We start from the raw sequence: 72,089 nt of genomic DNA, 5'->3' as shown, positions 1-72,089 counted from the left end.
TATATCCCACTATGACGTGGCGTAGCTGGTGTGCAAATCAGTCCATTCAGTCTGATTGCCAAGCCACCCTTCCTCCTCCTACAGCATGCTGCCATCTGGAGCAGATAAAGCATTCACAGTCCCCAATGCTACCTCCTACTGACCATACTATACAGAAAGACTTTAAGGAACAATTTCATTCAGAAAAAAATAAGTGAAAACTTACATTGATATTAATAAAAATGTTATATTTTTGCCTGTACTGCTTCCCGGGTGATTATTAAAACTCTAGTAAGGTATAAGAAGGATTTTGATTCTCAAATGCAAATTTATTGTACAAATGGCAAAATATCAGTAATGAGGTCGGCCACCTGAACGATAAATTTGAATTTTGCTCTCACAGTATTGACAAGTCCATTGCCTTCATTTTTCCATGTGCTTTCTCATCTTACAGTCATAGCATCTATATTCATATATACGTTCATGTGTCTGTATATGAAAGACAAATGTTCATATTTCTATTTCCCTTATGATTCTGTCTCTAAGGTGATTGTTTGTGATATATCTGTCTTTCCTTCCAAACCATAATTCTTTTGAGGGAAAGTTCCATGATTTTTATTCATCTTTATATCCCATTAGTAAAGAATATAAACAGTGGTACATAAGAACACTTAATATTTATGGATTTATTTACTATCATCTGCCCCTTTTTTAGTATAAATAATTCTAATATTTGAAACAGTAGGTGATAATTCATATTTCACATTGACTCTATACATTCTGCAGGTAGCTATAATTAATAGAGATGTTGCATAGTGGGATCAACTTTAGATTGACTTTCTACTCTATTAGAAGTAGTTTAGTTGCTAAAAATATGATTTCCTTTATTGTAACAATGTAAAAGGTTAGACTAGGTAGATTTTCTAACAGCCCAAACTATTCTAAGTGTGAATTTCATATCCCAAAAATATTTCATGTCTAAAAATTTCCACCATTTTTACAAAGCTATTAATAAGCTAAGAATAAAATTTCAACTTTACACAGACAGACACAATTTTGCTGGAAATGATTTTCAAACCTAATTATAACTAACTAAAGGATAAGCAATATCTAAAAACAAAGAAATACTTGTGAAAGATTTAATCAAAGTATTTCCATCTCAGATTGCCAAAGAGAAATGTAAACTCATGTTATCTAAAATACAGATATTCTAAATATTATACCATTTTATTTTTCAGAAATTAGTGAAAACATAGTATACAATCTGCCAAGTATGTAAAGATTTTTAAAAATTATTCAAACATCCTCATTTTTAAGAAATCAACCAGACATATCTGACATGTGACCAGGTGCTGGGGGGGCTGAGGGAGGTGACAGATGATGGCTAATGTTTCCTAATAGGTATTGCCACATTTACCAAAACTTCAAAACATCGTAAAACAAATTACTCATTTTTAAAAGACAGTTGCCTAACTAAAAACAGCATATCTTTTAGTTTCAATTCAATCTACTCTGGGTTTTTATTACTTAAAACAATTTTCCCATGCAGTGGTTTATTGTTAAAAATAATACTAGGCAACGCTAGCATTTACCTTCTTGCCTTCAGAGTTGCTGCTAACAGCTGGCCAGGTAAGTTTCAATCTGTACCCTGTCAGGAATGGAAATATATGAACTTGGCCCCTCCCACAGTGGCAGCTTCCCAACTGCCATTTTAGAAGTCAGAGTCAAATTATTATTGATTGATTAATGGCCAGGGAGGGTGGGGGTTGGGGAGAAGCAATGTATGGCATATATATTTTAAACAAATACACTCTATGCTTTCAACTAAATTAAATAACTTACTATATTTATATATTCTTTGCTCTTTCTAATTGGGTCTCTTTATGGAGCCCTCATAATAACATTGAGCCATACCCTTCAAACCAATTCCCCATGCTAGATAAATAGAGAAGCATAGGATTATTTGCCCATTGTCTTGGACATTCTCTTATACTTGAATTTCTATATTATTCTAAACTTTTTAAAATTAGCTTTAAGCCCATTTCAATAGCCTCGAATGTGAGTAGAGATTAGTATTTAATTTGTTAACTAGAATAGCTGAATACCAATCACAAAATTAAAATTATTAAGAGAGACAGAGAAGAGAAGGGAGGGAATTTCTGGAAGAAAACTACTTTGCTAGGAGCTAGAAAACTAATCAACTCTGTCCAATACCTCCAGAAAGTTTGCCTAATTTAGCTTTCTTGCTGTGACCTGCTCACCTGTTTATCTCCTAAAAGGATTTTTTAGAGCCCCAGACACCCCCAAGTCTTCATTTTTTGTTCGTTCTTCCTTTCTCCTTCCCTCTCCCTTCCTACCTTCCTTCCTTCCTCTCTTTCTTTCTTATCAGGCTTCTGATAAAAATTTCATGGAACAAATATATTTTACAACTGAAAAAATAAATTTTAAAACTGAGCCAAGTAACTTCTGGTGTTCCTTTTAGCTCTAGTAATCTATGATCCTGATTTGTTTATGACCATAAACACATGGGTGAGTGAATAGGGCACAGAGGTTGTAATCGGAAGAGTAAAAACGTTGGGAATCAACATGACTTAGGGACAAAATGAGGATCCTCTCTGGCCTGCTTCCCTTTTTTACCCCTTTTCCTTTTCTAACTTGTCTGACAACCAGACAATCTCAGCTCCACCCCCACAAATATGATTATGTTAGACATAGGGAAATTCACAAGAGAACTTTGTAAAGTTTTGCCTTTATGGAGCATATAAGTTGCTCATATATAGTCTAGTTGCTCATACATAGACTCTAGTATATGTTTACTTATATGGAGAATATAAGCTATTTATGCAGCTAGTGTAGAAATGAAACAAGTAAAATCATTTTTATAAGGTAAGATATCAACAAGCAGAAATTAGTAGATGGGTATCCAGGGGGGTCTTTCAATTCTCAACAGTAAACATAGAAAATAAATCTGCTGTTAATTTACCTCACTTTTTCATTTGAAAAATGCTTACGGGGTGGTTGTTTGTTTTTTGTTTTCTCTAAACGCCTCCATGAAATTCTAAAAGCCATCATTTTTCGGTTGAGTCTGGTCATTGCTCATGATTTACAAGAGGTTGGGAAAATTTTAACACCTGAGTCGATTAACACTTCATTCCACTTGATCGATAACTACTTCGAGCAGTTACCATGCATCACCACCTTTCAGAAAGGGTACTATGTACATTTAGAACAGGATAAATTTTCCCCTGGCTTCCTGGGTTTCTGTCTGTCATGTTTGTTCATTGTTGGCTGGTGATATTCACACTGCCTTGGGCTTCTGGGTGCCTGAGCAGATCCAAAGCTTGTTTGGATATCTTTAATCTAGGATTGCATCTGTTTAGCCTGTCAAGTAATTCAACAAGGATATGACAAGGCATGGCTGTGCCTTACAAGCCTAAAACTCTCGTGTGGTGTGGTTGTTCAATCAGTAATGATGAAATCCACCACTAAGTGTAGGTAAACATTAAAGGAACTAGATAGACCATAAGAGGGCATGAGAATTCATGGAGCATTGAGTACTATGTGTTGAGCACCATTTGGGACTTTGCGTACATAATTTCATCACCTCATCTGAGGGGCTGAAAAAAGTCAGTCTAATATCAGAGACTTAAAGCATCAGAGAATTACACTAGAGTTGCAAGGAATTCTGGGGGTCACTAACCTGACAGTGCTCTTCAAGGTTTTTCTGTCAACAGGCTGTGAAAATAGGGTTTCATCAAGTGCAGAGTTAGATGACCCCTCCTAGGCATGTTACAACTCACCCTGAGTGAATTATGAGCCAAACATTTAACCTGTTAGCAACTAGTCTTTTTTCTTGCTGGAATGAAAATTCAGGATACTAGAGTGTGATGCAAAGTCTTTGCTAGCTGGTGAAACTAAACACTATGATTAAAATTCTCCTGCATGATAAAGGCAGTATTTTTGAGATACTGTTAAGAGGCTCTTTTTCAGTTAGTTTTAAATCACAATAGTGAGTGAACAAAATGTTTGTGGGGAAAATATCCGCAGGGAGACTTTTGATCTATTGATCTAAAGGAGACAGTTGACCTGATATTTACCATTTTATCCTCCAAATTTAGAAGCCTGGGTAACAATGCATGAAACCCAAGAAAATAAAAAATGCCATTAAAATAACAAAAAACAATAATAAAGACTAAGCACAATAAACTTGTTTTAAAACTTGCAATCACCCTTAAGATAGCAATTACTCTCTCCATAAAAGCCCTCAGTTTTCTCAGATCCAAAACTGAAGCCTTCAGGATTAGAAAGGAAGCCAACTGCCTACCCCAGTGTGACTGAGGCACAGGGACCAAGATGGGCATAGCTAGGAGGTGGCCAAGAACACATTGCAGAAAAAGCAGTATGCTTGCAATCAGAGGACCCAGATCCTGGTATGAATCTTACTAGCCTGAGACCTGGAGCAAATTCCTCTTAAACTTGCTCCTATAAAAAAAAGGAATAGTAACATGTGTTTGCATGCTCTAATGTGTAATACAAATATCAGCATTATTATTGTAATTACATGGAATTAGTAATTCATAAACTTTTTTTCATTTCTTAAACAAATCTATAGACATATACCTATTTATCCCAGTAAGTCTAGTATCAATCTGACACCATGCACAATTATTATAATATATTTACTATATTCCCTATGCTGTACATTACATCTCATGAATGTTTTTATAACTGGCAATTTAGACTTCTTAATCCCTTTCATATTTATTGAAAAGTTTGCTTATTCTTGCTTCAAATGATAAAACATAACAATACTTAAAGCTAACGAAGTTTATACAGCCTTTGACATATAACTTCTCCTTTCATAAAACAAATGTTAAAATACACTTACAAGAAATAGTCTCTTAAATTAAAAATATGCATTTTTTTGTTTGATATTAACCCCAGACAAAACTCTAAGCCTCTTGAGTATTGCAGTAAAATAATAGCCCAGACATTCATTTGATGACTATTGAGCATCTACTGTGTGCCAGGCACTGGTTATACAATGAACAAGAGTGGGATTATCCCTGCATTCATGACACCTAGCATAGTAGGATCTTGCCCAGCATCCAGATATAATAAACATATATGGTGGGCCTAATATATAACAGGCTCTTCCACACCCATTATCTCATCCAGTCCCTCCAACAAGTCAGGGAGGAACACATTAGTATCTCAACATGACAAATGAGAAAACTAGGACTCAGACAGCTCAGTTGCTCAGTCACGATGCTAGAGAGCATCAGGAGGATCACATCACAGCTCCCAAGAAAAAGACCTGCAACACAGAGAGCTTCATGCCAGCACAACTGGCCCCCAAAGGCACCTCGACCAACAGCAGCCGGTCCACCTCCCCACACATACCTGAAAGCCGATGAGGACTGTCTGCAGCTAAGGTCTGTGCTCTGATGAAGTCAATTCAATATCATGCAGAGAAGGGAACAGCTGAGTCTTATATACTAGTATAGCCTGTGGAAACTGGTAAGGATAGATATTGAGCAAGAAATTCTGTGGCTTTTCAAATAATGACCATGAATCAGAAAATTAACCAATAAGATAGGGGGAGAGAGGTATATTTATGATCACTAACTCAAATTTTAAGTTAATTGTCTCTAAGTCTGGGTTGTCTCTTTTAGACTAGATACAGCCTCTCTTTAGAAGCTATTCCACAGCTTGCTTGCAAAGCAGGTCAGAGAGGAGGCCTTTATAAAGGACTGCTAGAAAGGCCAGATTTCCTTTCTCTGTTCCTGATTGCCCCTAAACAACAGCACTGTGAAACCCCATGAGTCATAGTTTGTAAGTGAAATACACAAAACCCAAGAGAAATTCTTTTCAGTGTGTCCCAATCCACTCCCAGCAAATGGATTAAGTGCTCTAGGGTCAGAGCCAAGTGCAAAACACAATGTAGCTGAGAGAGAAGATAGCAGGTATTGCAACCTATTGTCTCTACGCCTCTATTATCTACTGACTCAATCGGAACTACAACTCCAGGGCTACTAGGAGAGTTCACTCAGCGTCCTCACCAGTTACTGCTTTTTCTTCTGGCATCTCATACAAAACCTAACAAATGAACAAATTCTCTCCCCTCTTGCCCTTTCTCCCTGGTTCTTCTCTTTATCTCTGTCTTCTCATCTCCTCATTTCCTATCATGTCATTCCACCCCACTCATTTCCCCCTCTCTTCTCTTTCTCTCTCTCTCTCAAAGCTATTTCAGAGGAATTAATTCACCTGCAAAACTCACAAGATTTGCCTTATCATAGAACAACATTGGCTTCTTTTCAGAACATGCTTCATATTTTGTTAAGGAAAATAACACATCCTTGAGAATTTTTGAGATATATAAAAGTCATTTTGTTCATTTTGCAGCCTTACAACAAAGCTATGCCAGTGAATTGCCACTGGATCCCCAGTAGTGGGGGGAGGGGAATGTATGAGGGGGCAGCCAATCAATGATCCTCACTCATCTTTGATGTTTCTCTCTCTCTCCTCTCCCTCCCTTTCATTTCAGAAAGGGAATATTTATTTCACAATAAAAATATTTTTAAATAAAAATAAATTTTAAAAATCTTTGTATTCAGCCTTTTTATCTGAATCTCAGATGGTCTCCTTAGCACAGATATCTAAGTGCTGAGTTAATGGATAAAATGGATGAACGTTTTCATGCTTGACTACATCATGTCCAATATACTCCAGAGCAATCCTACCCGTAATGCATAGAAGGGCCTGCCTTTCCACTGTTAACTTACTAAGAGTTTTCCTCTCCTAAAACCTGGTAACTAAACCTCTCTCCAAAGAAACAGGAATGAAAAAGAACAGCATTGTTTACAATTCCTCCAACATAAATCACTACTTTGCACAACTTAAACTGTCTATGTTTTTTTCAAGTCAGGTTTTGGACATCCTTCAACTAGTCTCTCACCGCAGGGTGGGGACAGGGTGTGACCCCCTAATTCTATTAGTTTTCTTAAGGGAACACCAAGGACAAGTTGCAGCCTACCTTTCTTGTATTTTTCCCTGTGGCTCTCTCATCCTGATGCAATTCTCTACATCCCAGCATGGAGTTTCTCCAGTGGCACCCAGCAACGACTTATGTAGGATATGCCATTGCAAAACTTAGAAGCCAAGCCTCGGAAAGTTCTTTTATCTGTCATACAAATTAGACTAGAATAAAACAGTGCACATGGAGGTCACCCGTGTGGCAAGTTCCTCTGGCTAATGCCCAGCTGGTTGTCCCTTCTACCATGAGGGTTCCTGGGACAGCAATCACTCCACCATCATCTGTGTACCGGTGTGCTTGGAGTATATAATGAACTTTAGAAAAACTTTACACCAGGCATCAGTGTGAGTACGTAAACAGAATGATAGGCTTTGACTGGTGACTTTTTGGAAAGTGGAGGGAGGAGGACCTTGTGAGGGGAGGGAAAGATGGAGAGGACAGAGAGTAGCTCCTTGACACAGCCAGGCAAGAAAAAAAGAGTCTCTGTGGTCCTTGCACATCTCTTCCTGTAAACCTCTATTCTCCCACAGCCCAGACCACCTCTCTCCCCATTTCTGGGAATGTTAGTGATAAACACACTGTGACGGGTAGCGCTTCCTAGTGCTTACTCAGCTTTGTTGAAGAAGTATGAACATTTTGTGCATCCTTTGTTTTCTTTTTCTTTTTTAATAGATTTTACCTTTTTAGAGCATTTTTAGGTTTATTGGAAAATGGCATTGGAAGTAAGAGAACTTGAGTTCTTGTCTCTACCCTTCTTATCAACTCTGATTGGGCCTTTGAAATGGCTTTGGCAATGGCTGCTGATGACAATGACTGGAGTCCTTGAGAAGGGCCATGCTTTTAAAGAGGAAATAAAGCTATGATTGAGAAAAAATGACTGGTAGGTGTGGAACCTTGGTTCTCTTTTTTCCTACGAAGAGAACTGGTAGTCCCAGTCATCCCAGGTGGGTGCCCATAGTTTAAACACTGGCCAAAAATAAAGGGGAAATTTTCAAGGAGAAGCAATTCTTATGAAATTTAATTCAGCTACCCAGGACTATTGAGGAAAGAATAAAGAACTGTGTGCCAAGCCAGGGGATTTGCCTAATTTTATTTGTCTCCAGTGAATGTCCTTATTTCAGATAATGTGAGAACCACAAGCAATATCCCATTAATTTAAGGGCATATGGTTATGCATAAAACCCCAAGAACAGGAATATATATATATTCAGAATAAGAATTATGCTCAAACATAAGGGAAGATTCAGGATTTTTGCAGAAAATTTTCTGATAGATTTCTTTATTGTATAACATTGACCTAGTCAATAAAACTTATTGAGTCTCAAATTCTTAACCAAAACTTACTGAGCCTTCTGGTTTCTTCAAAACCAGATAATTTTTAAAGGGCACAGTTATATTTCAGCTTCGAATTCTGGCACCATGAAAAGAAGGGGACTAACAGAACTTAGGGTGGCAAAGAAGAAGGCAACAAATCACAGTTGGTGGCAAAGGGGTTGGGAAGGCCATTTCTCTTTGTTTTTCCCATGGTTTCATGAGAGACTTGATCAATTGCCTTTCTGAAATCAAGATACATTCACCTTCTACTCAATAAATCAAAAAATATAGTTATGATAAGAAATCTGATTTTTTTTAACTAACCTGTTCTTTTTGTCACTGTTGTTCTTTGTTTGTTTGTTTTCCAACCACTTTATTGAGGTATGATTTTTTTTTTAGAGAGAGAGAAAATTTATTTAGAAAGTCATAGAAGTAGTGGAAGTGAGCCAGCTGGGTTGCCTGGGCTCAGGAAACAAGCTTTAGAGACAGAATAAGGGCCCTTGGAGCTTAGGAAAGAGAAAGACGAGGGTAACGCACCTGGGGGAAGGAATGGTGGAAGGAAAAGGCATGGGCATGCTCCCAAGAAGGACAGCATGCTGATGTATGATTGACATACAAGCTGTACATGTTTATGTGAACACTTACTGAAATAAGTTGCATGTAAATAAGTACACACTCACCAAACCATCACCACAATCTATTCCACCAATATCTCTATCACTTCCAAAAGTATCCTCCCACCTCTTTATATATTAGGGAGTTGTTAGAAAACTGGTCACTCAGTGGCCCACTGCTTTGTTCTTAGAAAACTGGTGACTCAATGACCCACTGCTTTCTTTCCTAAAGGCAAACAAACTACCTTATAATTTTTCTGTACTTTTTGTGGGAATGTACCTCAGCTTCATTCTTGTCTCATGTCTTCAAGCTCTACTTCATTCTAACATTAGACTTCTTGGAATTTTTCTTATAAGCTGCCTTCTGTCTGCTGCATGTGATGTTTTAAAATCTGAGCTGATGAGCAAGCCCTTTTGTAGCTGTTCATATTCCTTTAAATATTGTGTTCTTTTTCCTCTCATCTAGATCCCTTGGTTATTATGAAGTCCAAACTTTATTTTTAGTCCTCTTGAGCATAATCCATCTTAATGTGTCAGATCAAAGGATAATAATCTAAGGTATATACTTCAATAGTCCTTGCAATCCTCACCTTTGAACTCTAACTTTTGTCCTCAAATTTCTATGGCTTCCATCATACCAATTAGATCATCATTATTAGTTAAATTACACCCAGAGTATTGATTCTCCTTCTTTACCCATTTATTTATTACATTAACATTAACTCATTTCTATATCCCAAGCAATGATAACATTAAGATTTGTCCCTTACAGAGTTTATCTACCTAAAATGTTAATGTATCCTCAAGGACAATAAAAAATATATCAGTTGTCCCAGCACGCTTTGTTAATAAACTATTTTTTTCCCATTGAATTTTCTTGATACCTCATCAGAAATCAATTGACCATAAATATGAGTTTATTCTGGGTCTTAATTCTATTTCATTGATCTATCTACCTATTGTGATGTCAGTACCTCACTGTCTTGATTACACAAACAAAAGAATAAAGTTGGACATGCCTATCACCATACATGAAAATAAACTCAAAATTGGTCAATGACCTAAATGTAAGAGCTAAAAATATATATTCTTATAAGAAAACATAGAAATAAATATTTGTGATCTTGAGTTAGGCAATGGTTTCATAGATATGACACTAAAATACAGCACCAAAAGAAAAAATAGCTAATTTGGAATTCATCAAAATTGAAAACTTTTGTGCAGCAAAGGACACCATCAAGAAATTGAAGACAACCCACAAAGTGGGAGAAGATACTTCCAAATCATTTATCTAAAAGGTGTTTGTATTCAGAATACATATTACTACTCAACCATAAAAAGAAAAATAACCCAATTTTAAAGAGGGAAAATGATTTCAATAGAAAGTTCTCTAAAAGAGATACAGTTGGCCAGTGATCACATTAAAATATATTCAACATAGCTAGTCATTAGGGAAATGCAAATCAAAATCACAATGACTACATAATTACCAACACCACTTCACACCCACTAGGATGGCTATAATCAAAATCAGAGACAATAACAAGTGTTGGAAAAATTGAACCCTCATACATAGTAGGTGGAAATATAAATTGATGCAGCTTCTTTGGAAGTAGTCTGGCAGTTCCCCAAAATGCTAAGCACAGAGTTACCATATGACCAGCAATTTCACTCCTAGGAATATACTCAAGGAAAATGAAAACATGCCCACACAAAACTTGTATAAGAATGTCCATAGAGGTATTATTCCTAATAGCCAAAAAGTATAAGCAATCCAGATGCCTATTAGCCAATAATTAGATAGCAAAATATAGTTTATTCATATAATGAAGTTCCTTTAGGTCTCCACAGATAGTTCTTGATGAAATATCTATCCTATTACAGCATGTATGAACCTTGAAAACATTATGCTAAGTGAAAGAAGCAAGTCACGAAAGGCTACATATTGTATCAGTCCACTTACATGAAATTCTGGAATAGGTAAATTCATAGAGACAGAGGGTAGATTAGTGGATGCCAGGATAAGGGGGCGGGGAGAATGGGATTGATTGCTAATGTGTACAGTTTCTTTCAAGGGTGATAAAAAAATGTTCTAAATTAATCTTGATGATGGTTGCACAACTCTGTGAATAGACTAAAAAAAAACACTAAATCATAAACTTTAAAAGGGTGAATTTTATCTCATGTGATTTTTATCCCAATAAAGCTGGGTTGTTGTTTTTTTTTTAAGAATTAGAGACATTGCTTTCAAGCCAAACTCAAGTACAGAGGTTGCTGAACTGACATCCGACTTAACTCATTGCTAATGCCTGGTGCTGTTTTTTCACCACTAACAGTTGGGTGGTGTCCTCCAGGCTTATCCATTGTAAAGATATTTTGAGACTGTAAATATTCTTGCCTTTATCAAGCATTTTCAAATTTTGCACCCAACTTGGATTCTTGCTTGGATCATTATTTCAATGACTGTTTCAAAACAATGATTTTCTAATCAGTATCCCATTTATATTTATTAGTTGATATTCTCGAAAGCCATTCTTAAAACTGGTAAACCATGAGGAAAAAAACATGATTGAGCATAGATTATCTCTATTTTTCTTTCAACCTCTTATCTGAATTTTTTTAAGAGAAAGATGCTCATTTTCTGAGACATTGGCTCTGTTCAAATCTAAGAGTGTCCCACGTACCAGGAGAAGCCATTAAGAACAAAGTGCTGTTGCAAACTCTTACCACCACTGGAAAAGCGATTCAAAAGCAGGTACTGAAGACTAATGTACAGAGACATTATATTAAAATACAAATGAGTACAAATTAACTGGGGATTATTCTTGGCTGAATTTCTTATAAACTTCTATTTTATTCCACAGGGAAAAAGAGACCAATTTTTTTTTTAAACTTGTGTGAATTCTAAGATCTGTCCATGCTCCATTAGATTTAACCTGCAGAACACAAGTGTGGAATCAAAATCATCCAAGTCTAGCTTTTATGTGCTAGCTAACTCAATGCTTGCTCATGAAGGCTCACAGAACAAAGAATGTTGTGAGTAGTAAGTAATTTGGAAAATCCGATCCTTTATGTAATTGATACTACTACATACAGGAAGGACATAGTATACAAAAGCAAGGCCCTCTCCCTTCAATAAGTCCCTACAGGTCTCCACAGATAGTTCTGGATTTTGTTCATTTTTTTTTTAGTGAGTTGTCTCTTTCAAAAGTAGAGTATCAATTACTATTACTTTTAAGTTGCTTTTATTGACACCAAAAATCATAAACTCCTACAAATCAGTTCATCTTCCCACCAAAATTATGTTCTATCAAATGGGTCTTTAGTTTAATATCTCTTCCTTCTACAGTGAGTTTCTCAAATATAGCAAAACATTTTTTAAAAACATAATTTTTGCAACTTTAACATCATTTTTCAAATAGATTTTGGAAACAAAATGCTTTGGTATTTAAAATTTTGAATCAGAATTTAGATAAATGGTTAAAACACGGAAGTTTAAAGCAAAAGCTTAACTAACTTAAAACAGAAGCTCTGAATGTGTGAAAATACAACTCAAAGAATGTAAAAATTATGGGCAGTTATGGTTGATAGGTTGATAGGTTGCAGTCTCTGGTGTTCTCTACAGCAAACTTGACAACAAGCAGAAGAGAGGAAAGCAGAGTGGTAAATCTGAAGCTGTACTTAGAAGCTTATCTTTAAAAATAAGTTTTCATTATATAAATGCAAATAATCTTGAAACTTGATGTTCCTTTTGTGAAAAAACAAACACATATGTCAGAAGATGCATAAATGTACTTTAAATGCTTAAAACCATCAGTCTACAAAGACATTTAAAATTTAGTCATCTCATTTCAAAGGAAAGTCTTTAGAATTTTTCTAATTAACCTGAGTCTTAACTTTAATTTTTAATTTTTAATATAAATACTATCAAATAAGTAATAAAAGACTGCTTAGAGATTCCATAGAGGTCAGTTTTAAAATCAATTGTTAGGTGAAACTCATATAATAGAAAAAACTGTGGTAAACCATGAGCTGAAGATATGGCCAAATCCATTTGAGGATCAAAAAGGGGCTGGAAAAGTATCTCCATCAAAAAACACATTTTAACATGTTCAGTATATAAACAACTGATGTAGTGACTAAGGTAAGCTCATTTTTAAGCTAACAGCTGGATAAAGCATAATTGGGCCATTTTATTGGATATTGTTCACCACTTAGATATTGAGAATGTGGATGAAGACACATTAATTTTAAGATACTGGTGAAGACTTTTTCAAGAAGACATGTGAGTTTAGTGAGCAGGAATGGACTTAAAATATGCAGTAAAGTGAAAATGGAATCCAGTCCATGACAAGCAAGACTAGAAGCCATAACCTGTGTCAATGTGATTCCAAACTCTGAACACAACATTCTCCCTATGCATCCCACCACTACCTCAGCCCACAGACTTTTTCTCTGGAGGTGATATACAGGGGAGAAATTGTTGAGGACTTCAATCCATTCTCATTCAGGCTGTAGTACTCTCTTTATGTAAGCCTAATGCATAGCCCCAAAATTTCAAAAGGCCATAAAAGTTTAGACCTAGAAATATATCAGAAACCCCTCTTCCTCATTTCCCACAGACCTGGACAGATTTCTATAATTCTATCCTTGTAGATATATTTGTTTGGCCATGGAAATTCAAAAGTTGGGGTGGGGGGGTTTCACCAAAAGGGGCAGTGGGAGGCTACCAAAGTTACAAATACACCATTATAGATGGAGTTGTGCAAACTAATCCCTAAAACCCCAGCTCTGGGTCAGCAGTGAAGATCAGCACCTATTCATTAAAGTCACGAGGGAATCTGGATTAACATGTTTTCCAAAGGATTAAAACTATACCTCTGTTTCATTACCTGTGAGAATTAAGGGCTGGACAAAAGGAACTCTCAGTTCTGACATTCTGTAATGGCGGGCTTGGTGTGAGGCATAATGGGGTGCCATATTTGTTCACATGATAATTGAATGGGAGGACAATTGAATTGACTGGTGACTTAACCAAGATGTCAAGGTTGAAAGACCTCATTAAATGCCATATTCATGATGCAACCTTACACACCCCCCAACCATGAGGATTTAGATTTTAATTCATTCAGTTAATAAGCATGCACTGAGTGCTTACTATATATATTCCAAGGGTTTATGTTATAAGGAGGTTCTATTACTCCCAAGGTCGGCTCAAGAAGGTTTATGGAAACACTACAAATATAACCTGGTCCCTAACAAGCAAGAAGGGTGATGGGTTTACTGTTGCTGCTGTTGTTGCCATTGTGATTTTCCTGCTTTTTACAATCATCCTCATTTTCAAACATCACCTAGAAGCCAGCACTTATACCACCTGATTTGCAGACACGCCCTTAGAGGTACACAGTGTTATTCATAATAGCAACACTTTAGCAAATTCTTTCATACTGGGCTTAAGATCATTTCCATTTACTGTGGAGACAATCTTTTTAATCTCAAACAACCCTAATCTCCAGGATGAGTACAGGGAGGGGTGAAAGAAAAAACTGTAGAATAGGCAAACTTCATCCAAGACTTTTCCTTTCCACTGCTCCTGGGATACACAGCCTGGTAATACCACTTTTCTTAATCAGCATTCTCTTACTGATGAACGCCCAACATTCAGGTCCCAAAGAGAAATGAACCTTTTTATCATTTTTTTTTCTTTTCATCATTCCTTTTGAAGTGAAAGGTACCTCAGCTGGTACGAATGATAAAGTTGTGCCAATTGGAATCTTTCCTACAGTATATGTGGCCTTCTCTAGATACCCCCACTTCCTTTTCCTCACACCCCAACACTGCCAAGCCCAGTTTGATGAGCGCATTAACATATCAATGGGGAGTATTTTCAAATCTGTGGAAGAGGCAGTCAGGGCTTTGGCACACTTGTAAGTAAAGCCTGAAATATGCAGCCCCTGAGTCTCTAACTAAAAGACATGATTTTTTTAAAAACCTGCTTGTCAATTTCTGCAAAAATCTTGCTGGGGTTTTTATCAGATTTACATTGAATAGTACTGTGTTTTATAGTATTTCTATTTTTTGTTGGTTGTTGCTAGTATATAGGCATACAATTGATCTTTGTATATTGACCTTCAATCCTGTGACCTTTCTACAGACCTTCTAAGTTCTAGTAGCTTTTTAAATAAAGATTCCCTTGGATTTTCTACATGGACAATGATGTCACCTGTATTTGTAAATAAAGATAATTTTACTTAAAAAAATAAAAGGTATGGTGGAGTCCTGTTTAGGATATTTTCTGTCTTACCCAGAGAAATATAAGGAATAAAAGGGCAAAGGTATGTGCTAAAGTCCCATTGGCCTTGAGACTATATGATGGACTTGTACTAATTACAATGATACTATTCCCAAGATCTCAAAAATAACCTATTACATCAATGGGAGTTAAGAGATTACATGGCAACCATGTCATCTGGAACAGCATCATTCCTAAATCACACCAACTGCAGGTTCTCAATGTCCTGGGTGCCGCATTTGGATCAAAATGTGCAACTACAATTAAATAACATTTCTCTGGGCCACAGAAATGAAATAGTCACAGATAGGGCTGTTTCAACTTAAATAATTTCTTAAACCATTCACATTTGTTCCAAGTTATTTATATTAGAAAAATAGGTACAAGATGTAGGAAAATGAAAAAAGCATAAGTAATAAATACTAATGTTAAATTAGGCATTAAACTGGGTATTTTATTAGTTTATTTCACCTGATGCTCGATTGGAGATAAGGAACATTATACCTATACTACAGGTTAGTGACTTGCCCAAAGTCACTGAACTCTAAATGTGATCAAACCCATATCTTTCTAACTCTGAAATCTGGGTTGCCTCCAAAATTATATGCCTGTGTTTTGTGTCCAAAAACAAACAAAATTATTTTATTTTATTTTTAAAATATATTTTATTGATTTTTACAGAGAGGAAGGTAGAGGGTTAGAGAGTTAGGAACATCGATGAGAAAGAAACATTAATCAGCTGCCTCCTGCACACCATCTACTGGGGATGTGCTCACAACCAAGGTACATGCCCTTGACCAGGATCAAACAGGGACCCTTCAGTCTGCAGGCCAACGCTCTATCCACTGAGCCAAACCAGTTAGGCAAAATTATTTTATTTTAATTGTGAAAACTGTATGGTGGTCCATTCCTGAACAAGTTGGAAAACCACAATCTTGGCCTGTATCTCTGGCAGGTTTGTCCTTCCTCCTGTGAAGTTGGCCCAAATTATTAACCCATGTGTTGACTAGAATTTAAGAAAGTCTTCAGGAATTTGAGCTTAAAGATCCCAGGATTTTAGAGGAGGCCAGGAGAAAATTAAAGGCCTCAAGGAAATACTCATAAACTCTTCGTGTGCATGGATTTATTATCAACAATCACTGATAGAACTCTCCCAAAAATTGGGGTTTGGCAAACCCCAGCTGCCACCCTGGCAGACCTTCCCACATTGGGGCAAGCCTGTATGCTCTTTAGGCTACAATTTTGTAGTGGAAAACTTAGGTTTATAGTACCTTGGGGAACCCTATTGATTTTAAAGAATTATTGTTTCTCCCTGCCATGCAGCATGTACCGAAGTATGAATTCTATTTCTTACAACAAAAATAATGTATGGGGAAGTGACAGGCTCTTAGCAGTACATGTTTATTAAATACTAGAGGCTCGGTGCACGAATCTGTACACGGGTGGGGTCCCTCTGGGTGGCCTGCAGGGATCAGGCCAAAACCTGCAGTCCAAATGCCACCTGTAGCTCCTACCTGCTGCTCCCGCTCATCCCGGCCCCAATGTGCCTGCCGTGAGCTCGCGCCCAATCAGCCTCAATCGGGAGAGGCCTGTGCTGCAGCAGCAGCAGCACTTGCCAGCCATGAGCCCTGCGTCTGGCGCCCTCCCAAGGGGAGTGGCCTGCGGGATTGGGCTGAAACCAGCTCTCCGACATCCCCTGAGGAGTCCCGGATTGCGAGAGGGTGCAGGACAGGCTGAAGGACCCTACTGGTGCAAAATTGGGCCGGGGAGGGACTGCAGGAGGGCTCCAGGGGGTGTCTTGCCCATCTCACTCAGTCCCGATGGGCCGGACCTCAGCAGCAAGCTAACATACCAGGAATCATTGCTGATTACTGTACTATTGAGGGGAAATAGTACCTGCCCTCTGGTGGTCAGTGCATATTATAGCGAGCATTTGAGCATCCTTAGCATATCATTAGCATACTACACTTTGATTGATTGTTCGGTTGTTCTGCTGTTTGGTCTATTTGCATGTTACCCTTTTATTATATAGGATGATCTGAATTTCTGAGTTGTTCAGAAACTACCTCCTCATTAAGGCTTTACCAACTCATTCACCTTCTCTCTAACCCACTCCTCCCGTTTAAAAATATCATTCTAATTATTGCCCTTCTGAGAACATTCTTCACTTAATTACACACCTGTCACCTGTGAAGCCTTGCGGGTGGGTGGGCCTGAGTCCCTGAGCACCAGGGGTTACATAATCTGTAGCCAGAGAAGTACTTGCTGACTGGTTATGTCAACTGATAGAACTCAGCACCAAGCACTGAGGGCAACTCTTTGAAGGGAAGACATACTTTAAGGGCGTATGTATGCCAGCAATTTCTGATTTTCACCAACATTGTTTGGATTGATGTCTGACAACTTGAGTGGAGACATGAAACAAAACAAAGCCCTAAATCCAATGGAAAAATGGTCATCCTCTGCTTCAAAGGCTGAGACGTGGAAGCTTGGGAGAAAGGGCAGGTCCAGACATGACTATCCTGTGGCATCTCTTAGAAAAATGGCTGTGAGTGTATGTACCGTATTTTCCGGCATATAAGACAACTGGGCATATAGAAGATTTTCCTGGGTTAAAAAGTCGTCTTATACACCAGAAAATATGGTAAATTGACAAACACCAACAATAGCCACAGAATGGCAGTGTAACTGAAGAGAGTCAAGACCTGTGCTGGTGTGGTCAACACAACTGAGAAGAATAATGAGGCAAAGACATCTGCCACCCAACCCCCAAAACCCTGTCACACACAGTGATAGCTGCAGGCGTAGGTCACCAAAGATCTTTGCTTCAGTGGACAGGCATAACCTATCCTGCAGGGTAACCTGGCTGGTGTTTTCCCTGCCCAGGTCACCTACAGCGTTAGGCACCCAAGACATCTGTATTTCCAAAGGGCCAATGGTCATAGTGATGGTATGGGGCTCCTCTACAGGCTTAGCTGCCTTTTTCATTTTTCCCCTCAATAGTACAGTAATCAGCAATGATTCCTAAACATCCTGCAGGTTTTTTAAATGATCATGGGAGGGAGTGCTTGAAGAAGGGAAGAAAGGCATTCAACTAATAAGTAAGCTGACTAACAACAAAGTCCTTTAATTTATATAGAGAAAGAAAAAAGTATCCTAATTGTGTGCCCCACATTGATGAAAAAGACACAAGTTTCAGAATGATAAATTACTTTACATTTTAATTATCTATGCCTTCACTGATTTGGACTTCACCTTCCAGCCCAAGCCTCCTCCACACGCACAGCATTTGCTTGTTTATGCCGTTGTATTTACCGGTTGTTTACTCTTATGAAAAAACTAGAGGCCCGGTGCACAAAATTCGTGCACGGGGGGGGGGGAGGGGTGTCTCTCAGCCCAACCTGCACCCTCTCCAATCTGGGACCCCTTGGGGGATGTCTGACTGCCTGTTTAGGCCCGATCCCACGGATCGGGCCTAAACAGGCAGTCAGACATCCCTTTCACAATCTAGGACTGCTGGTTCACAACTACTCGCCTGCCTGCCTTCCTGATTGCTCCTAGCCGCCCTGCCTGCCAGCCTGATCACCCCCTAACCACTCCCCTGCCAGCCCGATCAATGCCTAACTGCCCTCCCCTGACACCCCGGTCACCCCCAAATGCCCTCCCTTGCATATTCCCTCTTTATTAGATAGGGTTTTTTTCTTTAGCATATTGGACAGTCCTAGCTGGTTTGGCTCAGTGGATGGAGCACTGGCCTGCAGATTCAAGGGTCCTAGGTTCGATTCTGGTCAAGGGCATGTACCTTGGTTGGGGACACATACCCAGTTGGGAGTTTGCAGGAGGCAGTTGATCGATGTTTCTTTCTCATAGATGTTTCTAGCTCTCTATCCCTTTCCCTTCCTCTCTGTAAAAAATCAATAAAATATATATTATAAAAAAAGAAACATTTAAGATTCCTCCATATCTGCCTGGCTGGTGTGACTCAATGGTTGAGACCCCAGGCTGCCACCGCTGGAGGGGTTCGGGCCCTGGCCAGGCTGAGACCCCAGCCCAAGGCTGCTGCCTCAGCCCACCCAGATGACACCCCATCTCAGCCTGGCTGCGGATAGCCTGGTGGGTGCCTTCCCTGGCCTGAAGATCATGCATTGGGGGTGCATTGCGCTGCCGGCCTGACACCCCAGCCCCAAAGCCCGTGGCCCGCTTTGCCCCAGATCGTGTGCGGCTCGGGGGCGGGTCGCTGCCAGCCTGACACCCCAGCCAAAAGCCCCGCGGCCCCCTTCACCCCGAATGCACGTGGCTCGGAGGCAACCAGCCGGACACCCCAGACTGCCACCACTGGGCAGGAATTGCTGTGTGTGGGGCGGGCGCCTCCCAGCTAGACACCCTGGACTGCCACTGCTGGGCAGACTTAGGGACTCCGCTGGGGCTCAGGGCTAAGAGGACTGGGCGCCGCCATCTTGTGGCCATGGGCGCCGCCATTTTGTTGTGGAGTGATGGTTAATTTGCATATTACCCTTTTATTAGATAGGATGTTTCCCTATATAATTGCATGTTACAGAGCTGACATCTGGCCGGAAGACAACTGTCTACATCCAAAACTTAATTCAAGGATTTCCTCCACTCTGGTTTTCCTTCCACACTGCCCTGGTCTAAGCCTTAGCATCTTCCTTCTGTACTATTGCAACAGCGCTTCTGTGTCTTACTGGGTCCCCCCCCCCCTATGTCAGTCTGTCTCCCCCTTTTTCTCAGCATGCTAATCTGCACAAACACCTCCCTCGCCAGCCAGTGGCTGTCCAGGACCACCCCTGGTCTGTGGTCTCATTCCACACCCTTCCACACACAAGTGAATCCCTGTGTCCCAGACACACCTGGCCCTTTCACTAGTCTTGCTTTCCTGAGCCAGAAATACCTTCCACCCCACCATGATGCTGCCTGAGAAACCCCAGTCATCCTCAGGGGCTAGAAGGGAGTGTCCTTCTGTCCCTATTGTCCCATCCTGGTGACTCTGGTGTGATTGCTCCACGATGAAGGCTTCTGCCACTCCAGAGCCTGCACTGCAGGTGAGGCTGAGCCCTCCCCCACATGCAGGGATGGGTCTCACCTGAGAGGTGAGGGTATCATAGCATTGCTCTCTGAGGAGGAGCTAGAGCCTGGAGCTTGAAAGCAGAGCTGAAGTGGAAAGACGTTGGTCTGGATGACAGAAGGTCTGCAGGGGCTAAGAGACAGCCTCCTGGTGGTGGGCTTGGTGTAGAGTACCTCTCTTAGAGATGGACAGGGAGCAGGGAAGCTGGGGGCCTACACAAGAGGTCTGTGAAGATGCACTGCCCTGTGGGGCTAACACAGCTTCTCAATGTGGGAGCCTAGAAAACTGCTTTTTCACCTGAGGTGCTTGTTTCAAAATGCTTATTCTTGAGCCTCACCTTAGATAATAAATCAGAACCTAGAGAGATGGGGCCTCAGAATCTGATTTTAATAAGGCTCTCGGGAGATTCTCATGCATAAGAGGCATCTAGAATTCTTAGAATGAGTGATAAGGCATCTCGTAATAGCAAATTAAGACAAGACAACCCTCATCCAGCTTTTCTCGGGATTCTGCCCAGACCATGCAGTTCACTGACAATAAAAGACTTACGATTTTTATCAGTGAGTTGTGATGATGTGGCAAATGGTGCTGAAACCTGGGGCACAAAGCTAGGAAGGCAGTCATTTGGTATCACAAGCGGAAAGGGATGTCAGGGATGGGGTTGAGGAGGAAGCAAAGAGCAATTAAATTAGCAAAAGTCCAAGAAGCAAGGTGAGGATCAAGGTACCAGTCCCTACCTGATAGTCCCTATCTGTGCTGCAGATAAACACAGAAGGAGGCACCTGACACGCACCTGGTAAACAGGATAAACAGTAGATTCTCAACAGATGTCAACTGTCTTGGGATTGTGTCCACTGAGTTTTCCTTTCATGTGCATTTTGCTGAACCTGGAGAAGGTTCTAAGGAAGCTCCATCAAGATGGGCACCATCCCAACCCACACATCTGGTACTGAAAGAGCTATGTCAGGTAAGTGGGTGGAGCTCACTGGTCTCAACTGTAGAAGATGCTCATGCAGATGGGGGTGCTCTTGGGCAGAGCATTGCTCCTACTTGCTAAAACCCATTGCCCTGACCATTGCAAGCCACTCTACCAAATATTCTTGTGTCCACACCCCGAACTATGGGGGTAAATCAGAGTAACAGAATGCAACATGAGGTCTAGAAATACTAAAAAAGATGAACCTGTGAAATCCAAGATGAATATACTTAGAAGCAAGAGATGATGGTGTTCATCACAGGATGGGTCCTGGAGCTGTCTCCCACTTTCCTCAGTGACAAGGGGCTTAAATATCACAGGATGGGGGGAAGAGTCAGAGTAGGTTTTTACTCCCCTCTTCATCTGCACTCCTTGGTGGCTGGGGATCCCTTTGGCTCAGCACAGGCTGACCTGTAGGTCTTTCTAGGTGGTCCAAGAGTACCTCAACCACCACTGTGCGAGGCTGAGCACCTTGAACACAAAATGTCACAAACTGAGCTCATCTTCTCCCCTAAATTTGTTCCTTCTCCAAAGGTGCCTTCTCTGATTAATGGCATCACCATCTGGCTACTGACTCAACCAGAAACTTGACTCATCTTCCACTCTCCTCTTCCTCTTTCTCTTCTATCCCAAATATCCTCACAATGGGAACCCTAATTAAATATTTTGGTTCTTTTCTGATCCCCATCTCCATTCTCACTGACTGAGTTCAAGTCTTCAGCATTTCTCACCAAGAACACTGCAATACCCTCCTGGCTGTATTTCCCGCTTCTAATCTTCCTCCTCTCTGATATATTTGCCCCAATGCTGTCTTAGTAATTCTCCTTAATAAGCAGGATGATCATACCCCATCTCCTATTAAAAAGCCCTACTGTGTTCTCCATTATTTATAGCATTGGTGTCAGAGGAAGATGCGTGAGATCTTTGTATTACACCTCTGGCAGGAAGGTCTTTTCTTCTATGAAACAGCTCAGTTCTATAAAGCATGCTTTTGAATGTATTGTTGGACTCCCATGATAAAAAGGTGATGTTCAAGCCCTAGCTGGTTTGGCTCAGTGGATAGAGCGTCGGCCTGTGGACTGAAGGGTCCCGGTTTTGATTCCGGTCAAGGGCACATGCCCGGGTTGCTGGCTCAATCCCCAGTGGGGGACGTGCAAGAGGCAGCCAATCAATGATTCCCTGTCATCATTAATGTTTCTATCTCTCTCTCCCTCTCCCTTCCTTTCTGAAATCAATAAAAATATATTTTAAAAAAATTTTAAAAAATAGTGTTCAAGAGTAGCATTGTTCAACAGAAATGTCTGCAGTGATGATAACATTCTACATCTCCGCTGCTCAATGCAGTTGCCACTAGCTACAAGCTGGGCCCTGAAAATGCTTAATTTCACTAAGCGCATATGGCTGGTGGCTATCATACTGGACAACACAGCTTCAGAATCTATTTTTAAAAATAACTTGTGAGCTGAAATATGAGCTTTAAAGGCTAATCAAACTCAAAATGTGGAAAATCTCATTTCTAGGTGTTCACCTAAAGCTCTGGGCTCTGAAAGGATTATGGACCAATTACAGATCAGTAGCACCCCCTGGCTCTCAGCAAAGGAAAATGCAAATCATTTGAGAATAAATGCCTCCAGTATTCTCCCAGATTATTATCAACCAACTAAAAATTATCACTAGACATACAAGGAAATGAGCTATCATGCAAAAAGGCCTGCAGAAACCAAAACAACAGATTTAAAACCCAAGATTTTCAGCTATTGGAATCATGATATACAGCATATAAAATAATCATGTGTGAAATGGTTTTTTTTTAAGTTTGATTCCCAAAAATGAACAAGTAGTAAGACCATCATATATGACCAGGCATTCTTGAAAAGGAACCAAACAGAAATTTTAGAGATTAAATATATAAGTATTGAAATTAAAAATTGAATAGAAGGTTAAGCAAATTAGACACCGTGAAAGAAAGAATTAGTTAGATAAAATATAGATACAAAAAAGTAGCTGAGAATGAGGTGTAGAGATATAAGGAAATATAAAGATTAATAGATATGAAAGATAGAATAAGAAGCTATATGTCTATTTTAAGTCTCAAAAGCAGTAAATGAATGAGAGAAAAGAAACAGTAGCTGAGAAATTCCTAGAACTGATAAAATACATAAATCCACAGATACTGAAAGCATTATTTTATGAACAGAACCAACCCAATCAAAATATAAGGTTTTCTTCTCTGCCCCATCTATTCTTAGAAATGACTTGCTTATTTTCAAGGATCCTGACAAATTTCCAAATACCAGCTTTCCCACACTGTCCTCAGCCTATTCAAGTTCATTATACACACACCCTCATTCAAACCAGCATCTTCAAGACATCGTAGAATGATAATGAAATGATCAGATAAACTAGCTAATGGGTTGTGTATCTTCTAGCTAATGGGTTGCCTCTCTCATTAGATAAAGCTTTAAAATAACTTGACAGCAGTGCCATGAGGAGTGGTACAATTATTGGAATGCAAGGCACAGTGCCAGAAAAAAGATTTGGAAGATAAAAAGACTCTGAGTCCTCAGTTCACCTGTTGGATCACTCCTGGATGAATGCCCAACTCACCCACATAGAACATTAGCCCAGAAAACAGATCTCACGTTTGTTATCAAAGTGAGGAGGGTGCTAAGTAACATTTGATGATGTCTCTCAGAGCACCCCCAAACCTCCTCTAAGTAGCATAAACAACCAATATCTAGGATAACCACTATACAGTATTCCTCCAGCCACGATTATTAGTTCAACAGTGAATTCAAATTCACCCCTTCCACAAATACTTACTGAGCACTATGCTTCAGGTGCTGTTGAGGGCACTGGAGATTCCTCACACAACAGAAGGGACAGGACCTCTGCCCTCATGGACCTTACAATGGGGTGAGGAGCAGACAGTATATAAACAAGTATATATACACTGAGTGGCCAGATTATTATGACCACCCCATCAGTACTTCATTGGGCCACCTTTTGCCTTCAATACTGCGGCGATTCTTCTTGGCATTGATGCGAGGAATCTGACACCATGCCTGATGAATAGCACTGTCCAGTTCTGTGAGATTTGATGGTTGTGGAACCAGCTGCCTGATGGCTTTTAACTTCTTCTCACAAATGCTCAATTGGATTGAGATCTGGTGATTCTGGGGGCCACCTAAGCAAGGTAAAGTCTCCCTCATGTTCTTAAAACTACTCCTGCACAATATGAGCACCGTGGCATGGCTCATTGTCTTGTTGGAAGAAGCCATCTCCGTTGGGATACGCCAGCAACATGATAGGATGAGCTTGATCAGCAACGATACTTAGGTATGTTGTGCTATTCAGACATTGTTCCACACGAATTAAAGGGCCCAAATCATGCCAGGAACACATGCCCCAAACCATAACATTGTCCCCACCATCTTGAAGGGTTGTACTCATGCATGTGGGGGTGCATGCTTTCATGCTGTTTCTGTGAAATTCTCACTCTGCCATCTGCATGATGCAACTGGAAACATGATTCATCGGACCACATGACTTTTTTTCCAATGCTCGACTGTCCAATCCTTGTGTTCCTTTGCGAATTGGAGACGTTGTATATCAGTAACTGCAGACAGCAAAGGCCTTCGGCTTCCATATCCCATATGATGCAGTGTATGGCTAATTTGCCTACAAATGTCAGGTGGTCATAAAAATCTGACCACTCAGTGTATATATATATAGATATAGATATAGATATAGATATAGATATAGATATAGATATAGATATAGATATAGATATAGATATAGATATAGATATAGATATGTTAGAGGCCCAGTGCATGAATTCGTGCATGGGTGGGGTCCGGCCAGCCTGGCCAGGGGGAGGAGATATGGGCGGTTGGCCGGCCTGCCTGCTGGTCGAACTCCTGGTCGAGAGGACAACTTGCATATTAGCCTTTTATTATATAGGATATGCACTAAGTGGCCAGATTATTATGCGTTCAGAGATCATAATAATCTGGCCACTCAGTGTATATATACTTTCCTTATAAATATCTCTTCATATAAGAATAGATATGTATACATATACGCACATGTGTATGCATATCATGCACATGTGTGTCTACAATGTGAGAATGGTTGGAAGAAAACTCAGGAGGCAATTTGGGAGTCTGTTTTTATTGTCCAGAAAAGAGACCATGGAGTTTGGATCAGGATAGTAGAACAGAGAAGTGGGTGACTTTGCGGGATATCAGTATATTGTGTGGAGTGAAGAAGGGAAACTATTGTGGGAAATTATGTGAGTCTAGTTTGGACCTCTGGGCGGATGGTGTGGCCATATACAACGAACGAGAACAGGAAAAGAGGAGCAGGTGAGTTCAGCTTAAGGTGTCTGTGTCATACATAGGTGTCCAATGGGCAGTTGGCTATGTGGCTGGAACACAGAAGGGAGACTTGGGATATAAAAATTTGAGAAAGGTCAACACTGAGCTAGCAGTCACTGAAACCAGGGAATTGTATCAATCACAAAAGGGGCCCCAGAATAGAACTTTAAGGAATGTTAATATTTAAAGGGCAGGCAGAGGGAGAGTTGCAGAATGTTGTGTCTTGGCAGCAGGGGACAAAAGCACTTTAACAACATCTTCAGAAAAAGCAGGGTCAAGAGGTCTAAGACACTGCTGAATTTTGTGTCTTAAAAGTTGGGGACCTGGAGCCCCACTGTTGTAGTGTGATGAACAGCGCCATCTAGTGGACAGTAGATGGATAGACAAGAGAAAACATATTCTTGATTGGTAATCACTTGAGTTGGATGGAGGTGAGGTGAACCTCAGAGATAATATTTTACGGAAGAAGCATAGGCCACTAAGACTAAGTCTGATTTCCCCACTATGTCTAAGTCATGTCAGTTCTCTACTGAGAGAGCTAGACTAGTACCTGGCTAGTAGGCTCCCAAGCCTCATTACGCTGTACTGCCCGCCCAGAGGACTGTAGGTCATAGAAAGCACTCAGACCCTAAGCAACTTGTAACCGAGGTGTCCCTGGGGTCTCCCTGCTCCTTAGGGCTTGCACAGGGTTTGGGTGAAATCCCTGTTCCCTGTCCTGAGGGTGTCCAACACCTTCCCGAGGCCTCTGTGAATTCCCAGACACCTCTGGTTCCCGAATCTTCCTCCAGTGAATCCCCATCCACAATTCTATTTTTTAATGCAGGTTTTTATCTCAGCCTTGGCGTCAACCCAAACATGGGACAAACCTCTGTAGTTCCAGGGTTGAGATTACCAAGAACATTTCACCTGAGGCCGATGTGGGGGTGAAGGAGAACTGGACATTACCAAGTTCTTTTCCCAACAGTGTTTTAACTATTCCACCATATCACATGGGTTTCTCTTCTCTTCCCCTTCTTCTCTAACAATTTCAGGGAGAAAACCATTTTTTCACATTGTCTTTTATAAAGAATGTGACCATATAATTAATCTTCCAAACCAGGACACTTTTGAAAATGAAAAGGGCACCAAAAATAGTTAAATGTTGTAGATATAGATTATATAAATGGGTATAGATATAGATATGGATGATACAGTTATATGAAATCTTTACTTGACTAATAAATTGGTTTTATTTTATTGAAAGACCTTTAAAATAGTCCTATACAAAAACTGTTTTCAAAAATAAAATTCTCTTTAAAATAGCATGTATCTGTGCACACTAAGTAAAATGTGAGAAAGGAAAAATCTTCCTTGAATTGATTAAACATTAAAAATATAATAGACATGAGCAGAATAATTATAGTTGGGTAATTTAAACAGTTTTAGTACTGGTCTTTAAATCTGTGTCACTAGCATTTTTCTGAAGAATGTAGTTTTGCAATATGATGTATTATTATTTTTTATTTCTTTAAATATGTTTTTACTTATTTTAGAGAAGAAGGAAGAGGAAGAGAGAGATAGAAATATCCATGAGAGAAAAAATCAGCTGCCTCCTATATACCCCCTACTGGGGATCAAGCCAGCAACCCTGGTATGTGCCCTGGCCAGGAATTGAACCTGTGACCTTTTGGTGCATGGAACAAAGCTCAGTCCTTTGAGGCACACCAGCCATGTATTGATTTTAATTCTTTCATAAAACTGCCAGAAATTGTCTTCAAAGTTGCATTTTATGATTAATGAAGTTTAAATTATTAAGAAAATAGTCTCTCTAGAGGTGCTGAAATACCAGGTGAAGCTCAGGGTAAATTCTGATACATGAGGGTTACTCTTGATTCAAAATTCCTGTATTTCAATACTTAAAGAATCCAGTTTCAACAGTGTCATGGGTACAGTCTCTACCTCTATTTAGAGACCATTTCTTCCAGCCATATCTTGTTAAATAGTTCTCTCTATTCATGAAACTTTGGAACATTTCACCATATTTAGATTATGCAAAAAGGAAGGCCTCAGATTTGTTCTATTCTGGGCAAAAAATATAAATTCATTCAATTTAAAAAAGCAATTTCTATCAGAAGATTCTTTCCACAAGTTGAGATATTCTAAAGTGCAGTTATAGAATTTCAAGTTTAAATCTTGTGCACATTTAAGCAACTCTCATTCTTAAATTTGTTCTGTTTTCCCCTTTCTTTTTCAGTAATCAATTTAAAATGTCTTCCTGTCTCTGAGTTTTGTTTTCAATAGTTGTAAATAGCTAAAAACAGCAAAAGTTAAGGTTTTATGGTGCTCTGTTCATTAAATGCTTTGATTGGGGACTTTCAATTGATAGTGAACAAAATGTAACCGGAAGGTAAAGGATTCGTTTACCCAAAACAAGAACAGAACCTTTTTTTTCTTTTAATTAAATTGATTGGGGTGACATTGTTCAACATGAACATATAGGTTTCAGGTGTGGGTTTCTATGTTACAAGATCTGTATATTGCACTGTGTCCATCACCCAAAGTCAAATCTTCTCCTATCACCTTAAAACAGAACCTTAAGACTATTGTAGGATATGAGTTGGTTTACAACATAATTCTTTGAAGATTCAAGCATTTCTAAAATCCAACGTATGATGGCCTCACAAATACTCTGTGGTTACTCTGTATGTACATTTAAAAATGTATAAATTTTGCAACTGCAACTTTGATTTTGGTAGAATAACGCAATATATTTGGACACAATTATGAGTTTTATGAATACCACCATCTTTTCCAAGTCTATTGTTTTTTCATAAGTTTTTATTTAGCAAAGAAAATTATTTTCATTATAACACTGAAGTCACTAAAGTTTCTATTTATGTTATCACTATAAAAATTAATAATTTTATCTTTAATGTTGAACCTTTTAACTAAATTTGCTATTGAATTCATAATAATGCCAGATGTTTTTCATTTGATAGACTAAAATTCCAAAAGCTTTATGAACCAAACAAAAAAAAAGGGAACCATTATTAAAATTAACATAAACTATTTTCCATTTGAAACAGTTTATGACAGTGATATATAGCTGACATTCTCAACTGTTCTGGGCATTCTTCTTCTATTGAAACAACACATCTATAGCTATTGCTTCGCTTGACCTCTGTGCATGAAAAAATTTAGAGTTGAAAACAAGTTAATTAATTTAGAAAAACAGTCACATGATATCTGAATGAAAAATGACACTTTCCAGAGTGATGCATAACAGTCCCTTCTCAATGTGGTATATATATATAGATCAGCCATGGATACAGTGGAATATTATTCAGCCATAAAAAAGGAAATCCTGCCTTTTGCGACATGATGGACTTGGAGGGCATTGCACTAAGTGAAATAAGCAGCTTCCATTCTCACAAATCCCTCATACATATTCCATCTAGCAACGAGGCCTAACATAAGCTTCTCTGCTTTGCCTATACTGTGCTCTCCTTATTTCTTCATTAATTAGTGTCTGCCCTCCTTTAAGATTTAGTCCAAATCCTGGAGTATCCCTCCGAGTGAGCTAAGGACCCTCCCTCCGTGCACTCTAATTACCTCCTCATACCTCATTTCTGCTCATTTGCTGAGTGACTATGACCTCTGTGTCTAATTCATGTTTTCATTCCCCACATTTTGGCCAGTGTCTAACACAATTAATGTTTATCCAATGAATTAATGAATAAATGAAAGATTAAGTTAATGAAAATTGTCTTGACAACTTTTTGGACAAGATGGAGATAGGAAATAATAGTCTAGTTGGCTGTTTCATAGTTAGGTAAGCAAACAGCTTTGCTTATTGGGTGTCCTAAATAATTTTAATTAATGAAGAAATAATCCTTTATTGAACCTGAAGTGCTTAAGATGATTGAAAACTCCATTGTTGGTGCTTGTGTTCCCACTTGGAGGAATGTTAGGGCAAAGAGAATCATGCTTGGAATGGGCTCACATTTGCCAGCTCAGAAAGGCTGACTCTAGCCAGCAAGTTGGAAACGGCGCCTCCCTAAGGATGGGGAAACCTGTTCTCCACCTGGAAAGCCATTGACCTAATTACCCTGCCCATTTAGTTCCTGCTTTCCCCTCAGTCAGCAGAGAAGAAGAATTAAGGGCAGAGGAAAACAGGTCATCCCAGTGCCCCACAACCTGCCTTCGTGTTTGATCAAACTTTGCAATCAACACCAGCCTCTTGAAAAAGGAAAGAATGCCTGTTTATTCAGGTGCAGGGTGCAAAGTGTCCAGCTGCCATCATGTCCAAGCTTTGGTCCTTAGGCATAAAACTCCCTTCATCCATGTGTCCTCCTTAAGAAGTGATAGAGTCCTAACCAGTTTGGCTCAATGGAAAGAGCGTCAGCCTGTGGACTGAAGGGTCCCGGGTTCGATTCTGGTCAAGGGCACATGCCCAGGTTGCAGGCTTGATCCCCAGTAAGGGGTATGCAGGAGGCAGTTAATCAATGATTTCCTCTCGTCATTGATGTTTCTATCTCCCTCCCTCTTTGAACTCAATAAAAATATATTTTAAAAAATAATAAGTGATAGAACTAGAGATGGTGTGGGATTGACCCCTTTTGGACTGTGAGTTGACTGAGGAGGAGGCAAGGGTAAAACCAAAGAATCAAGTTAGGTCTCAACTTGTCATCACAGCAAGCATGATGCTCACTGCAACAGTCCCAGCTGTTACAGGTGCTCAGCATACTTACAGAGATTTCCCTGCACACTAGCCCACTCCCTAGGTAGTTATGTCTTCATAAGCGTGACTATTTCTCATTTGCTCATTTGCCCCCGCCCCATATACACACACACACCAGGGCCAAGGATCAAACCTGCAAGCCAAGTACATGCCCTTGAGAGTGGAAGGGAGGGAGGAAAAGAGAGACTGAGAAACATTGACATGAGAGAGACACATCAGTTGGTTGGTTGCCTTCTGCATGAGCCCTGACTGGGAAGGGGGATTGAACCTGAAACCTAGGTACATGCCCTTGACCGGTGCAGTTGTTCTAACCACTGAGCAACCAACCAGGACTATCTACAATATATATAATTGATTTCAGAAAGGAAAGAAGAGGAAAAGAGAGATGGAAACATCAATGTTGAGAGTAAATCATTGATCAGCTGTCTCCTGCACGCCCCCTACTGGGAATCAAGTCCACAACCTAGGCATGTGCCTGGATCAGGAATTGAACCGTGACCTCCTGGGTCATACATAGGTCAATGCTCAACCACTGAGCCACACCAGCCAAGCTGTATTTCTTTTTTAACTGTGGTAAGAAATCTTAATGTAAGATCTACCCTCTTAACAAATTTTTCAGTGCACAATACCATCTTATTAAGAAGAGGCACAATGTTGTATGGCAGATTTTGACACCGTACTCATCTTGTATAACTGAAACTTTATATCCATTGAAAAGGATATAAAATATTTTCTTCCACCTCCCTGCCCCTGGCAACTGCCATTTATGGGACAAATGAGGAGGCTCCGTCCAGGCTACACAGGTACGGCAAGGGACATGCCTACAAGTATCTTATCCCTAGCGGAGAATGAGGCCATCTAATTTTTCTGTTCTAGGACTTGGGTCAAGAACAGTGGTTTACTGTCAGTAGGACACTTTGATCTTCTCACTTGAAAGCCCTCACAAATTGGGGCAGCTGCTATTGTCCGGGTGGAGGACAGAGACAGGGAGGAAGCCATTGAACAGGGAAATGCCCATCTATTCAATCTTTCACATCAGTGGGGTGGGTGGAAGGCAAGAATGTTGTAGAAACCAGTTCAAAAACCTAAAACTAAAAAAAGGAAGCCTTTCAAATCTGGTGGGAATAGCAAATGCCATACAGCTGACTGAATATGACCCCTGAGGGAAAAGCTCAGAATTGCAGAAAACGGATTAGACTGAACCAGAAATGTTTGAAAAGTAAACACTCCTCGAAAGTTTGCTTATTCTATAAATATTTAGCTGAGATTTATCTTTATCTACATTCATTGTCTTGTATTTAACCTAATATTTCATTTTTAACATAAACAGAAGTAAATCTGCCCTTGTAGGTAAATGGTTTGATTCACCAAGTAAAAAGTTTTAACGTAATCAAATACATAGAGATTAAACGTGTGGGCTCTGGAATCAGAGTCGGAGGTTAAATCCTAACCACACAACTCAGCCATGTGTGCTTAGCAAGTTTCTTCATGTCTCTCCTCTCAGTACCCTCCACCTCAAACAGGTCCTCATGGGCCTGTTGTGGAAGCTGAATTTGTAACATGTCATGCTGGCAGTAGGGTTGAGAAGATTCCTAGTTGGAAAAGCAATCATTAATAATAATTATTTTAAGATAATATTATTTTTTAAATCAATAATTATTATCTATATATATAAATGCCCAGCAACCAGAACAGTGGAATGACTGATGGCTATGATGCACACTGAGGCAGCCAACTGGCCTAATCCGGGCCCCGATTGCAACCACCACCACTCCACCCCCCCCCTGCAGCCGGCCTGGCCCCCAATCAGCCCCCAACACCGCAATCCGGGGTAGGGCCAGCCGGCCAACTGCCTGTGGCCCCTCCTCCTGGCAGGTCCTGCCCCTGACCAGCCCCTACCCCCCCCACCGGCCTGGTTCAATGGGCCCCCATCAGGGCTGGCTGGCCAGACCCCACCCATGCACTAATTCGTGCACCAGGCTTCTAGTTTAATAATAATAAAGATAAAACAATAAATAACAATCCATGAGAAATAGAAATAATAGTAACCATTAATAATAATAATCAAGGAAAACCACTTTGGAAAACTCTTTGGCAGTTTCTACCAAAACTGAATATGTGTACCATGTATGACTCAGTAATCCCATTCTGAAGTAGGGGTGTGTGTGTGTGTGTGTGTGTGTGTGTGTGTGTGTGTGTGTGTACGCGCGCGTGCGTGCGCGCAGATAGATAGATAGAGGTAATATTTTTATAGCTCCAGTTTTGTTAGGACCATTGCAAGGCAGCTCTGATGTTGACACCTCAGCCTTGGCCACTGCCATCATCAGACCACCTGGACACCAGTGCCCATCACACAGCCACAATTTCAATCTGAACTCCTGCTTTCTCCTTCAGATTCCACAACCACTCTGAGTCTCATGTGCATCATTTTGTTTTCCTTCCATAACCAATGAGCACACGTCTCTCCCTTGTGGGCTCCCTTCACCCTCTCTGTCCGTCCACATGGGACTGAGGCTCCAGGCCCTTCCAAAATCCCACTTCCTCCTCAGTGCTTTCTGGGCCCAGTCATCTGAGGCAGAAGTCCGCTACCTGCCAGTGGCCGCCAGGTAGCCTGGGCTCTCAGGGAAGGAAAGAGGAACTACTGCTCCTGATGTCCTGCTTGGGGGGGGGGGGGGGGGAGCACAGGGCCAAGATGTTAGTCTTCTATTTTTTTTTTCCCTGAAGGACAGAGACAGACTGATTATTTTGGCAACAATGGGTAACCAGGGGGCCCATGTGATACAAGACTTTAAGCAAAGCCATCCAGAGGAGCCTGCCCCAATGTGTGATCCAAAGGCCTCATAGTTCAAGGAGTGTAGACTTTGGGGTCAGACAGAGCTGCAGCCGAATCCTGCTGCTTACCAAGTTGGTTCTTTATCAACTCCTTTGAGCCCATATTTCCTCATGAAATAGATGAATAGATGAACTAGCCCCTAACAGCTTATTGTGAAAATGAGCAAACGGAGTAACGTCCATAAAGCACCTTCACGTACAACATCTGACCCTCAAAAGAGGCTCTACAAATGCACCTAATCAGGCAGTTACATCTGTAGATGTTTTGATTGACAGAAAAGGACTACCAGAATGAGATGGATCTTTGAGAATTCCAAACTAGAGAAGGCATAGAGGAGAGAGGAATTCTTCCAGGTACATTCAGTGGCCATCTGTCAAGGGTGAGTGCCAGTTGGAAAATGGGGGCATCAAATACAGAGGTCAGAGCTACAGCTCTGGGCTCAGTTGGCTAGACATCAAACCTAGCCATCAGCTTCCATTGGCTCTATGACCTTGAGCTGATTTTACAGCTATTCTGTGTCTTAGTATCCTCACTTATAAGGGTCAGGGTTTCCTCCTCATATATGTGTTGTGGTGAGTAAATGAGATGATGTACTTGCAGCCAGTTTGTTGGTAGACTGGACTGGCAGAGTGCTAGGGAAATGCAGCTAAAGTCTTTGTTTCCAGGGCCTTCCAGACCCATTCTGCTGCATTGCCTCCCCATCTCCTGGACCAAATCCCCTTAACTAAATGCCCTCCAGTCACTTTCGTATATCAACAAAGACATTTTCAGAAGTGAAAAAGCCCAGAATTCTTTTAAATCAGAACGTCATTCTTTTTTTTTCTTTCTTTTTTTTTATTTTTTTTTTTCAGAAAGGGAGGGAGGGGGAGAGAGAGATAGAAACATCAATGATGAGGGAGAATTGTTGATTGGCTGCCTCCTGCATGCCTCCTATTAGGGATAGAGCCCACAACCTGGGCATTTGCCCTGACCTGGAACTGAACCGTGACCTCCTGGTTCATAGGTCGACACTCAACCACTCAGCCACTCGGTCGGGAAGAACGTTCTTTTGATTGAGAGCATCTCCATCCACCACAGATGGTTCGGGCTCACTACCCCACAGGGGAACAGAAGCAGAAGTGGCTTCCTCACCATTTATGCACCTTGCTCTTACTCTCCTCCTTCCACAGGGCCTGACTTGTGGAGCCAGGGAAGGAAGGAGAGGTGAGGGGTAAGGACCTTCCTTAACTGTTGGAATCCAGTATCCTGTGTCAGAGGCACCAAACATTAACTTCTTCATGGGGTGTCCTTGTGGGGGTCTTGGAGACCCCACACCCTTCCGGGGCAGAGTTTCAGAATCACCAAGCCTGGCTGCCTCTACATCTCAGTGTAGTGAAGCAAGCAAGGACCTGCTTCCACTCCCTCTCCAGGCTGTTCTCCTAGCTCTGCTTTAGGGTCTCCTCCAGCCAGCATCTGTCCTTCAGGTCAGTAGAGTCCTAGGTCTCTCAGCTGCCCACTATTGGTGTTGTGTGGTTATTCCTGTTCCAGGTATTGTAGGATGTTTAGCAAAATTCTTGGCTTCTACCCACTAGATGCCTGTAGCACCCTCCCCCTAGTTGTTACAAAAATGTCCCTGGACATTGCCAAATGTCCCCTAGGGAGCAGAATTGGCCTTGGTTGAAAATCACTGGATTAGACTATCCCAAGCAAGAGTTAATTAAAAAAATTTCATGCGTTTAAGTTCTAAGAGAGACTTTATGCTCCATGAACACTTGGCTTAAAGAAACACTAATCTCCCCTCTAAATACTCACTAAGCTTTTCAGTCCCCACTACTTCCTGTTTCATAGCCTAGGGAAGTGGGGAAAGGAGCTAAGAGTGGTTTGGGCCACTCCCAGCCATCATGCACAAATGGTCTTTTCTTGTCAGAATGTGGGGCATTTGTCACTTTTGGTACTCAACATTTATTGCATGAGAGGACACATTCTCTTTGGGCACACTTTGGGGACAACAAAATAACTATGTTGAATATTAGATTCAGGGAAACTGTAAGTAATTTAAAACAAATATACATGGTATTGAGGAAAATGTACTTAATAAGAAAACATTTTAAGCATATACAGCTTACTTGATAAAGTTATATTTTGAGGCTGGGCCCAAAGGCCTCCATTTCATGATATACTTGTATGTAGCTGAAAGTCCTTCTAGACTCCCCTGGGTCTTGACCCCAGGATGAAAGAGGATGGGAGGAGGAAGCTAGTGGGCAGAAAGAAAGGAAGATAGGGACACAGAGGCAGTAATTATTTTTATTCTACATCAATCCCTCAAAAAATTATTTATGTAAAGGAATGCTTTTATAAATAGATGGCTTGGTTCTATTTCAAAATAGTAAATCTAACTTTATGGAGAGAAAAAAACAAGACATGTAGTTTAATAATATTTTATTGTCGATAGCATAAAAGAAATTTTATATGGATCCTTTGGAGCAAGAATGAAGTGGAACCTATTTACAAGGAAGAGATGAGAATGTATTGTCACAAAATCTTCAGTAAATGTGCTCTTTTTATAGTAAATTAATATGTGAACTTGTAATATAGATAACTTATCAGATCAACTTTTAAAATTACTATTAATGCAAGTGTCTGACCAGTAATCTATAGTAACTAAACCCATAGTCTTAGAAAAAGTATGTCAAAGCAGTGTGAGCACTTCAATATTATACATTTTATGGCAGGAATATCAAGGTAATGACTTCTATGTAGGGTGTTGTTTCAGACTCTTTCAATAGACTTCCATAACATACAGTTTGTGCAACATATTATCTTTCTAAATGCCCCCAAAATCAGAACCTGAAAAATACCTTTGCCCCTCAGCATTTAGCATAAGGAGCTGTGGACCTACGTTAGCCTAACAATGTGCTCACATTTCACTGGAACCAGGAGAGTTTGTCAGATCCCATAAACCACAGTTTCTTTAGCCTTTCAGGGAAGTGAGAACGTCTGGAACATTCTGTATCCCAATGAAGGAAGGCAAAGCTCCTTATAGGACTTTTCTTTGTGAATGACTGTACTTCTGCCCATAACCCTAGATAGTGTGACAAATAATGAATACATATTTTCTTTTCATTCAAAGTATTGTCTTTGATGGGTAGAAAAGGGGCATAAAAGAAAAGATTGGGAGAAAAAGGCCTATTAGTGTGAGGGCTACATAGGACAAGGAGGCATTCCTCCTCCAGCAATATTAACAAGTTATCATATTTAGAAAGGGATCCTCTGGATGTAGAGTTTACAGAAAAGTCAGGTGGGACTTAACCTGGGCTCTGCCACTTAAGGAGAACAGAACTTGCCAAAGAAAACGATGTTTCGAGTTTTGTTGTGCCTGACAATGTAAATAAATGGGTGGTCGGCCCTGAATTCATCTTTGTGTTGCAGGATTCTTGATCCCGGCACCTCTATGGAATCCCCACCGTCTTCGCTTATCTCTAAGCACACTCTGTGAATAACATTGGAGAGCGCCACTCCCTTGGTCTCTGACATTCCAGAGAAATCAGATGTACTCTCATCAAAGGTACTTTTCAGCCCTAGGTTTTCCAGACTAGCCTTGGGATCAATCATCTTTTCCACCTTAAATTTTGGAATGGATAGTTTGACTTTGGTATTGGCCATGGTGCTGGGATTGGTCCACTGCAAGAGCGTCTCTGAGTTGAGTTGTTTTTCAACCTGAAGGACAAAAAGGAGAGGAAATTATTGTTTTTACTTCCTATGGTAAAAGACCCTGCTTGATGAAAAACATGAGCCCAGTTTCGAAGTAACACAGAGGGACAATCAAAAACGGACTCAGCCCTGCAGTTTGGGTGTGTGACTAGCTTCTCTTTTAAAAGATCCTCCGCCTAGCATTGGTCTCCACCCCACCCTACAACTGTGGTCTCTTTAAACTGCAATTTATGAGGGCAGTTCTTTTAAGCTGTAGAGTAGCTTTATAGAAACAAATGCATGGATTATGGTGTTGCATAAGTAATAGTGAAACAAATACAAAATCAGAAGTGTTTTCATATATAATACTAGAGGCCTAGTGCACCAATTCGTGCATGGGTGGGGTCCAGCCGGGCCGTCCCAATCGGCCTGATTGGGCCTGGTAGGGGGGAGGGAACCTCGAAGTTGGCTGGCTGGCCCCACCCCCTGGTCAAACTCCCTGGCTGAACTCCCTGTGGAGGGGACAATTTGCATAGTAGCCTTTTATTATATAGGATTTCTCAAATGCTTATTTTTATTTCACTACTAGGAAATCCAGAACAATCATGTACTCTGCTTGACATCAAATTTAATAACTCAAATTAAAGCTAAGGTAAATTCTTTCTAGAATAAAAATTTGAACTGTCTATGATCATTCTTTAAGAGAGTAGGCAATGAATGCATCCATTTCAGTTGGTTATTTTTTTAAGATATAAAAAGATATATATATATGAAGTGATGGGTGTGTTAATAAACTTTTACAATTTATACATTTATCAAATCATCCTGCTATACACTAAACTGGGCTCACAGGTTTTTAAGTATCTTACAATTTTGTTTCATTATACGTCAATAAATCTGAAAAAATGACAGGTTATGTTCTTAATCTGCATAAAAGCTAAATATTCATCTGTCCTAACAGGAAACCTCCATATTTATACTGTCCAATACAGTGGCCAATACGTGGTTATGAAAAGCACTTAAAATGTGATCAGTAAGAATTGAGAAATGCTCTATGTGTAAAATACACTGCAGATTTCCAAGACTTAATACAGACAAAGTGTGTAAAATACCTCGTTAATAATTTTATAGCAATTGCATGTTGAAATGATAGTATTTTGGAAATATTGGATTCGACAAAATATTTTATTACAATATTTTGTAATGAGAGATATGAAATAAAGCATAAAATGGTTTCATCTTAAAATTGTTCATTGAGCCCAGTCAGTGTGACTCAGGGGTTGAGCTACGACCCAGGAGCCAAGAGGTAACGGATCAGTTCCTGGTCAGGGCACATGCCCAGGTTGTGGGCTCCAACACCAGTAGGGGGCGGGGCGTGCAGGGGGCGGCCAATCAACAATTCTCTCTCATCATTGATGTTTCTATTTCTCTCTCCCCCTCCCTTTCTCTCTGTAAAAATCAATAAAAACAAATTTTTGAAGTTCATTGAGCACATCTTAACTTGCTCCTTTCATTCTATTATATGAAGAAAAAAAAAAACCTATGTGGATATTTTAAGTAAGTAAAGTGGGAGACAGTTGAATAATAGCTGATGGAGAAAATGAGAGGAAGACATGAAGTGGAGTGAAACAGAGAGACAAGTGAGTAAAAGAAGAATGGAGATGGACTTAGAATTCAATGAACAAATGGTAGAGCAAGCATAATGATAGCTGAAGTAACAGATAAGATGTGACTAAGTTAGATCAACCTTAAAAAGTGAAGGAGTCACTGAGGCATGACTGAAAATACAGCAGGTGCCTCCTGGGTTTCTCCAAGATTCCCTCCTTCTCCCTGGCTGGGGCAGGCCCAGGTGGAGTGAAGCTAGGAAGCCGGCAGGGAGTGAGGGAGAGCAGTGGGCCACAGGACCAGCTGACAAGCAGAGGGGAAACTATGTCCTTCACAAGCAGGTAAAACTTCTACCATGTTTCAATATCGTGCCTCTGATAACCTGTATGAAATATGAAGCATGATGAACAACATAGACTGATGAACAAGAACAGACCCAGAAACAAGGAGGCATCGATCGGACTGTCGGGCCTCAGAGGGAGGGTAGGGGAGGGTGGGGGTAGGGGGAAGAGATCAACCAAAGGACTTGTGTGCATGCATACGAGCCTAACCAATGGTTAAGGACAACAGGGGGGGTGGGGGCATCCGTGGGGAGGGGTGTGGGATGGGAATGGGGGGATGAGGACAAATATGTGACACCTTAATCAATAAAGAAATTTAAATAAATAAATAAATAGAAATATGAAGCATAATAAAATCTCATATATGTGCGTATAAGTGAAAAGAACTTTTCAAAACTCATAGAATGTGCCTTAGACAGTTTGGCTCAGAGGATAGAGTGTTGGCCTGAGGATTGAAGGATCCCGTGATAGACTCCAGTCAAGGGCACATTCCATTTCAAGGTTGCAAGCTCAATCCCCACCCAGGTCCGGGCATATACGGGAGGCAACCAATCATGTGTCTCTCCCACATTGATGTTTCTCTCTCTGAGTCTCTCCCCCTCCCTTGCACTCTCTCTAAAAATCAATGGAAAAATATCCTCAGGTGAGGATTAACAAAAACAAAAACAAAAAAATCTCATAGACTGCACATCACAGAGTGAACCCTAATATAAACTGTGGACTTTAGTAAATAATCCTGTATTAATATTAGCTCATCAATTGTTTAACAAATGCACTGTGTTGATGCAAGATGCTAATGATAAGAAACTCTAGTCTAGAGTTAAGAACAAGGATTTTAACTTCTTGGGCTCAAATCTGATTCAACAAACCACTGATGACCATGTCATGTTACCTACCATGAACCAGTTACCTACCCTTCTGTGCCTCAAGTCCCTCACTGGGAACGGCTGTAGTGATAGTTTCTAATTCCTAGGCCTGTAGTGAGAGTTAAATGAGGTAGTGCTCACAGGGAATTTATAGTTCTGGACACACTGTAAGTGCCAAATAAATGCTGGCTGTTTGAACATTAAAGAGAAAGGCCCAGAAAGGACCACAAACCCTTGGAAATGACAGAGCAGGTGAGGCATAAGGCAGACAGCCCCGCACAGGGCTGGCCATGCAGCTCTGTCAAGGCAGAGGGCACCTTGGTGCTGCCCACCCACCTCCTTCCTCACCTTCTCCAGGCCCGTAGACTCATCCTCCACGTCCTTGGGCAGCAGGATGAGCATGCTGAGGTGCTTATTTTGAAAGGGGATCTCTATGACCTTACAGTTGATACTGTCAATGTTGCCCATGCAGAACATGGCTTCCAGACTCATCATTTGCACTGGCTTGGTGTCCGTCTGGAAGAGGAGAAGAAACCTGAGCTGCTTGCTTTTTCATTCACACATGTATATATAGATATATTTTTTTATTTTCCTCCATAAAAGACAATGACTTATGCTTTTATATGTACAGGTACATATAAACACATCACACACATATGCACACATATATAGACACATATCTATACACACACACACTAGTATATATGCATTAATTTGTTCTTGTTATAATTCCATAAAACACATCAAATATTTGTTCTCTCTTTTTGTTAGAGGGGGAAATTAAACTAATTAGGCCTTTTTATTCTTAGGTTAGTAATACAAAAATGTGTGTGTGTGTATCCACCTTTGTTAGAATAAACACTACCCTAAACTTTTAATACTATGACATCATCGATTTAGTCTAGTCCTTAAAGGAGACACCACAAGACATGAGGAGAAGCTCAGTAAAGTCACTCAGAAAGTTCAGGGACAGACAAAAACAAGTCAAAGCAAACAAAGGAAAAGTAATGACCTCTGCACTATAAAGGAGGGAGTGTCCCCACGCAGCTTTGAGTCCTGTTTTATTGTTTTATTAGGTGAAACACTGAGAGTTCAATGGCATTTCAAAGCCATGTTTAAGACCCAAGAACCTGTATGTGGAAAATACAGTCTAAAGGGTCAAATGTCTTGTGCCTGGCATCTATGTGCAAGGTCAATCCTGCCCTGCAGGCAGCTTTGAGAAGGCCACTGTACAGGTGAGTTAGGAAGAGGAAATGGAGGGAAGGCCAGGCTCCCTCCCTAGGATGTCTGGGTTTTTTGAGGAGTTAGGTAGCCCTCTTAGCTGTGATTGTCCCCTCCCAATGGAAATGCCGAATAGATTTTGTATAGGGACCCATGGTGGTCCCAAAGGCCAATCAGGTTTGGTCTGCTATTGACTATTTATTCAAACTGACCCTTAGAGATTGGTCATTCATTTGACATTTGCTGAGCACCTGCTAATGTAGCAGGGCCTGGGCCAGGAGTTAGAAATAGAGATGAATAAGGCATTATCTCTGCCTTTACAAAGCCCATGCACTCAAGAGGGATGTAGATAAGTAAGTATATAATTCTATTTCACTCTGGAAAGCCCACCTGAGGTGGGAATGAAAATAAAATTTTGTGAGTACAAAGAAAAATTACCAAATGCCAGTTCAGCTAACTCAGGTGTAAATTGTATCTTGGAGGTCTTTTCTTCCTGGGTTCTAGTGTTAAAAAGGTGCTGTTATAATATTTGGCAAAAACAAAAGTGATTAACGCTAGGTACTCAAGGTGCTGGGAGAAACTTGCAAACTAGAATGAATCCATGGGAGCTACCAGGTAAACACACTCCCTTCAGGTATTGTGCTACCTGGGATTCAGTCTGCGTTCTTAACACAGTCATATCTCATTAAATGAGACCAAATCACATTATCATCATGTAGACTCCTGGGTTGGCCTAGGTCCTTGAATGAAATAGGTCAATTTTCCAGTCTGAGTTCTCTGAATTCCTTTCTAGAGAGACACTTTACCTATTCACATTAATTCTTTTTCACATGGGATATGGCCTCATTATTCACCCAGGAGTATTAATGAGACTTTCCTGCAAAACAGGTTTCTCACAGCCAACACTGCCTCAAAGCACCTCATACATTAAAATATCATAACCATTGACTTCACTAGAACAGATGAGAAACAGAGCAGAGGAATGTATTGACCTGGACCAAGATCCTCAAATGACCCAGGTTTCAGGATGATTCAAAGGCCTTTGAGGTTAGGATTTAGTTTGTTTCTTTGCCTTTCTTGCTAATCATCCCAAATATTTGTAGGCATTTTCCAGTGGGTGATTTAGCTTTATCCACTGGGCTGTGAGCTTTATAAGCCCTCACTCAGCTCAGACTCTTAGAACATTCTGGAGAAAAGAGAGAGTCTCTGGGCTATGGTTCTTTTTCTAGCAGGGAAGGCACGCCACCCCTGTGCCTTCATTTCCCTCACGGGGGTGAACTCCTACAGTCCCTCTGTGACTGTAATTTTCAAATCTATAGTTGGGACCCGTTGACACGCTGCCCACATACCTTATTGACTCGGAAAGGACATTCTTTGGTTTCCGATTCAGGAAATTTCTTCATCCACTTTCCAATGAAGTAGGCGGCATTAACCACAAGGATTTTAGTCTGGTCATTTACATTGTTGTTGGATAAAATGTTCTCAAAGTGGCCTGCAAACAATTGTAGAAACCACAAATTGCACAGGGTTATTCTTCCCAACTACACCTACTATGCACATGCCTGTCCACTCACTGGGTATTTAACACCTGCCAGAGCCACACCAGGGAGGGTGTGAGAGCCAGACCACCTCATTTCAGAAGGACTCCTTTCTCTCCTTGCATTTCCCCACACCTGGACTTACCAAAGACACCTAAAGAGGAGAATGAAGGGGGAAGGGAGGAAAAAGAACCAAAGAGGAGGAAGAAGAAAGACACAAGCTACCAAACTCTCATCCTGAGCCAGGCCACATGCTAGACATGCGTATACACGCGATTGTGTATTCCTCCCCTTTTTACAGACGAGGAAGCAGTGACTTGGTGAAAAGTCATGCCCAAGATAACACATGTATCAGCTCATGTCTCTCACAGTGATCCCACAAGGCAAGGATCATTATCCCCATCTTATAGTTGAGGAAACTGAGGCTCAGAGAGGCCAAGTAGCTTTCTAGTTTGCTCAGCTGGAAAGCAGGTCAGAACCAGGACAGCACTCTGCTCTGCACCCACAGTTCCCCACCTCTCCCCACGTGGCAGCCAGTTGGCACCAAGGTCAGCAGGCTCCATCACAACAGTGGTCACCACAGTCACAATAGCAGAACAGTTCAGTGGTGATAACCCCCTAATGAAATTAAGTCCTCCTATTTGAATGGGACTGGTGTTTTGTGCAAGTGATTTCCATTTACCTAATCTCTGGGCCCACGGCACAGGCCTGTGACCTGTATGTGAAGGTCCCTTCACTGGTTAATGCTCTGCTGTTGCCATATTAAAATTACATTTTTAAATAAAGGACCCTGCAGTTTCACGTTGCTCTGGGACCTGCACATTATGTCACCACTGCTGCCAATGCTATGAGACTTGTCAAATATGTAATAGTGTCATTGAGGAAACTCGAAGGCCAGAGAAGTGGGAGAGCTGGGAATTGGCTTCAACTGAAACCTTGAACTTCAGATTCCAAATGCAGAGGCCTTTTCATTGAACTACCTTCCCCAGTAAAAACCTTAAATTTATGAAGATTTTAAGCCAAGACCCCAAGAGGGAAAATACTATTATTTAAAAATTCTAAAAGCAAAACTGTTACACAACAATTTAAATAGGAGCTGCTTTTTACTTATAACTGTGTTTAACCTGATGTTATACCAGTTTTCTCTCTACAAATAAAGGTATAGGGACTTCATTTCAATAACAAATATATATGCATGCATACATTTGTGTGTGTGCATCCAAATCTATGGCTACCATCTTGGCTACCACACATTATTGATTAGCACATATTATCTAAGTTCATCCTCACAAAACAAAAAACATGTAAAAATTCAATTATATAACATATAACCCATTTTACAGTTCAGTAAACTGAGGCTCTGTATCCAAACACTTCAGTTAGTAAGTGGCAATGTCTAGATTTGAATCTGAGGACTTGAAGATTACAAGGCCAATGTTTTTCCATGTCCTCACTCTGAAGCTATGGCATGGATTCTATCACTCCTGAGCCCTCATAGCCACAGGGTGGCTCTAGCCATTCATACAGGAAGCGTGTGTCCCTGCCCCAGAAGCCTATAGCTCACCAGACTGCAGTGGTGCCTGAAAAACCCATCACTACTGTTCACACCCTCACAATGAGGTGCTGTGTCCCAACAGGTCCCTCCCTGTGTGAATATAAATATGTGCCTAGAACGGAGATGTGGACACTGACCTGCACTCAAAATCATCTTACTTATAACTCTTTTTCAACAAGGAAGATTCACGGAATTTTAATGGAGGGGGGATTCAGGAAAAGGAAAGACTGATGAAAATGCTGAGCCAGAGGCAGGACCAGGTAGATGCTGCAGGTAAGAGCCAGTGGCTATCAGAGGGCCAACTAGGTCAGGAAGTTATGGACTGAGGACACATTTCCATCCACTATGGTTAGTTTTGTTTTACTTTTGCTATATGTATATTTGATTGCTTAAGACTCTCTATCCCTTTTTCCTTAAAAAATCTGTAGAAAGTTTGAGCTAAAAGTGTCCTCAGGGATCATCAAGTTATAGTCCAAGCCCTTCAGGTCCACAATGAAAAACTGGACTCATGACTTGCCCAAAGCCAGACTTGTTAGAGGCACAGCTGAGGCTCCCGGAGGGTGTGGGGTCTACTTGCCTAAATAAAACCAAAGCACCAGGAATTCCTACCAAGTGACAAGGTGTTGGAGGAAAGGTCCAGAAATCTATGTTATTGAAATGGCTCGATGGGCAAGAATTTAGCTTCTGTACTAAAAACACCTCAGGAGTCCCTCAGGTGTTCAGTTTTTTTGCTTAGCAGAAAGATTCATGAGAATAAGTACATAAGCACAGTAGATAAAAATACTTGCCATCTGTGAGATCCTTAATTGAGTTGTTGATCTGACCTTTCGTTTCTTCCAATTTATCTTTGAAGTCAACAGTTTCCATCTCCTTTGCATACGGTCTCTTAGTAGAGCTGATGAACTCCTGAAAAGCATCCAGTTCATAAAATCACAAAGTACTTGCAGTCTGTGGTCAAACCATCACATTTTTACATGGCTCTAACAAAAGGACTTTTATGTGTCTATTACTATGAATATACTTTCAAAATCTACACTATTCAGTAAATTGAAACCTCATGGAAGAATCAATGACTTTTCTTTTTATTGAATGCTTCATTCCTTCAATTCTAAGACAATATTAATTATTAAATGCATTCATCAATGTAGTATCAGCTTTGGTTGGAAAAGAAACACCATGCTGAATGTATGTAACAGTTATAATATGACTTCAGAAACATTAAAATGTACATACATTTATGTGTCTTAGAATAGAAGAAATGTACAGAAAAGAGAACTTTATGAGCAGAAAACTCTTACTCTCACTGAAATAAATATTCTATAGGTTCTTGCTACTCAAAGTGTGGTCCAAGTACCAAAGCTTCAACATCACTTGGAACGTTGTTGGCAGTGCAGAAATCTCAGCCCTACAGAATCAGAGCATGCATTTTATCAAGATGCACATTAAGTCTGAAACAGTGCAATAGAGAACATAGCAGTGATTCTGATTCCAATGCTTGTTGAAATGCAAAACCCTAAATCCCATCCCTATTGAGTTTGATTCAAGTGCTCTGAGACTAGGAGCTTGCACTTTTAACACCCAGGTAGTTCTGCAGCAGGTGGCCCTCCTGACACCACACCTGTTTGTACTATTATGAGTGAATTTTCAGGTGCTATACAACCAACAGGAGCCGTGGAAAGCAGTCTTAAAATCAAATTCCTTGCAATTCCTGGTTTGGTTGAAATAATTCAAAATGTTGAATAGAAGTTCAACCAAACTGAACATAGCTGATTAAATGTCCTAACACGGGCTCCTTCAATTTCTTCAGAGCAGTTATAGCCTTAGCCACATTGATTCTGTTCATTGCAACCCAACCTTGGGATTGTGTTGCCCTTGACTGAGAGAACAGGGACCACACAAGAACATCGGAGCCTCAGCAAGATTGATGACCTCCACGGTCCTCGCTGCCAGCCACAACATGTATTAAACATCTCCTTAAGGACTCTCTAGGGAGCTTTTAAATTATTTATCTACTTAGGTCCCAACTCACATCTCAATATTTTATTTCAGTTCTCTGGATGATTGTTGAAAGAAAAATGGCTGTGTATGTGTGATTTAAAACAACAAGAATAAATGTCTAGTGACCAATGTCCTCAAACAGCTACTGCAGAAAGTAAATGGTAAAATATTTAACTGGTAGTCTACCTTTCAGATTTTTGAAGGCTTAAAATTCTGTCCAACCAAGCACAAATTAAATCAACTCTATATTACTAACATAGAGAATGAACTTCTTTGTAGTCTAGGATGTTGGCTATATGTTTCAAGTACAGATTTTTAAAATATTATGTTATACTCTGGGATCAAAGTTAAGGGTACCACAGTACCCTTCAAGAAATGGCTGGAATTAAATACCCAGAACTACCTGTTTAGACCCTCTCATGACCAGCCTAGGAAAACAAACAAAAACAATGTGTGACTGATGAAAACTGTTGACTCATAGTTATTATTTTTCGTATTGATTTTGAGAAAATCAGAAGAACGTTGTGTGCATAAACAATGAGGCCTTGTGCCCTGCTGTTTAAGAAAGGTGTGAACCCTGAGCTGTCTTGCATCCATGGAGATACATTATTAGCAACTCCATTCTCCATTTCTCCAAATGAGGAAGCTAAGAGGAAGGGGAGGATATATGAGTGTTTGAGAAGGACCAGAGAAGCCCGTGAGCTTCTCTGTATTTTGAGCTAGAAGATGTGACTACAATTGAGTCCCGCTATATTCAACCTCTCCACTAGGACTGAGTTATTTCAATTAGCCTCTAATCATAAATAAGCATCCTAGCGGTGAGTTTTGCTGGAGGAAAAAAAAACAAAAACCTGTGAGTCTGACCTTATGACAATGCCAATCCTGGGAAAAAGTTAAATCTTGTTAATAGCATTGAACCACTTACTGTAGATGGATTCAGAGATTTGTCTACATAGAGCCGTTTGATTAGTTTCAGCGAATAGAAGGAACTAAGTTTGTTTACATCTGACGTTACTGTTTGAAATCCAAAGGGCACATCTTTGACATTTTCAAAATGAAGGACCTGTGAAGAGAAAAAAAGTCCACGACCCATGAAACATGTGTCTTGCTGCTGCAGGGGACATGGTAACTGCCCTTCTCCGTGGGGGTGCCGTGTCTTCCTGCTCCATTGTCCCATGAAGCAAGGCTTCTCAACCTTGGCCCTGCTGACATTCCGGGCAGGATATTCTCTGTTGCCAGGTGAGGGGATTCGGGGACTGTCCTGAGTATCTGGGTATTGTATCTCTGTCCTACTAGGTACTATTTGTGACAACCAAAAATGTTTCTAGACACTGCCAAATATCCCTGGAGGTGGGGGAGGGCCAAATTGTCCCCATTAAGAAACTCTGCCATGAAGATATTCTTCTCCGGATTTAACTATTGGGAAATTTCACCCTTTCTTCAAAACGATGCCTCTAATGCTCACACAGAGGCTCCCCAAACTTGGAAAAGAGTGAAACTGGGTTACAATTTCCATGTAATTCAGACAAGAAGAGAAAGATTATAGCAAAAGAGACTATCATTAGGCGGGTATCAGATTCCAGGGTAGAGGAGTCTCTAGCCAGGATCTATCTAGTCCCTTTAGTTCCTCTGACAAGTGCCAAATGGGCTGATGTGTCATTTACCATCAATGGTGGGCTGCCCTGGGTGGGCAAAAGTGAGAAAACCTGGCCTTTGAGTCCCAGCCTATATGTACTTGAAATATAATCTAGCCCAGCTCTGCTCAGCTTCATTCACTCTTCCCTCTGTAAACTGGACTAGGAATGCCTACTTTTCTGAGTTGTTATGAGGATTACAGATATTATACGTAAAACACCTAAAGTATATCAATTCAAAATGTTCTTTCTAAGCCATTTACAACTAGGATGTCATCTTCTGGAGGGCTTAAATTTTTTTCATTTGTTCCTAACTTTTCTTTTGCCCCAATCAATAGCCCAGTATCTCCTTTGCCTCAAGGTGCCTCAAAACTCGATGTCAGCACAAGGCAATTCTCTCCTCACTCTTAACTCATAACTGTGCCTGGAGGCCACACCTCAGGTAAGGTCACTAAATGGGCACATGGCACCAATGAGTAACACAGCCCCACTATTACAAGGTCACATTGGCTAGTCCAAGGCCGTGCATAACTCTCATGCCTGCTGACAGGTAAAAGGACCAGAAAATTTTTAAATCAGGTAACTACTGCTGGAGGAACGACTGCATGTACATCACCCTTATCATTATTACTGAGGAACAGACCTTCTCCCAGGAAGTTGTCTCTTCTGTTCCCCCTCTATTGGGAGATGGAAAATGAGGAATTGGAGATAGGTTAGAGATTTTGGAGGGGGTGGAGGGAGGTGAGAGAGCAGGACAGGTAAAAGACAGCTCCTCTTCCCACAGTTGAGGGTTCTTTTTCAAGTGCACACAATTTCAAGTGTAAATTCTTCAATTATCAGGACCCAAAGAAGACTTCATGGGTCATACTCTGGGCATTTGTAGATTCAAGATGTTCCCTTTTTAAATGCTATGAGTTCATGGAAAGAATGAGTCTGTTGAACCTAGGATAATCAACATAAGAATAATTATGGAATGGAATTAGAGGGGTGTTCGCCTACTACCTAAAAGTAAATGGGGGTGGGGGTGAGAGGAATGGGTGAAGGGGGTAAAAAGATCCAAGCTTCCAGTTATAAAATAGGGCTTGGAGATGTAATATACAGCATGGTGTCAACAGTTAATAATACTGTGTTGCATATTTGAAAGTTAAGAGAGTAGATTTTGAAATTTCTCATCACAAAAAAAAGAAATTCTATAACTATGTATGATGTTAACTAGACTTACTGTGATTATCATTTTGCAATATATACAAATATCAATCATCATTGATATCTGAAACTAACATAATGTTGAATGTCCATTATACCTCAGTAAAAAATAATAAAGATTATGCTGTAAATAAATGTTGTGCATAACACAGGGATATAGATTTCTACTATTTCTGGTTGGGGTTTTTGCAGTGGAACATTTTATAAACACCACCTTGATTGATTCTTACAGTATAACACATAGAAAGATGTTGGGTGACTTGCCAAAGGCCACTCATTAGTGGAAAACTTGTGATTACCTAGAACATCCCCAGGTTCTCCATCACACATGGTGCCAGGGTTGCAGGACAAATAAGTAAGCTTTCTTTCACATTTGAGAATAGATTGAGAGAGTATTAGTAGTGGCACAACTCTCAATCCTGAGCATCTCTGACCACAGAGCCCCATTCATCCTTCCTTGGGCACCGCCCATGAGTTCTAATAATTCTAGTCTTGCTCTAAGCAGAAACAAGGTATGGGACTTACCTGTCCAATTTCATTGGCTGTGTCACCTTTGGCTCCTACTTGAACAAGTGACAGGGAGGTGGAGAGACAGATTGGAGAGAAGAGGACATTGCCTGCTGGCTCCTTTTCACAGAGTTTTTTGAACAGGTCAACTGCAAAAGCAGAGTTTGCCAGTTGCAGGGCATCCATCGTGGGTCTGAAATAAAGGATAAAGGTCTTTAAAGCCTTCTAACCTGAATTCTGCCAATCCATAAGTATTCCATCTAAACAACCCTGCTGGTGTGGCTCAGTTGGTTGGGCATTGTCCCATCGACCAAATGGTTGCTGGTTCAACTCCAGGTCAGAGCACATGCCTGGGCTACAGGCTCAATCCCTGGTGGGGGAAGAAGGGTATACAGGAGTGAAGCCAATCAATGTTTAATTGTCACATCTATGTTTTTTTCTCTCTCTCCCTCTTCCTTTCTCTCTCTCTAAAATCAATAAAAAATCATTTAAAAAATCATCTAAACACAGTAATGGTCTTGGATAGAAGAGAGGAAGGAACTTTGCACTAAATGCAATTTTAAAAGCCAGTGAGGAAGAAACTTCTGGGCAAATGCCCTAAGGTCTGAATGGCCCAGCATTCAAGGTCCTCGGTGTGAGCAGCTCTGTCCAAAATCTTCAAATTCAAGCATACTCAGCCACAATGGCCACTGTCAGGAGCCTGGTGATCACACCTCTTCCTCAGCAAGTGGTCAGAGCAGTTGACGGCACTGAACAGAATCAGTTGGTTTTATTTATCCATATTGTTTCAATTAGGATTGAGGTTAAAGCATACAAAACTGGCATTTCTGTACATCAAAAACAGTCAAATCATAGCAATTTTGTGTGATTCAGTTTAATAGTTAGTATGTGTTATGGGTTGAATTTGTGTTCCCCCAAAAGATATGTTGGAGTCCCACCCCTGGGTACCAGTGAATGTGAACTTATTTGAAAATAGGGTCTTTGTAGATTTAATCAAGTTGAGGTCCTAATCCAATATGACTGGTGTCCTTATCAGAAAGAACAGGAGGAAAGACAGAGACAGGCACAGAGAGAAGATGATGTGAAGACACCAATGTGACAACAGGCAGAGATTGGAGTGATACTTCTACAAGCCAGGGAACACCAAGGATGGCTGGCAACCCAGAAGCCAAGAGAGAGGTGAGGAATAGTCTCCTCTAGGGCTTGCAGAGGGAACGTGACCCTGCTGAGACCTTTATTTCAGACTTCTGGCCTCCAGGACTGTGGGAGAACACATTTCCGTGTTAAGTCACCCAGGTTGTGACCCTGTTCATGCTCACTGGTCACTTCCAAAGACTTCTTCCTCCTTTACTTTATGTCCCTGGCAAGCACAGCTAAGTAAACTCAGATCCGTATTCTCATTGCAAACCTATCTCAAGGTCATCTAAAGTCAGGGTGGATAGCTCACACTTTTTTAAGGTCCACAGCCTTATTCTTTCTTCTGGGGTGGGGTCAGGGGCCGAATACTCTGTACACCCCCAGTCACAGGGGCCAGCATGAGGTGTACAGAGGGCAATGAGACAGAAATGGGAGTGTGCAGAGTATTTGGACCAGTGTTCCATCATGGGGAAATAAAAAGAAAATTCACAAAAGATTCGAGGGAGTCCTTTCTCCAGGAGCAAATTTAACATTGATAATGCTGAGTTTGTCAACATGAGCTATTTCTCAACCAAATTGAGAAGCTTGAATGAGCTGTTTTTTTTACCAAATATAGAAGTCTCTGCCCAGATCCCTGTAAACTTCTCAAAGCCTCAACAACTGAGTCCTAATCACATTAATAATAATCTGAAACATACCAATTGTGCTTTAACAAACACAAGTAGTTCTTCCCAGAATGCATTCACTACCCTGAAGGAGAGCAATTCCAATAATTTTGCATAATCAATAACAAACTTTACTTTTAACGTTTGACTTCCTTTGCGTAGAAAACCTGTGTTTAAGACCTGGGAGTACTCTGCTGAGGGAGTTTGACTACAAACACCTCAAAGTGTACCAAAAAGTAAGGAAATGTTCGTGTTACCATTTTGCCCCACCGAAGCTTATTCTATTATTCATTATAACGTTTTGAGATACACTTAGTCTCAGTAGTTCTGTCTGAGTACAAGCTTTTGGTGGCTTTTAGTACAGTTAATTACACAACATAGTTAACACTGTGTTGCAATTCAAGATATAGATTCAAGTGGCTGTTGGAGAATGTTAATCAGAGCACGCCTGACATCTGAGGCTTTCTCATGGGTGCAGACCCTCCTTCCAGAGTCCCTTCCTTTGCATGAGAATCATCAGTGCATGAGTCCAACAGGCCTGCCTCCCATCCATGTGCTATCTTCTTTCTCAGAAAATTCTCTTTCAGGTTGAAGAAGTTTATGCAGCCCTTAACAGCTGAGGTCCCAGCGACAACAATGTTGTTTGATGCTTGACAAAGGTATCAGAAAAGGTCTGGACAAATACTTTCAACAATAAAGGTTTAAAGCACTGAAGGAAAGAAAGAAAGAAAGAAAGAAAGAAAGAAAGAAAGAAAGAAAGAAAGAAAGAAAGAAAGAAGGAAGGAAGGAAGGAAGGAAGGAAGGAAGGAAGGAAGGAAGGAAGGAAGGAAGGAAAGAAGGAAGGAAGGAAGGAAGGAAGGAAGGAAGGAAGGAAGGAAGGAAGGAAGGAAGGAAGGAAAGAAGGAAGGAAGGAAGGAAGGAAGGAAGGAAGGAAGGAAGGAAGGAAGGAAGGAAAGAAAGAAAGAAGGAAGGAAGGAAGGAAGGAAGGAAGGAAGGAAGGAAGGAAGGAAGGAAAGAAGGAAGGAAGGAAGGAAGGAAGGAAGGAAGGAAGGAAGGAAGGAAGGAAGGAAAGGAAGGAAGGAAGAAAGAAAAAGAAAGAAAGAAAGAAAGAAGAAAGAAGAAGGAAGGAAGGAAGGAAGGAAGGAAGGAAGGAAGGAAGGAAGGAAGGAAGGAAGGAAGGAAGGAAGGAAGGAAGGAAAGAGAAAGGGAAGGAAAGGAAAGGAAAGGGAAGGGAAGGAAAGGAAAGGGAAGGGAAGGAAAGGAAAGGAAAGGAAAGCAGAGGAAAGGAAAGGAAAGGTGTGGACATGGGCATTGCTATAGAAGCAAACAATCACCAGCTAAGTCCTCAATCAGATATTGTTGGATAAATATGATCAGTTGTTCAGTGATTGGTCCCAAGTGACCCAAAATCACTGCAGAGCTGATCTAGGCTAAGGTAGTTCAAGGGATGATTGGGCCACAGTGAGTGTCCACCTCCCCATGCTGCAAGGCAGTAAAAGCATTTAAGCAGATCTTAGCAATGTGAGCTACACACACAGGAAAAAGCATCAGGTTCAACGTGGACCATTTTAGTAGCAAATACTATAAAAATTATGGGTATAAGAGTAGAGATGAGCAAGACCTGCAGAATAAATTTACATTTCTAATGACTTCTGCTCAGAGTGCTAAAATCGCCACAGGCTTTCTTTGTTTTATTATCACTTTGTTACAGAGATAACTTCTTTGGTCTTCATGAAAAACCTTCGAATGAGTATAACAAAGATAATTTTAGTTACAGTTCCCATGTAGAAAATACTGCATGTTTTTGTCACTTAGAAGTTTAAAAGAGTGAAATGGAAATTTAAGTAATAATTCAAATGCAACAAATGAACAACAAGAGCTGTAAGAATTTATCACTAAGTTAACTGGTTTTTGCAATATGTCCTAAAATCATAAACCTTTAGAGTGGGACAAGATTTTGGCATGGATCTAGTCTGGCTCCATTTCTTCCTTTTACAGATGAGAAAAGTGAGGCAGACAAAGATGAAGGGATTCTCCAGGCCACCCACGAAGGGAGTGAGAGTGGTAAAACCAGCCCCAGCATTCACTTCTCCCAGCACCCAGCCTGGTGCATCCAACCACACCACACCCCACCCTCGGTAACTGTGTCTTGGCTGATGTTTTTTCTCTCACAAGTCTTTAGAGTTCCAAAACTCCTACATGTCCTGAATTACCCTTTAGAGATACCAAGACACTTTGCTTCTTTTTTTTTTAATCTACACAAACTTTTTTTCTCTCATTTCCTCCCTGGAGATTCTCTTGTTCTCTTCCCGCCATTTATGTTGCCAATGATTAATGTTATATTGCTTTCATTTAAAAAGTATTAACTGAGTACCAAATGCATGTCAGGCACTAAGCTAAGTGTTAAGAAATCAAAGGTGAGCCCAGCACGGGTCCTGCCTTCAAGCAGCTGTCAGCCTAATGCCATGATGTGTGTAATGAGTCCTGGGCATTTTCTTGGGGAGCACATGTTGTCATGGGAACCCTTAGGGGAGAGAGAGAGAGAGAGAGAGAGAGAGAGAGAGAGAGAGAGAGATCTCACTTATCATAGAAATCTCAGTGAGGTTTCCTGAGAGATAGTGCCATTAAGTAAGTCACACTAAAGGTGAGTCCTAAAGACAAGTGGGAGTTAGCTATGAAAAAAATGTGGGCCAAAAAGACTGCAAGCAATCCCAAATGAATGGAGGGGCGTGCACTAGAACATGAGCAGGATCAGGCATGCTCACTTCCTAGACTTGCAGCCCCTGCACAAAGATTCCCAAAGTCTTTAGTGCATCTAAGCCAATGGTCCTCAAACTTGTCGGTAGACCATTTGCATGAGATAAATGCTCTATGGACAGGTTGACTATATATCCCACTGCCTGGGACAGTCCTGGCTAATGTTTGCTGTTCTGACATGCCCCTTTCATTCTCCATCATGTTGTGTACTGAACAATATATGTTCAGCCTCCCTACAGACCACCCACCACAATCTTCTCTATATACGTGTGCATGCATGCATACACATAGCCAGGTGCACAGCTTTCTCATTTTTAAAATTCTTTTCACTGTGTCAGGTTATTGTGGTTGTCATTCATGCTAACCTGCCTCATATGACAAATGAAGAAAAATGCAGAGAAAAAATAATTTTAAGTATTTGGTATAGCCAGTCCTTAAGTAATGGCCTGAGGAATCTTGCCTATTAGAGTAACGATCACCAGACACCTAAAAACACAGCTCTGCTGTCCGTATTCCAATTTCAAGAGGGGAAAAAAACAGAGCCAGGTTAAGAAAATAGGAGACCTTGGAGCTTCTGCAGTGTGAGAGACTGTCAGGATTAAAGGAAGTGACGAAAGGAGTAAACATATATAGGAAGACCGATGTTAGCAGGAAAGGACAAAGCTGCTATTAGTAATAAGGTCAGGGCCTAATTTCCTATGGCAAGAGCGCCTCTGCTTTGCTCTGATATTATGAGACATCCTATCTCCTCCTATTGGTTCAGAAGCCTGATCTTGACCACTGAGCAATCCCACTGCTGCCTAACAGCAAACTAGAGCCAGACTGGCCACGCCAGCGTGACCAAGATTGCTGAGGTTGCAACCCTCAAAGTCAACCCACAACCCAGAGGGATTGAAGAGGCAGAATTCAAGGTGTTAAGAAGCAAAGATGTAGACCTGAGTCATTTTCTGGGACTTTCTTCAGGCTGGCTTCCTTCTCTCTCTCCCCCAATCAAGAAACTCAGCCAATTCTTTCACCTACTGATGGGGACTGAGTTTTGAGACCCACCTAATTCTATCAAACCTTTTGAGTGATGTAGGGGATGACAGGCTGTTAAGAATACCCATGGTGTCATGGAAACGTCCACAAGCTGTGAGTTTGAAGGCGTGAATTCCGCTGATCATGCCACTTATAAGCTGTGTGACTTAGAACACCACGTCGTCACTCCTGTGAGCCACGCTCCTCATCTACAGAATGAAGGACTGAGATGAAATACGTCTAAGACCCCTCGGCTCTGAATCTGAGTCTACAGAACAGCCTGGCACGTTAAGTTGATCTTCAGTATGATACTCTTAAACGAAGCCATAAAAACAGCAGCCACTATAAAAAAGAAACGATGAGCCAACCTGTTTGAAAAGTTGCCCAAGAATACATATTTGAAATCTATAACTTTGTTTCAAGTATCCTAGAACCCAGAAACAGGGAGGGGGAGTACTTTCTGCTTAGAAGAAGGCAGTTTCAAGTAAGTGAACACTGACTAGACGCTTAAAAATGCCAAGAAGAAGAGCAGTTTTGAAGTCTGAATCTTAAAGCACACAAAACCAACCAGGAAGGTGAGTCAGACATTCAAACGTGTTGCCACTTTCTCCAGGTTTTGAGTATCAGGCCCTTTCTGAAATAAGCATTTCAAAATTCATTCTTAATTCCAAGGTAGGTCTAAAAGTGTGCTCAGAAATACTTTCTTCTCCATCATCACTGCTGTGCCCATGCCACCACCACCACCACCACCCCCGCCACCACCACCACCAAATCCTCCCAGCCATGTTATTTCTTCAGATTCTTACCTTGTATGGCTAAGTGATTTCTCTCCCTATGTGGCTTCCTGGTTCCCAAAGGACTGAGAGCTGGAGATGCTGCCTGTGTGGAGTGTGATGGGCAACAGTCCCCAAGCCCACAGGCTAGCCTTGAAAAGAACCCATTATGTCGACTTAGTTCACTATCTTGAATCAGCTCCAACACCTCTTTTGTTTTAAGAATTGCCCTGAAAAGGGAACTCACCAGCCCTGCTACCCTACTTTGCTTACCTGGAGTTGCAGTTATCCTGGAAAACACACCACGGCAAGGGGAAAGGAAAGCGAGGCTCAGAAGGACCTCGCTGTGGAAGCAATTCTGTGGTCAGAGCAGCCGGCTCGCTCACCTGAACCCCGGCCACTCCCGCCGAGGCCACGCCCCACCTGTACTTTCGTCCCTCCCACTTCTGCATGCTCAGCTCTTACTCATGTCTCCTGGCAGCTTCTCCAAGATTGAAGAAATTATTCAGGCTGAAGCTGCTGTTGCCTGCACAGCTTCCAAAGGCTCCTAACATGCTCAGGCAGGAAGGGGCTGCAATAAATCCTGCCTTGGCCTAATACATACATAAGAGCAACCCTAGTAACCCATAAGGAATCGGAAGGTGAGCTATTATATGAAAGAGAAGGCACACGTGATGGTTGTAAATAATTCATACTTCTCAAATATGGCTGTGCTACAAAAAGCACCCTAACCTCCATCCTTTCCATGTAAATTACAGTAGCTCATTCTGTTAGATGCCAAAGAGCTAGCGCCCTATTAAACAAAAAGGTGGTCACAAAAGAAAGAAGAGGATATAGCAAATAAATTATAGTTAGCAAAATAAATAGTACCAAATTGATAAGGGAACCCCAATAAAATATGGTGATTTGGTTTACAGAGCTCTGCCCTGCAATCTCTCTGTGGAGCCCACCCTTTGTGTATATGCCAGTTGTCCTGACTTGAAGATCCATCATGCAGTGGGACCTCCTCTCTTCCTATCGAATCTACTCAGGAAAGGACCTCGAAATGAGCCAATTCCTTCTCTGCTGTGCTCACCTAATTCCCTACTATTCACTTACCACATTGTTTTAAAATAATCTATGTCTTTTATGTCCTCCTCTATCTGAATACAAGCACCTTAAAGGTAAATACCAAGCCTCATTTCTTTTTGTAACACCAGCACTTCGTATCGACTTGGTAGACAGTATGGAGTCAATAAATGCTTGTTGACTAAAGGAATAACAGCAACTCATTTTGTTAAACTAAGATTGACTAATAGATTTCCTTCCCCCAAGGCCCTAAGTATTTTATTATTAACCAGCATCAAAGTCATAAACACAATGAGTTAAACTCTAACAGTAGAATTTGGGGTATCAATGGAGCAAGTGGAGGAAAGAAGGTCAGTGATGTGGACAGGATTCCTCTCAAAAATCTCACTATCCAGCTATAATGGGGAAAGTGGGTGTGAGGGCCAAGTCATAAACTTGGACACTGATTCTACCACTCACCACTTGATAAATCTTAGACAAAGTAGTGATCCTATCAAGGCTCAACTTGCTCATCTGTAAAATGAAACACATGAAGAGACAATCCATGTGAGTGCCCGGCACATAGCATGTGTTCCCTAATAATGGTGGTGATTATCACCACTTCCACTATTCCTCAGACAGGCACAGCCGCAGGGAATGGCAAAATGGCCAAAAGGCCAGTGCAGGGTATTCTCACATCGAAGTCACTAGAATCATTTGTTGAACACCTGCTGCATGCTTGCTACTGTGACCCAAGATTTTAAGAGACTTGCACTTAAATCAGAGAGCTTTGTCCATTCTCCTTTTTGATGGCTAGATTCCCTCTGTCACACTCCTGTTCAGTGCTTGTCTAACCCGGACAGAAACACTTCCAGCGACAGGAATTCAGCAATACCCAAGGAAGCACAAGCATAATTCTGACTGTTGGAAATAAATGTTTCTTTTAAAATATCCAGTTGGAAATGATATGCCTGTTTGTAAAGAGAAGCATTTGCTCTATAATTCCAAAAATAATACATAAGTTTCTTCTTTTTTATTTGCCACAAAAACTAAGTTATTACTGTGTATTAAAAAGAGTAGTTGCTTTCTTTTGAAGGGAAAACATATAGCTTAAAGAATGAATTATTCACTCATCCATCATACAAATTTACCAAACAATAATTTCCTGTAGTTCAACGAAAGTAATCATCAGCCCAAATATTTAATAACCTAGGAGACTCTTCTGTCGGGGCCTTTTCTTACTTATAGGTTGAAACACTACAAACATGATAACTTGATTATTCAGCATTCGGGCTGAGGAATGGCTTGACACACCCAGCCACTCCCAGGAACAACTCAAAGGAGCTTTGTTATAGCATGCTTAGAATCATTCATATTCTCCCTCTCCTCCCCTCTCCCCTCTCCTCTTCTCTCTCTCTCTCTCTCTCTCTCTCTCTCTCTCTCTCTCTCTCTCTCTCTTTCTCTATCTCAGAAGATAAATTTCAGTCACAAATTGTTGAGCACCCTCCCCAGATACCTACAAATAGTAAAGTGTTTTTCACCCCATTAATAAGTATGAGTGCCTCCAATGTATATGGCATCTCCCCATACAGCAGAGGAATGACAAGAACCTTGCACATGTCTAGCAATTCACAGAACTGATACAATAAAGGCTTCCATCCAGCCACTGAGAGCTATTATCTCTTCTTCACATGTGGAGAAACTGAGTCAGGAAAGATACGACAAGGTATGCCTTAGTGTTTCTGAGACAGAACAAAAAGTTTCAAAACCTCAGATTTATAATCCTTTACCCTAATTACATCCATTTCAAGAACCCAGCAGCCTAACATGCTGTCATGCTCTTGGTCTCATCAGCTTCTAGTGTTTAAAAAGCCGTCTGTCTGGAAGAAATTTTATAGTAAATGTTCACCTGTTATGAAAAATAATTTACATGTAATTTTCTGCTAAGAAACAAACTTAAGGGGAAAATAAAACACCAAGACAACTAAACAAACAATAAGGAAAGAGTCATGCTCACAAGATCAGTTGTGTCCCAGTAGGTTAAAAAATATATAAATGTATATGTATATTTAGGGACTTCCGCTTCTTACAGTAATGCACTTAAGGGTTCCTTGATTTTTGGCATTAAAAATTACATATGTGTGTGTATACTTAGAAGACGTAAAGAAAATGCATAAAATAATTTTAACAATAGTTATTTCTGGCTGGTGAAATTGAAGATGATTTTATTTTTTTTCTGTAGTGCCCTGTGTCTTCTAAATTTTCTATAGTCATCATATATTATTTCTTATTATTAGGAAGCTCTGTTTCTTGACAAGTTACTTTCAAAAAGCTGTCTGCCACAACTGAGCCTTTGCATAATAAGTCTCCAGCTGTAGTCAATTATAGCTGTGGTGTACCGCAGATACCTGCTAGTTTAGTTGCTAATAAAGGGCAACGTAACTTTTTTTTTAAGTTATGTCTCTTAAGAAGTAGAAATTCTAAAGTGTCCCTCGGTGAGGTCTAGGAGCTCAAAGTGGCCCAGCAGAAGCTGGGGTCATACCCGAGACAGCAACCAGCCCAGGCCCCCCCGCCCCCCTGAGATGAACCAGGCCAAGGAGGACAGGAGCCCTTCCAGAAGGATCCCCGCCCCAGGAGGAGGTACAGGCGGGAACAGGCCTGACCCTTCCTCCCTCCTCCTCCGCAGGACCAGTCCCCTGCTGACTCGGTGGTGGCCTGGATCTCTGCCTGACTGCATGATGCAACTACAGCGCACAGAGTCCAGGAGAAGCCTAAGCTCAGCTCTAAAGGAAGCTTGGCCAAGTCCAAACCCCTTGTTTCCAAACAGTGAAACTTGAGCCCCCAGCGCCTTGTGTGCACATTTTTAAAAGTGATGTAAGACCTTTAACCACATGACTTGTAATAACCATTTTACAGAAGTTCTAGATTTATTCCATTTTATAAATGAAAAGGAAATAACTACAGAGGCACCAGGCTAGTGCGTGGCTTCCCCCAGGTTAGGTTGATAAAGGGGAAAGCAAATTCTATATTTAAATCTAGGTAGTGCTTGTAATAAATCCTCTTTACTCCTGTATCAAACACCATACTGTGTGGTTAATCTGAGATTAAACTTATCTGTTTGATGTGGGTGATGGAATATATTGAGTGGAATATGAGAAGGACTCCTTCCCCTAATAAGCATCAGTTCTACGTGTTGACAGGACGTATGAGAGAGAGAGTGTAAGAATGTAAACATCTCAGATATGAAGTCAACTGGCTTCACTTGGGAAGGGAGGAAATTTTCAAGAAGCTTCCAAGATACCAAATTAAGAGTAAAAACACTTTCAGAGTGCTTGACTAATTTCCCTTGTGATAAAGTATTTACAACTTTAATGTCACACACTCTTCAAACTCGAGAGAAAGTAACGTATAACTGACCATGTCGGAAAACGGGTTCCGGTAGGACGATTCTTACTCTGTCTAGAGTTTGTCCTTGTGATTTGTTAATAATCATCACAAATGCTGGCATCACAGGAAACCGTCTTCGAATTAATTTAAATGGGAGGCCTGTGTCAGATGGGACAAATCAATTCTTGGAATCAGAACAACCTCTCCTTTCCACAGTTCCTGTTAATATTTCAGCTTTGATTATGTCAGGTTGCAATCTTTTGACAATAAATCTAGTACCATTACAAAGACCCCATTTACTATTAAGATTTCTGAATAGCATGATGATTGCACCTACATATTCTGCCGCTTTCTTTCAGCTTCAGAATGCAACAAAAACAACCAAATTCACGATTGACAATGACAGATCGAAACACACGAGTGCAATTGGCACCAGCGAGAGCTTTATATGTATTGCGCATGCGCAACTCAACGTTTACAGGTGAGTTGGACAGTCTGACGACATACAGTCAGTCACTTAGCCTTTTATATATATAGATTATCTCAAGTCAGTTATGTATTGTGATTCTAATTTCACAAATGAGGAAAGTGACATTAGAAATATAAGGAATTGCTAAGAAGAGATGGAGTCAAGCTCACACCCAGAACTCAGACTCCAAACTCTGAGCCTGTACAAATAGCATCCCACTTTCCACTGCTTAACAAATAAATGAAATTTTAAAGTTAACAAATAAATATGGAGTCCTATATATAGTTCAAGAATGGAGGAAAACAAATGAATCAAACATAATTTCCTTGACATTAATGATCAGTTTTTTGTTCAAGGGAGATTTTGAGGGGAAAGCCCCAAGACCTTCCTCCCCGCCCCCCCCCCCCCCCTCGCCAAAGCAGAACCACTATCCTGACTCACTTGGTTAGAGACAAGCTTCGCCCCACCTCCTGAGCAGCCAGCAGTTGGCAGTCCTGACTGCTCTCTGTGATGGAGTCTCCCACTAGTCCTTCTGCTATGGACCCATGATTTTTGCACACCCCTAAAACAAATTATATTGTCAGCTCCAACACTTGTTAGTATTATAAAGACGATGTAATCATCCCTATTGCATAAAATTAGGCCCCTTTGATGTTTTGGTAATTTACCCCCAGATGTGTCATCCACATAGTGCTTTTTCCTCTTGCCCTTTGGCTTGTTTAAATTCACAATAATGGAGGTTGCGTTCAAGTGGTCTGGAGGCTGTGGTGGGGCTGCGGAGACTTTGGAGGCGGCTGCGACACTAGGATGAACGCCCCTCCTGCCTTCGAGGCGTTCTTGTTGTTCGAAGGCGAGAAGATCACCATTAACAAGGACACCAAAGTACCCAATGCCTGTTTGTTCACCATCAACAAAGAAGATCACACACTAGGAAACATTATTAAATCACAGCTGTTGAAGGACCCACAGGTGCTGTTTGCTGGCTACAAAGTTCCCCACCCCTTGGAGCACAACATCATCATCCGTGTGCAGACCACACCAGACTACAGCCCCCAGGAGGCTTTCACCAATGCCATCACAGACCTCATTAGTGAACTCTCTCTGCTGCAAGAGCGATTCCGGGTGGCCATCAAAGACAAGCAAGAAGGAATTGAATAGTAGACTGGAAGCAGTATTGCTTGGCCAGTTCCTACCCTGCACTGGGCCCTTTTCCAGGCACTAAGTGGAAGAGAGCAGCTTCTCCCAACTGTGGCCTCCTTGGAAATAGCCCAGAGATCCCCTCACCCCCGACACCGCTGTGTCCTGTACATAGATTCTGTTTCATCTTCCTAATAAAGTGTGGTAGGAGAAGAAAATAAATAAATAAATAAATAAATAAATAAATAAATTCACAATAATGTATTAAATTCTCAAATTAATAGGTATCTGTAGCCATTTGTTGACACTAATACAGATGATTAAAGAAAACAGCTTATCTTTGGGGAATGGGAGCTACCAACACTTTATATACACACACAATATACACATAGGTATTTTTTATGTATATGTGCATATATATATAATATATGTATTATAATTTGCTTTTTGTATTATAATTTACAGGGAAGTTTTTCAGGGTGTACAGAAGGATACGTAATTGGTAGTAAAAGACATACAGAATGTTTATGTATTTTTTTTCTTTATATTTGAACTTCTTTATAGTTTAAATATACTATCTTGAGATGGCACATTCCTATAGTCAAAGAAGGGGTCTTGAGACCTCCTAAACTTGTATACTCAGTTTTTTGGATATTGTAATAAAAAAGGCATTACGAAAAAAAAAATTAGGCCTCTTTGATATCAGTCTTCAACCTACTTTTCCAAGGTCTTTGTGTTCCAGGATTTGATAAGCAAACTAGTGTTTACCTACGGATACTAGTCATGACTTCACAGGGAGATAGATATCATTAGCCAGAAAAGGAGGAGCTGGAGGAAAGTGGAGCAAGTCTTTGAGTAGGAGGAGGATGTGTGAGAACAGCAAGATCCCTCCTCCTTTCTCTTTACCTATCCAAGAGATTACAGCATGCCTTTAAATAGCTGACACCCAGAACAGCAAAGCTAGCTCTAAGTTAGGAAGGAGAAAAGCTAAAAAGGTATGCAGTTTCTTAAAGAAAAAAAAAGTCAATAAATAGGTTTATTGGCACATGAGTTGAGAATTTAATAGAAAGAAGAAACCTGGGTACAAATTAAACAATGTCTCACCGAAAACTAAAACATGTAGCCTTTAATTTCCGAATTAAAAGTCTACAGTACATGGGAGGTATCCGCAGTTCTTTCCAAGGAGGAGCTAAATTACCAAGTCATCATGAGGCTCACCAGATGGGGTTTAGGTTAGGAGTGTTGTTAGGTAAATAAAAAGACAAATCTAACGTTTAAAAAAAAAAAAGGCTTCTGGGTTTCCTCCTTTTGAAAATCACCTATGCTAACTTGCTTCTCCACTCACTCTCACACCCTGACAGCTGCTGCACCCTGACAGCAGCAGCGTTTGTGCTGAGGAGGCGAGCTTCGCCAATGTCCAAGCAATTAGAGGCTGTCGGGGCAGTTAGTCTGGGTGGAGAACCTAAACGTCGTAAATTCCAGCTCCCCGGTGTTGGGATTATTTTAACTTCAACATCTCTCCAATGGAAAATGCCAGCACCAACCCACGTGTTGAGAAGACTGAGTCCCAAGAACTATATCATCTCCTGTTTGAATCAGGCTCACAATTGCACGTGATTTGTCAGCATGAACTAAACATGTTCCAACTTGAACACAAATACTACCTCTACTTTACACAGGAAGTAATCCGCACACATTGTAGTTCTAACTTAGAGAAAAAATGGCCATCATCTTCCAACTGTTTTCAATAAATGAAGAGTCTGAATCTAGTGGAAACTTTTCTGTTTTTGTCACACTGCAGGGATGTCTGTAGTAGCAAAATGGGGCACATTATTTTAGGTCAGCCAACAAGCATGTGCTCACACTTACCATGTGTCAGGCGTTACCATATCAAATACTTCATTGATAACCCCCAGAGGCACAGAGCGTCCTCTAATTTCAGCACACTGCACAACCCATGGTGTCAGAGTTGAGTCAGTGGACTTGAACCCTATTTTCTCTGGCTCTCCCTGTATCTCTCTTCCTCAGCATGAAATTTAAAATTAAGCCATACATAAATTATATTCTCATCTTACATGGTGACACCCTCTTAGCTTGGGGCAAGTTGCTCTCATAGCTGCTTCAAGTGTCCATTTTCTTATCTTTGAAATGAGGTTAATAACGCCTACTTCTTGGGGAGATGGGCGAAATAATTAGCCCTGCTATGCTTTGAAGATGAAAATGCCCCATTACTTTTTATGTTCGTTGTCTGGCAAAAGATGCCAAATTTCCCATTTGCCTTGGCATGTTCTTCAGGAAAACCTAAGATGAGACTGTACTAAGAGAGTTTGTATGGTTAATTCTTGGCAAATGAGCCAGCATAGTCTATAGTTGCAATCTTTTTTTCTCATAACCAACTTACTGTTTTGAAAATGAGTGTCAAAGGGAAAGAAGCCAACATTAATTGTTTTCTTTCCTATGAAAATCTCAGGTGACCAAATAGTTCATAACAGTTTTCTCTGTATAGATGTATTCTGGCTAATAAGCAAAGAAGAAATGATGGGACTAGAACACCATTTTACAACCCCTAATAAATGAACTCATCTGGGCAATGATCATCAATGGCTGATACCATCACAAAAAGAGCCATGATCGGGCATTGTGTACTTTTTTGATGGAAGTTTTACAGCATCACCTTTGATGTAGTGTAACCAAAAAAAAAAAAAAAAAAAATCAGACCTGAATATAATAAAGCTTCAAGATTTAATTACAAATTTCAGGAAGTATAAGGAATAGAGAACTTTAAATTATACCATAGAGATTTGGTCAGCAAAATCCAGAATACAGAAAACTCTACAGGCATATGACCTATTTTTTTCAACAATTAACCTGCAGAAAGCAAAAGAGTTCCAGGGAGAACCTATAAATTCAGTGACATCTATGAGATATCAAATGATTCCGATTATATGTATCATGCTTCACACACATTGCAAATAAAAATAATGATGACAAATCGAGGAGATTTGAACACTAAATTTTGATGATATTAAGAAACTAATGTAATTTTTCAGGTGTGATTCTAATATCAGAGTTACAATTTTTTAAATCCTCCTCAATCAGAGATATCTACTAATATTTTTACAGATAAAATGACTGTTTATTATATTTCCTCTATTTCAGAGTATATTGGAAATATATGAAAGTTTAAAAAGAGAGATAACTTAAAAATTAAAAAGAGGATGAAGTATATAGTCTCTTGATACAAGAAGTCAGAGAGGCTGCTAGCTATAATGAATTAATTTGGAAGATAGACCATATACAGTATTTGACCCCCAATAGCTTTTTCTGCCTCCCTCCACCCACCCCCCTTCCCCTCTGGTAATTACCATATTGTCCAGCTTGAGTTTAAAGACTAGCTTCACACTTCTTAGATACGTGAGCTTGGGCCAATTGTTTAGCCTCTCAGTGCCTCGGTTTTCTCATCTGTAAGATAGGAATGATAGTAGTACCTATCTCAGGGCTGTTGCAAAAATGAAATGAATTAATACAAGTGCTCAAACTTAGCTTATCGTATTGCATGTGCATGATGAAAGTTGACATCATGATTTACAGGTTTCAAAAGCAAATAAGCCCTGGCCAGTTTGTTCAGTGGTTAGAGCATCTGCCCTCAAACTGAAGGTTCCCAGCTTCAATTCCCAGTCAAGGGCATGTTCCTAGGCTGCAGGTTTGATCCTTGGCCCCACTCAGGGATCATGCAGGAAGCAACCAATCAATGTGTCTCTCTCACATTGATGACTCTCTCACTCCCTCTCTCATGAAACTCAAAACATACTGAGCTGGATACAAAGGTGTACGTATTGCAGTATTTCAATTGCACAAAACTACACAAAAGATAAATCAAATCTATAATGACAGAGATCAAGGGTTACCAGGAACCAGGAGTTGGGGATTTGACTGGGAAGAAGCAAAGGGAGCCTTTTGGGGTGATGGAAATATTCCATATATTTATTCAATACATGAGAGCATGCATTTGTCAAAACTTATACAATTAAAGCTTAAAACTTCACTTAGAGTGAGTAAATTTTATTATATGTACATTATACTTCAATTAAGTGAATTTATCAAAATTCAATCAGCTAACTCAATGGATGTGTGATTCTGTATTAGATCCTGAACCAGAAAAGAAAGAAGGGGGAGGGAAGGAAGGAAAGAAAGAAAGAAGGAAGGAAGGAAGGAAGGAAGGAAGGAAGGAAGGAAGGAAGGAAGGAAGGAAAAAAATTCTTCTTGAACTCTATCAGACATTATTAAGTCATTGGGACAACTGGAAAAAATTGAAAAGAGGTATATGGATTCAATATCAGTATTATAACAGTGGTAATTCCCTGATTTTTATATTTGAACTATCTTACATAATAAAAAGGTAATATTTAAATTACCATCACTCCGCTAAGCCCACGATTGGGCCAGCGGGAGACACAGGGGGCGGGACTCGGGGTGGCTGGGGTGGTGATTGGGCCGGTTGCCAGCGGTGACGCGAGCTCAGCGTCTGCGCCATGGCTGTGCTGCGGCACAGACAGGCCTCTGGGGCAGCGAGCCGGCGTTTTGGAGGTTTGGAGGTTTGGAGGCGGCAGGGCGGTGGTGAGAGGGCGGCGCGGCTCCCCAGGGAGGAGTCTGGCGGCAGTTGGGCCGCAGGAGCACGTGGCGGAGGCCCCAGCCTTCCTGGGCGGGAGGCTAAGGCAAGACCCCGGGCTCCGGCAGCAGGAGGACCACGCCCCCGCCCCGCCTTGCCCTAGGGGCCCAGGGACTTCGGAGCTGCCGACCAGCGGACAGACAGCTTACACGTGCATGATTAAATCATGCACTGGGCTTCCAGTGAATATATAAGAAAATGTCCTTGTTTTGAGGAAATGCATATTGAAATATTGAGAGATAATGACAGCATGTCTGTAATTATTCTGAAGTGATAAAGAGAAAGAGAGAGAGCAATCAGATAAAATGGTAACATTTGGAGAACTTGGGTAAAGAATACAATGGAATTATTTGTCTTTTTATTGTAATTTTTCTGTAAGTCTGAAAAGTTAAGAAGAAAAAAATTTGAGCACCTTTAGAGTACGTAGAATTTTAAAACTTTAGTTGTGACCAGTAATGCAGTTGTATTGGGAACATCAAATCAAATGTTTTAAACCCGAGAATATAGAATATCCAAACCTGATAATATAAAATTTAAATATAAAATAGTCAAATAAGCAGAACTCCATAACTGGTCTAGAAAGAATTAACTGGTTCTACCTAGGCAAGCAAAAACCAGGAAGGTCTAGTGATCAGAGTCCAAAGAACTTCAATGAACAAAAGTGAAGCGTGGCAAACTCAGAGGTTGGTCATTTCCATTCAAAGTCTACCTCTGAAGGAATCCAGCTTCCTTCTCCAACCTCCCATCTCTGCTCTTCTTACCCCACAGAAGTGTCGAAGGGAAGCTCTGGAGCCTGGCTGTGATTATACAGATGACAGTAACCAAAGCACTGTAATTTTAGGAAGGTCAAGATAGCCACTCTTTATAGACTATTTCTGTTTTCTCTTCATTTTCTTATATTTCCAAATGTACTTCAATTAACATATATAGTTTTGTAATTTTTAAGACTCCAATATACAAGTGACAAGAAGGGAAACTAATACTTTTGCCTTTCAAGAGCTATTCTAGATAAAAACTTCTGTATTGTAATTACTAATTATGATTTTGATAAAAATAATACCTAAATGTGTTATAAAAAATTTTAAAATTATGTAAAGCTAGAACACAGGCCTACAGTAATCATTTGTGCCAGTGGAAATAAGTTTTTTCAGAATTCTCTGAGACAAATATAAATGATTCTATATTGAGTTGAACACAAACGTGAAACAAAATCTAGGTCTCATCTTTTACAGTGCTACGGTTAGAAAGTCAAACAGATGTGAAACAATGATGTTATAAATCAATTGCAAGCACGTGTAAGAGAGGAGTAGGCAGCTATAGGTGATTACTCGAAGATTCTCAGTATCTCTCCTGATCTAGAACATGTTTGGCCACACCCAAAAATCTTCTTTGTGTAAGCTGTGATTTTAACCTGAGGGGTGTGGTGCCTTTGGATAATCTTACCTATAGACAAAATGTACAGCAATTTTTAGCACTAGAAAATATTCAAGTGTGAAAGAAAATCCTAGAATGATGAAGAACATTGTACATATCAGAATGTCACACACAGAAAACTTTGAGTTGACCAGTTGCTGTGGACTGAATATTAATGTCCCCCTCCCCTACTATGTATGTTGAAACCTAATGCCCAATGGGATGGTATTAGGAGGTGGGGACTTTGGGAGGTGCTTAGGTCGTAAGTGTGGAGCCCTCATGAATAGAATGGCTGCTTCATAAAAGAGATTCCACAGAGCCCAGAGCCCCTTCCTCCGTGTGAAGACACCATGTCAAAGACACACCATGTCAAAGACACACCATGTGAAGACACACCATGTGAAGACACACCATGTGAAGACACACCATGTGAAGACACACCATGTCAAAGACACACCATGTGAAGACACACCATGTGAAGACACACCGTGTGAAGACACACCGTGTGAAGACACACCATGTGAAGACACACCGTGCGAAGACACACCATGTCAAAGACACACCATGTGAAGACACACCATGTGAAGACACACCATGTGAAGACACACTGTGTGAAGACACACCATGTGAAGACACACCATGTCAAAGACACACCATGTGAAGACACACCATGTGAAGACACAGTCAAACGACAGCCATTAATGAACCAGAAAGCAGGCCCTCGCCAGACACTGAATCTGCAAGCGCCTGGATCTTGAGCTTCCAGACTCCAGAACAGTGAAAATTAACTTTTTGTCATTTATAAGCCTTAAAATCTGATGAAATTCACCTTACTAGATTTTGAGTTGGTTTGGGACCCATCACCTTTTCTTCTTTCCTTTTTCTTTCTTTTGGAATGAGGATGTCTATCCTATGCTTGTTCGTTACATTTTGGAAAGCACAACTCATCTTATTTCAGACACAGCTGAAGATAAATTTTATCTCAGGATGAATCATACCTTAAATCTCACCATATCTGCTTTAGAAGATTATTTATGTATTTTTTTTTAATTTCTTTATTGATTAAGGTGTCACATATTTGTCCTCATCCCCCCATTCCCATCCCACACCCCTCCCCACGGATGCCCCAACCCCCTGTTGAACTTAACCATTGGTTAGGCTCATATGCATGCACACAAGTCCTTTGGTTGATCTCTCCCCCCTCCCCCCACCCTCCCCTATCCTCCCTCTGAGGCCCGATAGTCCGATCGATGCCTCCTTGTTTCTGGTTCTGTTCTTTTTCATCAGTCTATGTTGTTCATCATTTCCCCTAGATGAGCGAGATCATGTGTCACTAGAGATATACTTATATGAACTGAATGTGAGATGAGCAATAATAGTTATGCTGACAGGCAAATGAATCAGTCTGTAGTGAGTTTCTTTCTGGACCAACAGTTCTTTTGAGACCCAATATCAATGTCCACCAGTTCCTTATGTGTACATGTCGGCACTGACCCCTCAGCTCTGGATGGTGGACAAATGGTGGTAATGCAGGTTCGATTCCCTCTGGTTGGGTCTCGGCCGGACCCATGGGCACAGCTTCATCCAGACCCAGGGGCACGTGGCCTCACCCGGACCCAGGGGGTGTGTGGCCTCACCTGGACCCAGGGGCGCGTGGCCTCTCCCAGACCCAGGGGTGCGTGGCCTCACCCGGACCTAGGTGTGTGCGGCCTCACCAGGACCCGGGACCCAGCCTCACCCGGATCCAGGGGCATACGGCCTCACCCGGACCCGGGATCCAGCTTCACCCAGACCCAGGGTCGTGTGGCCTTACCCGGACCCAGAGGCGCGTGGCCTCACCTGGGCCCAGGACCCAGCCTCACCCGGATCCAGGGGCACACGGCCTCACCCGGACCTGGGATCTAGCTTCCCCCGGACCCAGGGGCGCGTGGCCTCACCTGGACCCAGGGGCGCGTGGCCTCTCCCAGACCCAGGGTCGCGTGGCATCACCCGGATCCAGGGGCCCACGGCCTCACCCGGACCTGGGACCCAGCCTCACCCGGATCCAGGGGCACACGGCCTCACCCGGACCCGGGATCTAGCTTCACCCGGACCCAGGGGCGCGTGGCCTCACCCGGACCCAGGGGCGCGTGGCCTCACCCGGACCCAGGGGCGCGTGGCCTCTCCCAGACCCAGGGGCGCGTGGCCTCACCCGGACCTAGGTGTGTGCGGCCTCACCCGGACCCGGGACCCAGCCTCACCCGGATCCAGGGGCATACGGCCTCACCCGGACCCAGGGGCGCACGACCTCACCTGGACCAGGGACCCAGCCTCACCTGGATCCAGGGGCACACGGCCTCACCCAGACCCAGGATTCAGCTTCACCCGGACCCAGGGGCGGATGGCCTCACCCGGACCCAGGGGCGCGTGGCCTCTCCCGGGCCCGGGACCCAGCCTCACCCGGAAGATTATGTATGTATTTATTTATTTATTTTTAAATATATTTCTATTGGTTTCAGAGAGAAGGGAGAGGGAGAGAGAGATAGAAACATCAATGATGAGAGAGAACCATTGAATGGCTGCCTCCTGCAAGACTGGGATCAAGCCCACAACCTAGGCATATGCCCTGACGGAATTCCACCATGACCTCCTGGTTCATAGGTCGATGCTCAACCACTGAGCCACTTCTGTCGGACTGTTTTAGAAGATATTTAGATGAAACTTTGGACTTTAGAGTTGAGTCTAGGACAAGTTAAGATTTTTAGAGCTATGGGGATGGAATGAATATAATTTGCATGTATGAATAACATGAATTTTGAGGGACTAAGAGATGAATAATATGGACTGAATGTTTGTGATTCCCCCAAATTCATATGTGAAAGCTCTCTCTCTCTCTCTCTTCTCTCTCTCTCTCTCTCTCTCTCTCTCTCTCTCTCTCTCTCTCTCTCTTCTGACATAGCAAAAAGACATCTGCCTAAAAGTCAGGAAGGGAACTTTTACCAGGAACCAAATTGATCAGCACCTTATCTTAGATTTCCCAGCCTCCAGAAGTGTGAGATACACATTTCTGTTGCTTAAATCACCCACTGTATTATAATTTGTTATAGCAGCCCAAGCTAATACAGGTACTAAGACAATTCAGTGGAAGGGAAAAAAAAGTATTTTTAACAAATGGTGCTGGGGAAGCTGAATATCCACATGCAAAAGAATAAACTTGGACCCCTACCTCACACCATATACAAAAATTAACTCAAGATGACTCGTTGACCTATATATTAGAGTATTAAACTCTTAGAAGAAAACATAGGAGTCAGTCTTTGTGACCTGGGATTAAACAATGGTTTCTAAGAAATGAAGTCAAAACACAAGCAACAACAACAATAAAATAACAGATAAACTAGACTTCATCACAATTAAAACTTTTATGATGCAAAAGACAAGAAAGTGAAAAGACAAATATATATATATATATATATATATATATATATATATATATATATATATGTGTGTGTGTGTGTGTGTGTGTGTGTGTGTACTCCACAGAATGAAAGTAAACATTTGTGAATCAAAAAAAGGACTTGGATCCAGAATATATAAAGAATTATTATCTCTCAACAATAAAAAAACAAAGGATCCATTTTAAATGGGTTGAGGATTTGAATAGACATCTTTCCAAGGAAGGTATATTAACAGTCAATAAACATATGGAAAAATGCTCAACATTATTAGGGAAATGCAAACAAAAACCACGAGATCCTACTTCACACCCTATAAGAGGGAAGAAATTTAAAAAGACAGACAATAACAAGCATTGAAGATGTAGAGAAATTAGAACCCTTGTGCATTTCTGGTTGGAATGTAAAATGCTATAGCTGCTTTGGAAAACAGTCTGGCAGTTCTTCAAAATGATAAACACATGACCCAGTAATTTTACCCCTCAGCATATGTCTTCCAAAATGAAAACATATGTGTACATGAATGTCCATGGCAGCATTATTCATAATAGCAAAAAATGAAAACAACTCAAATGTCCATTAGCTGATGAATAGATGAATAAAAATGCAGTATAGTCATACAATGGATATTACTGATCCATAAAAAGAAACATAGTACTGATACATGCCACAACATGGATGAACCTTGAAAACATTATGCTCAGTGAAAGAAGCCATACACAAAGGATCACATATTGTATGATTCTATGTATATGAAATGCCCAGCAAAAGCAAATCTGTAGAGGCAGAACACAGATTAGTGGTTTCCTGGGACGGGG

At 40.9% G+C, this 72,089-nt stretch overlaps 2 protein-coding genes across 3 annotated transcripts; one reads left to right on the top strand and one right to left on the bottom strand.

The window, feature by feature from the left end:
* Nucleotides 1-35,654: 35,654 nt before the first annotated feature.
* SERPINB5 (serpin family B member 5) lies at nucleotides 35,655-56,112 on the bottom strand. Of its 2 annotated transcripts, XM_079785300.1 has the most exons (8): nucleotides 55,989-56,112; nucleotides 55,749-55,867; nucleotides 49,385-49,559; nucleotides 46,945-47,082; nucleotides 44,810-44,927; nucleotides 42,278-42,420; nucleotides 40,056-40,223; nucleotides 35,655-36,922 (listed from the first exon to the last, which is right to left on the bottom strand). In XM_079785300.1, the coding sequence occupies exons 3-8, from the start codon at nucleotides 49,550-49,552 to the stop codon at nucleotides 36,530-36,532; spliced, it is 1,128 nt and encodes a 375-aa protein (XP_079641426.1). In that variant the 5' UTR covers nucleotides 49,553-49,559; nucleotides 55,749-55,867; nucleotides 55,989-56,112; the 3' UTR covers nucleotides 35,655-36,529. The 2 variants fall into 2 exon arrangements, with proteins under 2 accessions (XP_079641426.1, XP_079641425.1); XM_079785299.1 differs by lacking the exon at nucleotides 55,749-55,867 and having other exon boundaries at nucleotides 55,989-56,096.
* A 5,251-nt stretch (nucleotides 56,113-61,363) lies between these two features.
* On the top strand, nucleotides 61,364-61,897 carry LOC307107712 (DNA-directed RNA polymerase II subunit RPB11-like). The gene has a single exon (XM_079785143.1). It carries the CDS (start codon nucleotides 61,426-61,428, stop codon nucleotides 61,774-61,776), a length of 351 nt encoding a protein of 116 aa, XP_079641269.1. The 5' UTR covers nucleotides 61,364-61,425; the 3' UTR covers nucleotides 61,777-61,897.
* Nucleotides 61,898-72,089: the final 10,192 nt, after the last annotated feature.

The sequence above is a fragment of the Cnephaeus nilssonii genome (genome assembly GCF_951640355.1).
Source record: "Cnephaeus nilssonii genome assembly, chromosome: 11".
Taxonomy (NCBI): domain Eukaryota; kingdom Metazoa; phylum Chordata; class Mammalia; order Chiroptera; family Vespertilionidae; genus Cnephaeus; species Cnephaeus nilssonii.
Note: the sequence above shows the minus strand (reverse complement) of the source record. Positions and strands in the feature narration are given on the sequence as shown.

Bases quoted from the DNA above. Each gene is read 5' to 3' on its own strand.
- LOC307107712 (XM_079785143.1), top strand. From the start codon at position 61,426: ATGAACGCCCCTCCTGCCTTCGAGGCGTTCTTGTTGTTCGAAGGCGAG.
- SERPINB5 (XM_079785300.1), bottom strand. From the start codon at position 49,552: ATGGATGCCCTGCAACTGGCAAACTCTGCTTTTGCAGTTGACCTGTTC. The intron at 47,083-49,384 runs GTAAGTCCCATA...TTCTCTTCACAG, and splicing joins CAGCCAATGAAATTGGACAG to GTCCTTCATTTTGAAAATGT. The intron at 42,421-44,809 runs GCAAGTATTTTT...AATTGTTTGCAG, and splicing joins AATTAAGGATCTCACAGATG to GCCACTTTGAGAACATTTTA.